This window comes from Macrobrachium nipponense, chromosome 3 (assembly GCF_015104395.2).
Source record: "Macrobrachium nipponense isolate FS-2020 chromosome 3, ASM1510439v2, whole genome shotgun sequence".
Taxonomy (NCBI): domain Eukaryota; kingdom Metazoa; phylum Arthropoda; class Malacostraca; order Decapoda; family Palaemonidae; genus Macrobrachium; species Macrobrachium nipponense.
In genome coordinates, this window is record NC_087202.1 from 98,466,312 (window position 1) to 98,538,400 (window position 72,089).

At 37.2% G+C, this 72,089-nt stretch overlaps 1 protein-coding gene across 1 annotated transcript; it reads right to left on the reverse strand.

Annotated features, from left to right (window-relative positions):
• Nucleotides 1–39,513: 39,513 nt before the first annotated feature.
• On the reverse strand, nt 39,514–48,590 carry LOC135222462 (uncharacterized). Its single transcript, XM_064260549.1, has 3 exons — nt 48,504–48,590; nt 40,135–40,516; nt 39,514–39,941 (listed from the first exon to the last, which is right to left on the reverse strand). The coding sequence occupies exons 1-3, from the start codon at nt 48,588–48,590 to the stop codon at nt 39,514–39,516; spliced, it is 897 nt and encodes a 298-aa protein (XP_064116619.1).
• Nucleotides 48,591–72,089: the final 23,499 nt, after the last annotated feature.

A 72,089-nucleotide genomic window follows, 5' to 3' on the forward strand; every position in this document is an offset into this window, starting at 1 on the left:
AGGGACATCGATCTTCCGTCTCATTGCTAAAGAATTACAGGAAATGTTGCGAAACTTGGAAAAAGGAAAGAACCTGCATCTTGATATTACAATATTGCCTGCGACTCTGTGAAACTAAATGAGTGCCACGAGACAGGTCAAATGATCTTGTTAGTTCTTTTTTATTGGCTGAATATTGTTTATTAGGTTTTTTTATTGATTGAATACTGTTACGAAGAAATATAAGAGCACACTGTCATCTTTATTTCATGGTTGAGCAATGTATTTGCTATTCGTTTCCTTCCATATAATATTTAGAACGTCGGAAGGGAATGACATCAAGCACTTTTAGACGAAAAGAGAAAGTATCCGTGCCTTGGCGGCTTCAGTTGAAGCTGCCGACGCCTTATTGCAGGAAACTAAATATTTTGCTCCTCGCTTTCAAAGTCCTACTTCAAAGCTCGTTCTCTCTCACATTTTATTGTGCATAGGCAGTTTTAATTTTTTTCGCAGAACACGGGGCAACACAACACACTGACAATAAAAAGAATGGAAAGAGATATTTGACGCCACTTTTGTTTTCTATGGAAAAGGATTTCGAGTAATTTAGGCTCTCTCTCTCTCTCTCTCTCTCTCTCTCTCATGTTAAAAGCTTGAAGAAGGAAGCAGTACCTTTACTTTGTTCTCGTACCCTTGTCTTACAATGATTTTTTTTTTGCTGTTAGATAATTTCTTGCTTCATTTTTAAAATTGTACGTCATTATCATTAATTTCAAATATCTGTTAAAAAAAAAAAGAAGTTTCCTTGACGCAAGATATGGCCAGGTGAAAGAAAGATTGTTCTGGTTCTCGTTGAAAGTTTATTTGATTATTCCTCCCTGTCTCTGTCTGTTTGTCTGTTTCAAAGTTGCGCGCGCATCCTCCCCATCCCTTAGTTTTGATTTGAAGGGATGAGCCTCGCACATACGAGTATGTTATTATTTACACTGTTGCTCGATGAACGCCAGGACGTGCTGGTGCCCTTCTTCCCTTGTCTTCCCCCACGCTCTCTCTCTCTCTCTCTCTCTCTCTCTCTCTCTCTCTCTCTCTCTCTCTACCACCTGGTCTCACGGGAAGGTCCCAGGAAATCCCCGACCCCCCTTCCTCTTCCTCCTAACCTAGTAGCGTTCTCATGTGTACCACCTGTTGCTTGCAAGCGCGAACGAAAGAGGTCAGATGTTGCAAAAGGCGGCCTTACTTCCATTGCCTTTTAGGGTTTGGTTTACTTTAGGAGATCCGTATTTTTTCTTGTCTGCGCTGGAGGTGATTTGGTTTTGCTTGCAGATCTGTTGTGGGACAGCTACAACGGCCCGGCAATCGTTGGGGGGTGATATTGGTACTTCGCAGTTTGCTTTGGTTTGCTGGCAACTGGCTGCTGCTGCGTCACCCTTTAATCAGCGTCTCTGGTGCGTTTCTGACTTTTCAACAAGTTTTGTCACTTGATTTTCATACGCCTAGGCTGAGACCTTTCTTGGCATTTGACCTTTCTTGACCCCAATCCTCGCCGATGCCCTTGGCTTTGACCTCTGTCCGTTAGGGGACATCTCTCGTGGATTGTAAATCTTAGGGAGATAAGAATTCGAAATGTCCCCCTCCCCTTGTTGCAATCTGTGGTGACCTGACCATTGATATTTATGACATCGACCTTTACAGTTCATTTGAAAAGCTGAGGGGGAGTTGAAGTTATTGCATTAATTAGTATCTCAACGTAGGCAGAAAAGAAATCTTGCTCTTAGAGCGTCATCTCGTTATTATGTTTATGAGTCATCTTAATTTTACCACATCTCTCAACGTCTCGTTGATTATAAATTACTATGCTTGCTTTGTATATTGCTTTCGGTCAGTGAGTTGCGGCTGGCGACTAAATGAGTAAATCTTAGTTACTCACGTTCTAAATTTTGTAAAGTTGTGAATTTTCGAGAGAAACATAGGGAATTATTAGTATGCAATACATGTCGATTTACTGAATATTTAGGTAGACTTTAATCGTCTTCAAGTAACCTCAAACATTTAAGAAAATGTTATCGTATGAATTTTCGTTGTAAATCATTGGTTTTTCATTTTCATTTTCTTCTAGGCCTTAAAATTTAATCGAATACTTGAGATCACTGTTTTGGATAATATTACAACGTCAGATCAAAGATCTGCAGATTTCACGTATACTGCGCAGTCGGCTCTCCTTTTGGATACACTCGCATATGCCCCCCCAAAAAAAAAAAAAAATAGTCACGGAAAGGTATTTACTCAGATTTGTCGAGCCACTCGCGTACCCGTTTATATGTATGTTATATATATGTATATATATAATGGTGATATATATATTAATTTATATATATTATATAGGGATATATATAGAGTATATATATATATATATATATATATATATAATATATGATATATAATTATATATATATTTGTATATATATATATATATAGTATATATGTGGTGTGTGTGTGTGTGTGTGTATGTATGTATGTATGTATGTATGTATATATATATATGAGTCATATCACATCACCAGAATTAATATATTTTCATATATGTTAACCAAAGGGGAATTTTTTAGTCGATAAGAAAACCGTCGGCTCACGGGCGCGAACCATCGAACCAACAAATTCAGGACGCATCTAGACCACACTGTGTGGTCTAGATGCGTCCTGAATTTGTTGGTTCGATGGTTCGCGCCCGTGAGCCGACGGTTTTCTTATCGACTAAAAAATTCCCTTTTGGTTAACATATATGAAAATATATTAATTCTGGTAATGTGATATGACTCATATATATACAACATACATATACTACATATTATATATACTATATATATATATATATATATATAACTACACACACACAGCATATCCACATATATATATATATATATATATATATATATATATCACATTATATTTATACATTATATATAACATACATATAAACGTGTACGCTAGTGACTCGACAAATCTGGGTAAATACCTTTCCGTGACTATTTTTTTTGCATATGCGAGTGTATCAAAAAGGAGAGCCGACTGCGCAGTACACGTGAAATCTGCATAGTGAGTGAGATCCCTTCTCAATTTTCTTATGGTGAAGTATTAATCGTTATTTGATAGATGTTCCTGCTCTCTCTCTCTCTCCCTCTCTCTCTCTCTCTCTCTCTCTCTGTGCATCATTTGATATAGTTGCCACCTAGAAGCAAGTATGCAAAAAAAAAAAAAAAAAAAAAAACAGCCGCGACTTTTTGAATCCCATGGCAGGGGTGCATTTGCCGTCTGCGGACTGTTATGTAGGCAGTGACGGGAGCTTCAGTATGGTGGCCAAATTATGGCTTTGAAGTTTGATGGCCAGGACCAGTTGTCAACAGAATCAGACGTAGTCAAGGCTTATTCCGTTGGACCGGGGAAGAATGACGGATTTCCTGTCCCCAAGATTATTTTCAGTGAGAGAAATGGGCGCTCACACGCCAAGAATATCCTGCTTTGTACGTTTTCTGCTCTATCATTATTGGTCTTTTAGTTAACCTTGTTTTCTTTGGCCCAAAGGAAGCTCATCCTGTGACCAACATAAAATTCAAGGGTCGCTCTCAAGCTATATGTATGACAGTGATTTGCAGTTCTCCTGGATAGTATGAGCTGCAAGAAATGCCAGCGAGTACCTAATTCTTAAAGACCAGATTTGGTCATTTCTCTGCCTTGTGCTGGCCTAAATGTCAAGGAATGTGATGCCTCAGCCACTTGAAGAGATTTAAAGGTGCATAAAATGGCCAGGTCGTTACCATCTTCTTTGTGTCGTAGCTCTGCGGGGAGTCATCTGATCTTGCTGGGTGCAACTATAGCTTTGCTTCTTGCTTTTTCGAGACGCTTATATCAAAATTTTTCTCTAAAATTTGTTACATCTGTTTCTGCTTCCCCGTCATCCCTACCGCTATCCCCAAGCTAAAGGGTTATAGGTTGCCTTGATGTCTTTCTGGAAACGTCATATCTTTAACGATTTTACTAAAATTACATGAATGTGGCCTAATTTGCTGACGTTGCTATTGATGTGTTGAAATATAAGCGGTGTATACCATACCATATGTAAATAATACGGACTTTAGCATATGGAAGATTTAGACATAAATCTAGGTCAGAAGATGGTTTCCACAACGATAGATATATTGCCGTCATCCTCATCATTGTAGCTCATCCTTCAGCTTGTGAACTTTTGTACAAATTCTTTCAGTGGCCTAAAGAAGCAGAGAAAGCTAAAGTGTGATTTTAGACACTAACCGATGGGAAGAAATAGTTAACTGGTAGGAGGAAGACAAACTGATGGAAACCATTACCTTGTCACAGACAGACGAATTTCATTTTCAGTAATGCAGGAAAAGATAGAGAAAGGTTCAATGAAGATGAAATTTACTGAATGTGAAGTTTCATTTAAGCTATGAATAAAATGTATCTCGCACATGGAGGAACTGTTGAGAGATGAATTTAAGAGCAGGCCAGGAAAATAAGGAAAGCTTCATAATCCCGGGTAGAAAACTGCAGTCTTGGGAAAGGTTGACAGTAGCCTTTTTGCTGCCAGTCCTGGCGCGTTGAATTATTTTGTGAGATATCTCCCAGTTATGATCAAAGTAAGGTAGTGTAGGAAATTGTCTCTAGAATTGGTGCTTGTCCGCGGTATTGTCTCCTGCACCTAATTTTAATAGACACAGCTCATAGATAAGTACTTCCTTTAAGACCCATTGTTTTTAGCGCAAAAACCTTAAACAAAATGTTGGCTGCATATTTAACAAATTCCAAAGCTAGGCACAGACGGATAGGAGACCAGTCTCTGTAGGTGCATTACTATGGAGCAGAAAAATAAGGTCCAGGGTCAAGGCTTCAGAGGCCAAGTCCAAGTGTAAGTTTCACGCTACAGCAAATATTTAATCATTAATTGTGTGCCACAATTTCCTAATTCATTTCAACACACCTGGTCAACCCCCAGGAATAAGGACGCTCGTTTTTATATACCAATAATGTATTGCTGAATGGCATTTGATCAATCACAGTCCTTGAAACTTGGTTCTTGTGGATAAGGAGGCTGTTTATTCATCTCCGAATGCCACTATTTTGCAGATTTATCGCGAACATCCTGACACACGTTGATTCGTTCAATCAAGGCTACTGAGATGGAGGATCAAGTGATCTTACATGACTTCTGTGGTTGCGGAAAAAAAAAAAATGAAAAATGCAGCTAGGAAGTGTGTTTTGAAGAAGTTCATCCTTCAAAATGTACATAAGGAGTTTTCATGAATGCCAGAGTCGTCAGAAGTTTTAATCTGTGAATGCAGCCCAAGTTTACTGTTGGATGTGAAATTGTTGATGTGGACTTGAAAGAGAGAGAGAGAGAGAGAGAGATTGGGCAAAATTTTGCTATGTAAACCTCACAAGATCGTAAGATTTTCTCTGTACCAAGGAGAACCAGCAGTTAAGTCAAAACGCCTAAGAGGTTTAGAAAAAAAAAAAAAACCTTAACTCGAGTCCTTTGGAGGCTGGAAGAACGGATGAGGAAAATCAAGAGGGAGCCACGTCTCTGCTAGTGAGTTGAGGATGCTGCACCCTCTTCTGCTTCATTAATGGAAGAAAGTTGGAGTTTGGGTGTATAGTGTAACCTTTGATATGTAAATGAACCTCTTATATCTAATTCAGACCTCATCCCTTGATTTTCGAGATTTTCCGTTTAATTTGTTTGTATCTTTGGATGAATTCCCTCGGGTATCATAATCTGTTCAATCTTATCGCCCCAAGCTTTCATCTCAATTGATCCCATTATATCGTTTATAAGAGTCCTTCATGGCATATATCTCATGTAGGAAAGGTGAAACTAATTTCGTTATTTAATAATATTTTGTCCATAATTTACGTTTCATTCTTAAGTAATTTACAGCTAATAAACAAAGTTGCGACATAAAGTACTTTCATATTTTTTATTACGTCAAGTCAACGTGTGACACGCATGCATGCGCTCCCGTATATTGATATTTAGGCGATATTTAAATACTATATATTCTTTGTATATCAAGTTTATCCTTCTTTGTGCATTTTTTTTTTCTGATGAAAAAATGTCTTTCATCTTATTTTTACAGCTCATGAATCTTACGCTCTTCTGGTTGCGACACTCGAGGAGGCCGTCCTTTCTTTTCTTCAAATTCAATTAAATGTCGGGTACATACAGCATGATTACGAACTGTCCTCGGCGATGAAATGATTCAAGGCTGGATGTGTGGAAACTGCGCCGTAGATGGGGCAACCTCTGAGTCTACTGCGCACTTCGACGTCATTTCCGGGTGTTCGTTCCCAGGATTTTTGTCGTCTCGTTCTTGGCTTGCTCTGAGTCACGTCGGTTTCTTTTCTTCAACGTGTTGAAGAAATTTCATTTGGCGGTGAATAATGCCTTCTTTTTTTCGGAGGGGTCTCTTGCTGCGTACCTAAGTCTGTTTATGATCCGCGGAGGAAAAAGCTCTAGTCCAGTTGATGGCGTGGAATCACTTTTCAATTGGGAACAAGGTGTGACATTCTTTTTTATTTTTCGAATTTTCATTTCCTTGGTGTCGATGCAAGAATTACAGAAAAAACTTCCTGTTAAGATAATGAGCTTTCGTTTATGGAAAAACGTCTATCGGTGCACAAGTTGGATGCAATGTTTATGATAATATTTTTGTCAAGAATGGAAAGCCCATCCTAGATATATACAGAAATCAATTAAAGTCTCTCTCTCTCTCTCTCTCTCTCTCTCTCTCTCTCTCTCTCTCTCTCTCTCAGGTATACTGATTTTAGTGTACATGAAATTTATATGAAATTTTAAAAGCTATATATCAAAGCGGATCTAAAGGAAATTTGTGTACACACACACACGCACCCCTTGGACGCATGTAAAATATATGTATATATATATTATATATATTTAATAACAGACCCTCATTAAACATGATGGTATCTAATGGAGATTTTTATCAACAAAAAGTTACAAGCACTCCGGGACATTTGTCTTCATCGCCCGGTAGCCCTAGATAAATTAGGTCCTATTATTTTTATCATAACAATGCACAGAACAAGTGTATTAACATAATTATTAATAGGATATATATATATATATATATATATATATAATATATATATATATATATATATATACGTGTATATATGATTAAAACTGCACTTATTGGTTCATATGTAGCAATCACCTCATGAATTTGATATCCTTGTTGTTGGATTATTCTATAAATAAATAATGTTCCCACCAAAATTTCAGTTTCGTCCAAGGTAACATAGCGATATTATGTATCGATTCACACTTGTATTTATTGTGTTTCAAATCAAGTTGTCTTCGATTTGGAAACTGGATTCGTTCGTAGTCACAGATATGAGGTTTTTGTGGGAAGGGGGAGCGGGGCGAAGGGTTGGTTGGTTGAGTGCAAGTCTTTCCAACAGGGTTACTCAAGGTTCACGCGTTGGTGGCGCTTCTCATTCTGCTTCTTTTGCTGATTGAATTCAGTTATTATCATTTTTATTTATTAATATTTCAGTAGATGAATCCTACTCACATGGAACAAGCACACATGGGCCAGTGACTTGAAATTCAAGCTTCCAAAGAATGTTGGTTTCAGTCTCCCACTGCAGACCCAACACTGCAGCAGTAACGGATCATGATACATTTTTTCATCGCCCTGGGGGAGACGTGAACCTGCGACTTCCGAGTGGCATGCCACGACAATAACCACTAAACCAGTCGACCAGTTTTAAATGATGGTGTTCAGATGAACGTCTCTTCGATGCTTAGGCGTCTGAATTTAGTACAGTGTATTGAAGAGGCAAATGAATGGTATGTACTTACTTCCAGAGATTCCGAGAATGGAATAACTGGAAAGACGCCTCAAAAGATGATTTTGAATGTCAGTGATATATAATTAAAAGTAGAGTGTCACCTCAGCTCAACAGGTAATTTGGGGTTTTGAGTTTCTCATAAGCAGCAAAGTATTAAATAACAAGGACCCTATATTATAGCTTTTACACTTGAACAGTTCGTTGATGTCTTACAATGAACAGCAGATCAGTATAGTTACTAACCTAAACTAACTTTCATTTCACTCTTAACTTTCCGTTTGAGAGATTGATTCAAGATGCATCACATCCAAAATGAGAGCATAGCCAAAAATAATCCATTATCCCTGTTGATAAGTACAGAAGTCTGCTGAGTTGATTGCCGTTAACTTGAGGCTTGACTGTATCAAAGATTTTTCTGAAAATGGGCTGGTTGCAAATGTCACGAGTACTTGCGTTGCAATAAATAGCAATACGTATCAACACCAGAAGCAGGTTTCAGCTCAACAGTTCTAAAAAGTGTTTAAGTTAGCAGCATTTCTACATGATGAGGTTCCTGCTTCGTGTACCTAAGGCAATACTTCTTTCATTTTCAATAATGTTGGCAAAAAGCCTGCACTGCATTGAATCAGAATACACTGATCTGCGTCAATTTGAATTCAGTGGCTGAAAAGACGTGAAGAAATATACACTACTAACAACGACTTTCACGCCGAAATGACAGCATATTAATAAGTCTACATTTAACCTTCGCCACGTCTACTTTGCAAACAAAAACCCCACCATATTATTTTGTGTATACATTCATGTTAATGTTTGTAAGTACGGATAACATCAGCTTAACTTGACAAATTTTTGCCATTTGTTCGCAATTCGTGAAAGTTTGGGGATCCTCTAATGTGCGTGCGAAGTCTGCATGTCTTCTTGAGGAAGTTTCGTTCACGTTTGTCGTAGTAAAGCAACACGGACATTGAAAAGGTTGTGGAATTCTCCGAAAGTAGAAACGAAAGTTGTTATTCAGATATCTGCAAATTGTAGTTCCCGAAAATGAAAAGTTAAAACGCGAAAAATTTGTAGGGTGCTCTAACAGCGATGACTAAAGTTGTTGTTATGCTCGAAAAAGGGAAATTAAAGTCTTCAGGTGAAAGATATTTTGGGTTCTTGAAAATCAGGAATGAAGGAAATTTTTCAAATAGAAAATTTGTGGTTATTGACAAGAAATTAACGTTCTTATTCAGATAAAAACAGAAAGCCAAAATGAAACCTATTATTATAAAGAAAGTCTAGGATTCTTGAAAACCATGACTTTTCAACCTTTAAATGTGTGCTTTTGCAACCGGTTCATGATGCCAATCTTGTTCAGTTTCGTCACAAACCGAATGGATTTGTGTTTGCAGGTCCTTTCGGCCCATAGTCGAACTTGGTTCTGAGCCCTTTACTTTACCTCCATTCCCAAATCTCTTATTTTCATTCTTGGTTTCCAGCCCTTCCAACTTTTATTTCTTAGTGCAACTGCATGGCTTTCTCCCGATTCCACCCTTAGCTCCTTGTAATTCATCTCCATCAATTAGGTCTTTGTATCTGTCTGTCCAACCACTCAAAATCCGTCTTTTCACTGTCTGAATTCTGAGCCAGATTTCTTAAACTCAGATCTAATGAAATTCAATGTGTTTTCTGTCAAATAAAAAAAATAAGATAGCAAATTCAGGTTTTCAGGAGCAGTTATAGTTTGTGTGTGTGTGTGTGTGTGTGTTTTTTTTTTTTTTTTTTTTTTTTTACTGACTAGTTCCAGCGTTTTGATTTTATTTTTTCCTGATGCATATTTTCACCTGGACAGTCTCACAGTGATTATGACTAGAATCAGTGAGGGTAGTTTTTGGATGACAAATTTAATGGGACGATCAATGGTTTTTCGTGATTTTTATATATAAAATAATGAATCCAATAACTGATTACCCGTTTAGTACCTCACGCACGGTTCTTTGCAGCGTCCACTTGGCCTCTAGCTGCAACCCCTTTCACTCGTTTTACTGGCCCTCCATTCATATTCTCTTATTTTCCATCTTCCTTTCCACCCTCTTCTAACAATTATTTCATAGTGCAACTGGTTTGAGGTTTTCCTCCCCTTACACCTTTCAGACTTATTTGCTGTCAGTTTCCATTTCAGCGCTGAATGAACTCTAGGTCCCAACGCTTGAACTTCGGCATAAATTGTATATTCTATTCTGATGAAATATTATTACAGTAAAGATACTCTTAGTTTTGCCTCTCTGCTTCTTGAGCGTCTTGCGCTGTTGTGAATGTGCTTTGCACAACAATCCTAGATCAGAGGGGAAATGCGTGGAGGAACTGCCATAGTGCCATATTCCGAGGCAGTGTGGTCGCGTCCTCGTTTATTCAAACAATGTATGAAGTCGGAAAGCTGAGAGCTCATTGTGGCTACTAATATACATGCGTGATATAGTATATATGTATTTATATATAATGTTTATATATATATATATATATATATATATATGTGTGTGTGTGTGTGTGCATACAGTATTTATATATGTATGTATAGAGTATTTCTGCGTAAATATACATATATATGTATATTGTATAAAAACGCTTACTTCATTCTAAGACTTCCACCGGATATTATCTGCTTAACGAATTTCATGACATCCGGTATATTATTTCCTCACTGTTTCCTGGAATAGTATCTATTTCTATACCCTCTATACTGTATAGTCACAGTACTGAAAGAACTTTTATAAAAACGTGAATCATGTTTGATTTCTTGGTGTATCAATTACAACCATCATAGAAGAAAAAAAATCGTCAATATTGTTCCTTCCTTGGGTTTATGCTCTAGACCTCGACAACTGCTTGTTAGTTGAATCCGATTTCGTATACTGTAGCACTTCATGTAATCGTAAAGTCATAATAGAATCTAGGAGATACAATGAATGACAAATAAAAAGTGCCAATCGAGTTTTCTGTACAGCGTATAATGCTGTATGAAACTCTCGGCCACTACCCATGAAACCTTTTAACGTTAAATAAATATGTTTGATGATTGGAGGGCGGATGATCAACTTACCAACTTGCAGCCCTGTGGCCTCCGTAGTTTTCAAGACCTTAGGGCGGACGGACAGACGAAAAGCCTTGTCGGTAGCTTTCTTTTACAGGAGACGTAAATTATAAACCCAAACCTAATGGTTAGTGGAAACTTGACAGAATCGCCTGTAGAATAATTCTAATAAGGGGCCCCCCCTCCCCCCGGGGTGTAAGAGTAACGTTGTCGAGCCCTTCCCTACGTGGTGTAATCGAGCATTTTTTTCGGTTTTCTGTAAGAGAAAACTATTGTGCTAGCTTTTTCTGTCCGTCCGTCCGTCCTCAGATCTAAAAAAAAAAAACTACTGGGACTAGAGGGTTGCAAATTGGTATTTTGAAACTCAACCCTCCTGTCATCAAACATAACAAATTGCAACACTCTAGCCTCAGTAGTTTTTATTTTATTGAAGATTAAAATTATCCATGGATCGTGCATCTGGCAGCGCTTTCCGGAGCCATAGGACGCACCCTCACTTTACCGCATCTGGTGAGCAACTGGAGAGTTGTTGGTCACAGCTGATTGTTTTATACAGCATTATACGTTGTACAGAAAACTCGGTTGATCTGTGTAATTTTTTTTTTTTTTTTTTTGTTTTTTTTTTTTTTTTTTTTTTTTTTACCTAGAATTGGGTACAAGGTCGCAGATCGAGTTGACGGAGAGTCTAGTGAAATATCCTCAGACATTTTTCAAATGTCAGAATACATGAAACAACTGAAAGGACCGGAGAAACAACAGGGAGAGTTTTTTGTTTCAGGAGTAGATGCTTATGCAGCATTTATCTTAGATTAGCTTTCGATTAAAAAAAAATTCGATCAGTGTTATTGTACCCTGACACCTGGGAGAAGCAGCTTTGCCAGCGCGATTGATTCCCTTTAACCAGCTTTTTGTAGAACATGAAGAAGGTTTGAAATAACTACAGCTTATATACCTGCGGTGTAGCAGGTTCTTTACAGCTTTGTTATATTCGATTCTTTTTTCAACTAAATACCCATAAAGTGAGAGGCTAGATAATAATAATAATAATAATAATAATAATAATAATAATAATAATAATAATAATAATGATGATGATGATAATAATAATAATATGTGGCGCCTTGGAGGAGTGGGTTAGGTCGTCAATAGACTTAAGTCAAGTTAAGCAACATTGGGGCTGGTCAGTCGTTGGATGGGTGACCGCTCTCCTCGGCGTTGATTCCTTGGGAAAGGATCTTTACCATAATTTCCTCAGTCTACTCAGCTGTAAATGAGTACCTATCCCTGATGGGGTAGGGTCCAGCTATGGGTTAAATAGCAAAACTCAGCAATGATGGAAAGAAATGAAGGAATAAACGACAACGACGTAAATGGAACCTCTGGCAACAGAGGAGCTTCGCCCGGCAACCAGGTATTCAACCCAATTGAAGGGGAAGACGGTCAGGTACTTGGAGGTCGTCATCCAGCAACTGATCACCACAACGACAGTAATCAACAGCCTGAGATTGGAGCTACAGAGGCAAAAAGGAAGATGGACAAGAGAAGAAATGGACAAAAGAGAAGGAAAATAAGGAAATATGGAGATGCTACATCAGAAGCAACCCGACGGAGAGAGGATATAGAAGAAGATTGGTCAACATCTGGAATGAGTGGAATAACACCCCCAAACGGAGCAGAGGCTGGCAGACCAAGTAAGGAACATAAAGCAAAAAAGAACTGGCTCTCCCCAACAGAAAGAGAAGAACTGGAAAGGGAAATGTCACACGACAACGAATTACACGAAGACGAATTGAGAGACGATGCCACAGAAAACGACAGGGAGGATGAGGTATAAAACAACGACACACGAAGAAACACCGACAAAGTAACAGAGAGGATGGAATGGGTAAGAAAAAGATTAGACAAATGGATGGAGCCAGATACAGAGAGAATAAAGATCCCCTCCATGAAAGCCTACAACACCAAGAAATTAAGGGAGAAAACAAGTGAGGTCAATGAAATAATGGGCATAATACACACCACCAGTATCACAGAAAACAAATAACTTGACATATGCAGGAGCAAGATTAGTAGCAGAACTGATGGGGATTCGAACACAACACCACCAGCACAAACCAACCCAACAGAAACCAAAACAGCAACCCTCCTTGGAAAAGGCGCCTGGAAAAGCAAATCATGGTGGATGAGATATGACTTGAGTAAACTGAAAGAGATGGCAGAAAAAAAGCTAAGAAGCAAGAAAACAAGGGAGGAACTCAACGAGAAACTACAAAGAACAGATGAGGGGACTAAACAACGCAATAGAAGATGTAAAACAGAGGCTTAAGGCCAAAGCACATAAGATCCAACGGTACATGAACAGGAATAAGGGATACCAACAGAACAAACTATTCGGAACCAACCAGAAAAGACTATACAGCCAACTAAGAGGGGAAGACAACCACCCAGAAGTTCCTGAAGCCGAACCAAGTAAGAGACTCTGGGAAAAACATTGGAATGGCAAGCCGGTATCACACAACAAACATGCAACATGGTCCAGGAAGTCAAGGAAGAAGAAACAGGGAGAATAAAACAAAGATTCACAGAGATCACGACAGACACAGTCCAGACACCAACTAAAAGAAAATGCCAAACTGGAAAAGCCCCAGGTCCGATGAAGTCCATGGATACTGGCTCAAAAACTTCAAGGCCCTACACCCACGAATAGCAGAACAAATAGTACAAAAAGACAAGAGTAAGGGAAATATAGCCAGTAACTACAGGCCTATCACCTCCCTACCAATAATGTGGAAGTTACTAACAGGTATCATCAGTGAAAGGCTATACAACTACCTAGAGGAGACAACACATCCATCCCCCACCAACAGAAAGGCTGCAGAAGGAAGTGTAGGGGCACAAAAGACCAGCTCCTGATAGACAAAATGGTAATGAAGAACAGTAGGAGAAGGAAAACCAACCTAAGCATGGCATGGATAGACTATAAGAAAGCCTTCGACATGATACCACACATGGCTAATAGAATGCCTGAAAATATATGGGGCAGAGGAAAACACCATCAGCTTCCTCAAAAATACAATGCACAACTGGAATACAATACTTACAAGCTCGGGAATAAGGCTAGCAGAGGTTAATATCAGGAGAGGGATCTTCCAGGGCGACTCACTGTCCCCACTACTCTTCGTAGTAGCCATGATTTCCCATGACAAAAGTAACTAACAGATGGATGCCGGGTACCAACTCAAGAAAAGAGGCAACAGAATCAACCATCTGATGTTCATGGACGACATCAAGATGTATGGTAAGAGCATCAAGGAAATAGATACCCTAATCCAGACTGTAAGGATTGTATCTGGGGACATCAGGATGGAGTTTGGAATAGAAAAATGCGCCTTAGTCAACATACAAAAAGGCAAAGTAACGAGAACTGAAGGGATAAAGCTACCAGATGGGAGCAACATCAAACACATAGATGAGACAGGATACAAATACCTGGGAATAATGGAAGGAGGGGAGGGGATAAAACACCAAGAGATGAAGGACACGATCAGGAAAGAATATATGCAGATACTCAAAGCGATACTCAAGGCAAAACTCAACGCTGGAAATATGATAAAAGCCATAAAACACATGGGCAGTGCCAGTAATCAGATACAGCGCAGGAATAGGATGGAATGGACGAAGGCAGAACTCCGCAGCATAGATCAGAAAACCAAGGAAACATATGAAAATACACAAAGCACTACACCCAAGAGCAAATACGGACAGACTATACATAACACGAAAGGAAGGAGGGAGAGGACTACTAAGTATAGAGGACTGCGTCAACATCGAAAACAGAGCACTGGGGCAATATCTGAAAACCAGTGAAGACGAGTAGGCTAAAGAGTGCATGGGAAGAAGGACTAATAAAAGTAGACGAAGACCCAAAGAAATATACAGAGACAGGAGAAAGACAGACAGAATAGAGGATGGCACAACAAACCAATGCACGGACAATACATGAGGACAAAACTAAGAACTAGCCAGCAATGACAATTGGCAATGGCTACAGAGGGAGAGCTAAAGAAGGAAACTGAAGGAATGATAACAGCGGCACAAGATCAGGCCCTAAGAACCAGATATGTTCAAAGAACGATAGAACGGAAATAAAACCATACCTCTCCCATATGTTGGAAGTGCAATACGAAAAATGAAACCATAAACCACATAGCAAGTGAATGCCCGGCACTTGCACAGAACCAGTACAAAAAAGAGGCATGATTCAGTGGCAAAAAGCCTCCACTGGAGCCTGTGCAAGAAACATCAGCTACCTTGCCGTTAATAAGTGGTACGAGCACCAACCTGAAGGAGTGATAGAAACGATCAGGCAAAGATCCTCTGGGACTATGGCATCAGAACGGATAGGGTGATACGTGCAAACAGACCAGACGTGACTTTGATTGACAAAGTCAAGAAGAAAGTATCACTCATTGATGTCGCATACCATGGGACACCCAGAGTTGAAGAGAAAGAGAGGGAAAAAATGGATAAGTATCAAGATCTGAAAATAGAAATAAGAAGGATATGGGATATGCCAGTGGAAATCGTACCCATAATCATAGGAGCACTAGGCACGATCCCAAGATCCCTGAAAAGGAATCTAGAAAAACTAGAGGCTGAAGTAGCTCCAGGACTAATGCAGAAGAGTGTGATCCTAGAAACGGCACACATAGTAAGAAAAGTGATGGACTCCTAAGGGGCAGGACAGCAACCCGGAACCCCACACTATAAATACCACCCAGTCGAATTGGAGGACTGTGATAGAGAGAGAGAAAAAAAAAATAATAATAATTAATAATATCCTTTATTTCAGCTCAGGGCCATATACATGGAATATACAAAATACAGACAGTAACATACGCAATCTAGATACACGAGACAAGATAAAAAAAATGAATAATCGGCACTTATCCACACAATAGCTGACAATTCATGACGCTTTACTAACAAGAAAGAAAGAAAATATGTGCATTCAGGCCAACAACATGGTATTCCATGCGCCTTGACCCACATTAGTCTGGAAAAACAGTCGAGTGAGGTTCGTAGAGTGAATGACGTGAGAACTCAAACGGCTGCCATAAGTATATCTTAGTTTCACCAGACCACTGAGCTGATTAACAGCTCTCCTGGCACTGGCCCGAAGGATTAGATATTCTTACGCGGCTAGGAACCAATTGGTTACTTAACAACGGAACCTACAGCTTATTGTGGGATCCGAACCACATCGAGAAATGAATTTCTACCACCAGAAGTAAATTCCTCTGATTCCTTTTTGGCTGAGCGGGGAGTCGAATCCGGACGGTGTGATCGGTAGTCGAGCAGATATAATACTGTCTTTTTTGAAGACTAGAAAGTAGTTGATTATTAAGGAATAACTGCAAACAGAAGATAGCTTATGTTAGGTGGTTGCCCGAATCGAGAGAGTATACTAAGCGTGGCAAGGCGTTGAAGGAGGCAAGATGCCTGATGGGAACTCCTGGACTCTACAGGCCAACAAAGACGAGCTGTTATGATGCTGTCAACAAATAGAGTGAAGTCAGGCACTATATAGTGCCAATGGTACTTTATTAGTTAAAATCTGTTACACTTAACACAATATGTAAGTTATTCAGAGAAAATCTGCTTTATGAAAATGGAAACTATTATTTTTTTTATAATGCAGAGAAAATTTTATAGTGATCGCAACAAGAACTTCAGCAGTCACATTTATTTCAATGTTCTATAGTATCATAGTTAAACCCTGGGGGAAATGTCAGCTAACGAAAATAAGACGGAAAGAAATTCGGAAGAAACAAATTTCAGTATCGAGACTAAGGTGCCTTTAAGACCGCCCCTAAACGGTGAAGGCTTAGGAATACTAAATTAATTACGTAAGCCAACTCGGTGCTCCGTTAAATACCAATCTTATTGATGACATGTAAATATGATTAAAGATAGCCATTTAAAAAATGAATACAGATAATGTTTCGTAAAAGACCAGTGCGAGATCACCTATATGAAAGTTTACCAAAATGAAAAAAAAAAAAAAAATTGCAAGAAATTCGTGATGAATGACAGGAAACAAGTTTTCATCACAGCGTATAATGCTGTATGAGCCGCGGCCCGGTGGTGGCGTGTCCTATAGCGTTGCCAGACGCACGATCATGGCTAACTTTAATCTTAAAATTAAAAACTACTAAGGCTGCAATTTGCTATGTTTGATGGTGATTGGAGGGTGGATGATCAACATAGCAATTTGCAGCCTCAGTAGTTTTTAAGATCTGAGGGGGGGGGGCAGAAAAAGTGCCGACGGGCAGACAATGCCATCTCAATATTTTTCTTTTACAGTAAACTAAAATGGAAGTTTAAAATTGATTTTTAAACATAATCCCTGTGAAGGTAGGAAAATGAAATAAAGATGGAGGAAGGAAATATGATAGACGGAACATAGTTACGTGATGAGTTTTGTTACCATTAAGAAAAGAGCAATATTGTGGCACACGTTGAATACATTAAAATGGGCCCGCGTCTGCCTCCTAAGTTACTCACCATTTTATCTGTACCATTTATGCAAAATTCAGAGCTTGAAGCAGCAGTCGAAGTTCATAACGCACCATTTTAAGTGAATGGGAATTTAAAACTAAATGTCTGATTTATTCCATTTGCTTTGACAATGACTTTAAATCCTTATAAGTGAAAGTTTTGTTGGTGTTACTAATGAGAATGAGTTAAAGTCAGCAGCCTCCTGAATATTTTCCAGTGGTCACGTTGATTTTTTTTTTTTTTTTTTTTTTTGTTTTTTTTTTTTTTTTTTTGCTCTGAAATATGTATTTTTAAGATGATCTGGATTTTATGTGACTATCCGGAGTTAATGTTAAGTGTTCATCTTTTTGGTGACTAAGCGCTGCCTTCTATCTCTTCTGCATTTTATCAGCCAAATTTACCTTTACAATTGAAGTATATATTAAAATTTTCCACTGTCACTTTATGACTCATTGTGGCGCTGACTGGCTTTCTCGGCTTCAGTGGCTTAGTTTCGTCTATAAATTCCAAACATTGGCGCTGAACGCTGAATACGTTGATTTTTAGTGCAATGGGATGTCTGCAAGGTACTGCATGGTTGCGTGTGGTGGGAAAGTCTTGTCTAAGGCTAATCTCGTACGCTGACAAAAGCGAACTTCCAGCAGTCTGAAGAACCCATAAGTTCCCACATTACATTTGCGGAAGCAGCTGAAGTCACAATAGTTGAACTCATTTTTGTTCAGTGATGCCGGCAGTGGATGATAAAGCACCAAGAGCTTGAGTCCATTGAGGTTCAGTGGAAAGAAATTCGAGGTTCAGAGAAATGACTGGCTATGAATATTATAAGATTGGCAGGCTTCACTGATCCTGTTTTCTTTGTAATTAAGCCAGCCATCCACTTGAATGGTAGTTTTATGTGTTTTTGGTGTATTACTAATTTGCATTATGGAAATCAGTGTCAGCAAAGTACTACCATGTCAGTAATTTAGTTTGAGTTTAAAACTATTAGAGGGACGATGCTGCCACCAGGAAATTAAAGGCATTCATTCCCGATATAGTATCAAAGTAATCTAGATCAACAGTATATAAGGTCATTCCAGTTGTGTCGTTTTAAGAACTCACACGCACAACTTGGAATACCACGTGAAAACTTTTCATTCGCAAAACTTGGAATACCACGTGAAGACTTTTCATTCCAGTTTTTCGCATTTATTAGTCATGGGATTTTTATTGGTGAGAACATTATCCTCACATTTTCACTCTACAGTTCTTCAAAGATTTAGCCATCAAGAGCCTTGAATGTGCTAAAGAGACTGACGGATCACAGAGCCACTCTCGACGTGGTTCGGAAGTCACGTAAAGCCGTTGGTCCTGTTGCTGAATAACCACTGGTTCCAAGCAACGTAAAAACACCATACAAACAAACAAAACAAATAAACCTAATCAGATTCTCCGCCATTTCAGTCCTGAGCACAGTTTGCCAAAAATCAGGACAGCATTCTCTGATTTCACAGTAATAACTTTACCTGTGCAGAACCTCAAAGTTCCTCGACGTTACAGGTATTACAGCATCAGTAACACTACTGTAACACAATTCGCACATCGTGATAGATAACAGATGTACCCGAGCATATAGAATGTTGTTTTGGTAATTAACACCTTGTAGGCCCAGAGTAACGCCAACTGCCACAGGTCGTATTCGAAGGTACCCAATATTTTAGAATCATATTAGGCCTCATTTTCATATGAAAGTGTTATTTACACGGAAGATTCTTTTCAGACACATCGTCTTGATCTGTGAAGATTATCTCCTATTTATTATTTTTTTGAAGTAAAATTTCTCATTCTTAACCGTTCGGAGTGCTGTAATGTATCGCATGCTGTAAAGTCTGTGGAATCTCAAATCTTTCTCCTTTATTGTCAGTTTCATGTGGACCTACTTGGTGGGTTATTTAAGCATAAAATAATGTATAATAGATATAAAAACAATTCCATGTCAGTCGCATTTCATTTTTTTTCCAGATGTAACTTTTTCTGTTTGATAAATGCCTGTTCTATATTTAGTTTTTATAATTCATTTTAAAGCTAATTGCTTCTATGTTTTGATATGAGATTTAGATATTTAGAACTACTAGCTTCGCATTGAGGCCATTTCGAATGCTAATGAACACACACACACACACACACACACACACACACACACATATATATATATATATTATATATATATATAGTATTATATATATATAGATATATATATATATATCTATATATATATGATAGTATAGCTTGTCACAAATATATTACGGATATTGCAAATTATGCAGAATAGTGGAGGTTTACAACAGATGGATGATGTATACGGATGTGCTTTGTTGTTAGTAATGAACGAGAAAAGGTCTGACTCCTTTGTGTGAATATTAACCTTGGAAGATATTTTTGCATCACTTACGTGTGAGTTAGTGCCTGTTCGAGAGATAATCATTTTCTTCAGCGAACTGTCACAGTTTCACTCATTATAACTTACATTTTTGTTTCATTCCTGAATCTGAAGGCTTCTGTCCACCAGTGACAACCATGATTTTGTGCTTTGGCTGTTTTCTTTGGCTTATACCTGTAGTTTTCTTTAGCCTGGACTTAACCCATCACAGACAAATGAAAGCAAGGGTCGTTCTCGGATCAAAATATTGACTTGTTCCAGATGCAATATATGAAACATTTGAAGGCCAAAAGCAACAGCAAAACACGTTACCTCTTCTTTGTGGTTTATGAATCTTGTTGGTAATAGATACCCTGGAATCCTGTACAAAAGTTTATCTGAAATTTTGTGAACGGTGAACACGGGAGCAAATTTTGATTATTATTTATATTATTGTTGTTGAAATGAGTTATTACCGTGTTTTAACTCTAAGCTTAAAATAATGTAACCATACTAAATATTACAGAACCCCTGGTGATATTGGACAGGGATAGATATTATCATGTGGTAATTATGGTTACTTTGAACTTTTCAATTATAGTAGTTCATTAGGATCATGATATTTTTTCAATATGCCAGTTAATATGAACTGAAGCTTTGTCTTGAGCAGATATGACTTATCTTAACGTCTAAGTGTGTTTGAAGCAGAGATCTATTTTGGTCCAAACTCCACTGCAAAGGCGCATGTCTGCGAGGTTTTTATTCCACTAATGTGAGGTTTACTTGTCAGAGTAATTGTTATTTAAGGATGCTTCCCATAGCCTTTACCTGTCGTCACTTTGAAACTGTATTGCAATTCTGTTTTAGTCTCAAAGGTTTTGTTTCATGAGATCGAGACCGTCAAGTCAACCACTTCGGCCATTCAGCGCTGAAGGCAGTGAAAGAGGAAGTTGGAGTGGTTGTTCAGCAGGGTAAAATAGATCCAGAAACTAAATGAGATGAAGTACGAGGATCGAAAGTTGGAACTGAGAAAAACCCTTTAGGCGCACAAAGATTGAAGAAAGGGAGCGGGAATGAAGGTAAAGTAAAATGCAAATAATGGGAATACCTCCATGATGTAACCATGTCTTCGGCGATTGAATAAATAGATAAGTAACTATAAAAAAAAGTCACAGACTTATTAAGGTTCTTTGCAGCATCCCTTCGGCCGCTAGCTGCAACTCCTTTTCATTCCGTTTACTGTAACTCCATTCATATTCTCTACCATCTTACCGTCCACCCTCTAACAATTGATACATAGTGCAACTGCTTTGAAGTTTTCCTCCCTTCACACCTTTCAAACCTTTAAGTTCAATTTCTTTTTCGTCGCTGAATGGCCTTAGTTGCCCCAGTGCTTGGCATGTGTGCCAAAAGTCTGTAAATCAATCAATCAATCACTCAGTTGTTGCTAAAAAGCCACGAGACCAGCTGTTGATGTCATATATATAAAGTGTATTGAATAAACCCACGACCAGATTTTAATATGACGTCTTTGTCGTGGTTGTGTAAGAAATAAGAACAGAACAGCCTCTTCGGTGATCATCCCAGTTCACAAAGTTTAGAAATGGCCTAGCTTTGCATTATTTTAAAAAGGTGCTTGCTCAACTTCGTGTATAGTATTCCTTCTTCCGACAAAGTGCTTTCTATCACGTGTCAGAAGTTGACTGGTTGGAGCAGCAAAAAAGAAAGAACGGAGAAAAAAACAAGTCCACGGTGGGGCTGTTGACTCCTGTGGTCACGCAGTGAGAAGGCTGCGAATTTCCTATCCTTATAATGTATTCCCCTTCACGCCTCCTGGCAAGATGGCATTGTTGACATTCTGGCTTTGTGAGGGATTAACGTTGCCCTTGCAATGAAACTGGCTGTGCTCCTGTCTCTTGTCTACTGGCCGCTGTCTTCACCTTACTTCTGATTCCAAGTTCTGTTCGGTTTTCGTTTTTATGCACTAAGGTTGCTCACCTCAAAGAATTAACGAAGTTATGTTGTACTTGAAATCATGTTTTTCTTTGAATTTTAGCCTGTTGTTTATGAAGTAACTCCGTCGCTGTCATTTCTAGGTCACAAAATAGCTATTTCCTTTGTATTAGTCCCCACCGGCACAGTCGTCGTATATATATATATGTATATATATATATATATATATATATATATATATATATATATATATATATATATATATATATTGTTACGTTTATAGATCTCTTCGTCTACCCAGTAATTAATTAATTAGTTTGATTTGGAAAACGGCAGCCATTTCCTCCAAATATCAGCTGATTTTTAGTAAATGCGGGAAACCAAAACCTGCCAGCCAGAGATAGGGGGTTCCTAAGTTGGGGGAAAATAGACTCTTGTCAGCTTTAGGGACGTATCTAAAAGGGAAGGATGTAGGCAGACTGGTACTTCTTAGGCCTATATCTTAAGCTCTTTTTCCTGTGAACCCTCTGCTGGCGTATGTTCTGTTTCCAAGATTTTGCCCTGCTCGTGGGGGGTTAAGCTGCCCCAACAACACCCAGGCAAAACACCTGCGATCTGCCCCAGTCGTCTCCAGACGTGATGCTCCGGACGGATGTCCAGCCAGCCAGCCTCCAAAACTTAAGCCTAACGGCGTACTGGCGCGCCCGAGCCCCAGACCTAAGACAAAGCCGGGCGCCACATTTTCTACAAAGGTCCACACTGAACATTGCATCCAGGTACGTCTTGTGAAACAGCATATTGCCAGTCCCTTACATCCTATTACCTATTTGATCCCCATTTTCCCAATTCAAACTTCTAAAATGAACTCATCCCTTTGTTTCCTCTCACTGCCTCATGGCCGCATGCTTCCCCTTGTGTGATCGTCCCAGACAAATGAAGTCATTGCATACCTCAGTGAAACATTAAAGTTCCTTTTCCCCAGTGTTAAGGAACTAACTAATTGAAATTGGGCAATAAATCCTTTTTTCTTTTATCTTTTCTAATCTGGGATTCTTTTCCAGATTCCCTGAGTCACGTGCCAAGTCTATCTGCCTGCAAGTGTTGCATTACCGCAAAATTATGAAACCAGCTTTCATGAATCACATTTTAGCCAGCTATCCATTTGTGAGAGACATATGGGTCCCAACGTGGGGACACGCTGCATTTACTTTTCTCCAGGCCAGTAAGAGCCTCTTGTAAATAAATAGCTGTAAAGTATTTAGCTGAGTTTCTGGCGACCTGTTCCTCTAGAGTAAATTATCACTATAAATCCGTTTTACGGTAAGTTCAAGTAAATTCACCTTGTTCTCCCTTAACTTTTCCTGTTTACGTATCGGAGCCTCTCTCAAGGCCAGGCTCATACGTAAAAATGGTGACTCTTGCCAGTATCCTGGCTTGTAAATCGAGTAAAAATGACGACTGCTTGCCAGCATCGAATCTGGGCTTGCTTTAAAAAAAGCTTGTAAATCGCGTTATCCCTTGTAAAACGAATGTAAATGTTTTTCAATGCGCAAAAATCAAAGCACACTTGCAGGGAAAGACACACACTGGCTCACGGTAAGGTATACCATTCCTTTAATATGATTATTTTATAACAAATGTTAGCTTAAGGTACGTTTAAGTATTTTTATTATGAAGTGTTTAAAAGAGTGTAAGTAGAAATATTATTATTGTAACGGCGAAAGCGCCAGAGCTTTATTTTAGCGGCAAGCAAACAATTTGCCCTGCGAATTCTCTGTTACTTTGTACTGTCCTCGTCGGACGAGACAGAGCACATGTGTAGAATAGATGCCAGGAAGTACCAGATCAAACTAGGAAGTGCTTTGCCAGGGTTTATTGCTGTGTTGGAAAGCCTAGCTAGTTAGGAGTATTCTACTAATAGTTACGGCAAAAGAAGTGTGCAATTCTTTTGTCTGTGATATGTTAGGGGATTCGTTTTAACTTAGTTTCATTCCAAGTGTTGGTAACCGCTTAGCCAGCCAGCTCTCGTCAGCTGGACGCAGGCGCACTCTCATGCCTCTCAGCCAACCTTCGTTTCTCACAAAGCGGCAGCCATGTTTTTATCCCTTTAAGCATTATCTCAACGATTTAAGCAAAGTAACGTAAGTCTTGAAAGTTCAACGTAAATAATATTAATCTTGGTACTAGTGCCTATCGTTCTGCCAGAGAAATTAACGTAATTCGCCTTGAATAAGAAATTAGAATTTTGTGTGGTAAATTGCCTCCGCGTTTACAGAGAATCAGCTGTTTGAACGCCTCGCTGTTCGCACCTGCTCTGCTAGCCCACTCACGTGTTTCACCTAGCATCGCTCACTCGCTCGCTGAGCGAAAGTTTAATTTCCTTTCGTACTAAACGTAACCTTTTCCATTTACAGATGTTTGCTAACATTTCATCGTTTAAAATCCTTACCGTCATTTCACTTGTCACAGGGACCTAGTATCCTTACGTAAAGTTAACGTAAATCTTCAAAGAGTAAATCACAAGAATTGTTAACGTAAAACGCGTCTTTGTAAAATTCATATTGAAACGCAAATCATTTCATATAAGCGCAAGCCGCTAACCATTAACGTTAATCATCATTCCACCGCGAGCGCGTTATCATTTTCATAAAACGTTATCCAAAGCAATTCTTTCATTACACGTTAACGTAAGTAAATCATTTAACGCAAGTTGCGTCATATTAAACTAACATTATTAGTTCAATTCAATACAAGGGAGTTTTTCATATATCATTTTTCACCCTCTCCGAGAGAGAGAGAGAGAGAGAGAGAGAGAGAGAGAGAGAGAGAGAGAGAGAGAGAGAACCCATTATTCACGAAGCCAAGAGTACTACGTTCATTACTTATAGCATGCAGAACTAACATTATTTTAGTCTCTTGTGTCTTTCATTTACACTGAGCGTGATACGTACGCGCCTGTGTCCATCGCAGTTTGCAAGCATTTATTTTATTTACCGAGTACTTCAGCGAGGGACTGAGCATTTTCAATTTACCATTACCTGTCGTTGCCCGAGTGGTCTTTTCTAATTTTTTCACAAAAGACTTGCGTATACCGCAAGCACAATTCGCACAGTGTGCCACGCAAATTCATTACTTCCAGACAAGGAAGCCTACCAGTCTAGGACTGGCCACCACCAGTGCACGTCAGGTCCTACCATTTTACAGTGCCACTAATTCGTGACACTGTCCATCGACTGGCTGCTGAAGTACTCCCACCTTTTACTTTCTCTCCTCCACCATTACACTCTGCCACGAGCAGTGCCATTTCATTTCTGTATACTTGAGTATACTGCATTTAGTGTCGTCCGACGGGACACACCAGCACGCTACCAGTGCTCCAAGGAACGCCTCCTCATAAGTGCCGTGCACCTGTACAGACGTACAGGTAGCCCTTTACCTGCGTGTCCGTCTTAGCCGGACGCCCGTTAGCATTAGTGTTGTATGTACTAACGTGGGTCAGAGCGATCCTTCGGAACACTCAACCAGGGAACGCCTCCCGAAAATGCCGCAATACCAGCCCTAAGTGCTGTCAAACCTGCTTGTCCGTCCTTACGGAACGCCCAATCCATTATTGTATCCGCTATCCCGGATCACCCAATCAAGGGAACGCCTCCCGAAGTGCCGCAATACCAGCACTACTAGTGCTGTCTCAAAAAGGAACGCCTCCTGAAGTGCCGCGCACCTGTACAGACGTACAGGTAGCCCATTCCAGCGTCTCCCAAGTGAGGAACGCCCTTAAGTGTGACGTACGCCGCATACTTCATTTGATTTTTCGCCTCATCAGAAGGTGCCATTTCAGAAGTGCCACCAACTTACGGGACACTTCCCAAGTGCCACAGAGCACCCAGTCTTTTCAAACTTTTTCACTACTATTATTGCAGAACTTTTCACTACTTTTATTGCAGAACCCATTTCCAAGTGAGTGCCACATTTCACAGTAGGCACTCCCATTCCATTCAGTACCCTTCCTGGCCATTATTTTCATTTTTATCAGAGCCTCTACTGCAGCCTAAGGGAAATGTCTTCCCCTGCTTCCCGCGACTTCTTTGCCATAGAGCTAGAGAAACTCGGAGCCCTCATAACTCTGGGCAAGGAGGCCGGTTACACTGGACCAGCACTTGACCAGTGGATAAAGGTGCAGCAGGATGCCGCGCGCCTGCAAGAAAAGGAAAAAGAGAACACCAGAGAAAAGCCAGAGAAACCTTACCTTACAGACCTTACATTTCGTTCGTGTTGCCCCAGGTCCCTCAGTGTGTGGCACCTCTAATGTCTACCAGAGAGTTGCTAGTACATCTTCCGGTATATTTTGCATCTTCCAATCTTGGATGGTCTGTGATGCAGTTTAGATATTTGTCGAGCTTATTCTTAAACACATCTACGCTCACTCCTGATATATTCCACAGATGAGCTGGCAACGCATTGAATAGACGCTGCATTATCGATGCTGGTGCGTAGTGGATTAATGTTCTGTGTGCTTTCCTTATTTTTTCCTGGTATAGTTTTGGGCACTATTAATCTACCTCTGCTTGCTCTTTCTGATATTTTTAGTTCCATGATATTTTCTGCTATTCCTTCTATCTGTTTCCATGCCTGAATTATCATGTAGCGTTCTCTTCTCCTTTATAGACTATTATAATTTTAAGAATTGTAGTCTTTCCCAGTAGTCAAGGTCTTTAACTTCTTCTATTCTAGCTGTAAAGGACTTTGTACACTCTCTATTTGTGCAATATCCTTTTGATAGTGTGGGTACCATATCATATTGCAATATTCAAGTGGACTACTAACATATGTTTTATAAAGCATAATCATGTGTTCAGCTTTTCTTGTTTTGAAGTGCCGTAACAACATTCCCATTTTTGCTTTAAAATTTTGCCAACAGAGTTGCTATTTGATCATTGCATAACTGTTCCTATTCATCATCACACCAAGGTCTTTAACTGCTTCCTTATTTGTGATTGTCTCATTATTAGGTCCCTTATATGCATATAGCTTTCTTTCTCTGTCTCCATAATTTTATTGATTCAAATTTATCAGAGTTAAATACCATTCTATTTACCTCTGCCCAATCATATACTTTGTTAAGGTCTCTTTGTAGAGCGTTCCTATCTTCATCACAAGTAATTTCTCTACTTATTCTTGTGTCATCTGCGAAACTACTCACTACCGAATCCTTAACATTATTGTCTATGTCTTCAATCATAATAACAAACAGTATTGCAGCTAACACCGTACCTTGCGGCACACCGGATATTACCTTGGCTTCATCCGATTTCTCGTCGTTTGCAATAACTATCTGTTTTCTGTTGTGTAAAAATTCTTTTAACCATCTTCCTACTTTATCCAACCCGATATTGTGTTTTCTAATTTTCTTCTCGCTAATATATTATGGTCTACTTTATCAAAAGCTTTTGCAAAGTCTAAATAAACCACATCTGTTTCATTTCCGCTTTTCATATTTTTGAATATGTTCTCACGGTGGACTAACAGTTGGGTTTGTGTACTTTTTCCGGGTACGAAACCATGTGTCCTTTTATTTATTAAACATTTTCATATTTTTTTTATTAAATGTTTCATAATATTTTTCTTCATTACCCTTTCATACACTTTCATAATATGTGATGTTAGACTCACAGGCCTATAATTACTTGCCTCTAGTCTTGATCCACTTTTGAAAGTAGGGGTTAATAATTATGCATAATTTTGTGCTCAATCATAATCTTGCTGTATCTACACTTTGTCTTAATAATATTGCAAGTGGCTTTGCGATAGAATGAACTACTTTCTTTAACAAAATAGCAGGAATTCCATCAGGCCCTGCAGCAGCTCCATTTTTAATTTCATTAATAGCCTGCACAATATCGGCTTCATTAATATCTATGTCAGCTAAATATTCACTATTTTCATCCCTTACTTCTATATCATTATCTTCATTATCTATTCTAGGGGTGAATTCTCTCTTATATTGTTCTGCCAGTATGTTGCAATTTCCTTTTTTTCATTCGTTAATCTCCCTTCAATTCTTAGAGGCCTATTTCTATTCTTCTTTTATTCATCTTCTTCGCATATGAGTATAATAGTTTTGGGATTTTGCTTGATATTTAATAGGGTTTTTTCTTCCAAGTCCCGTTTTTCATTTTCTTTTGATTGTATAATCTTTTGTTCTGCATTTTCTATCTTACTTTTTAGTTCTATAACTTTCCATGCATTTTTTTTTTTTTTGCTAGACCTTTTTTCCACTTTCTGATTTTCTGGAACAAGATCCTTCTGTCTCTTGGTAATGCATGACTGATGTTTACTTTTCTTCTTCGGTATATATTTATCCACTATTTCTCTAATATTTTATATAATATCTCCGTATTTACCTTTATGTCATCACTACGAAAATACTATCCAATCTTTGTTTAATTCTTCATTTATTTCTGACCATTTTATATTTTTACTGTAGAAGTTGTATTTTCCATATCCTTCCCACTTTTTCATTTCTTGCTTATCTCTGTTTTCACTTGCTTTGGAATGGACTGTAATTCTATGACATTATGGTCTGAAATACTCGCATTATAAACTATTATTTCTGTAACATAATTCATCTCGTTCACAAATACTAGGTCTAAAGTATTTTCCTTTCTTGTTGGCAGGTGATTTATTTGTTGAAATGTTGTATTCTAGTAGCATATCTAATAGCTTTTCGAATTGCCTCTTATCTTCTGCACTACTATTACTCTCTTTTTTATATGTATAAGTACATCCACAATCTCCTATTCGTTCTTTCCAGTCTACGAAAGGAAAGTTGAAGTCTCCAGATAGGAGAATAGTCCAGTCCTTGTGATTTCTACATATATCATCCAATTTTTCTATTATTAAGTCAAACTCTTTAGTATTAGGAGGTCTATATATTACTATGTTCATTAATTTTTCAGATTCAAATTCTACCGCTATTAGTTCACATTCTGAGTTACTATATTTCTCATATATTTTTCCTTGTTTTTTGTCTTTCCCATATATTGCGGTTCCCCCTTGATTCCTATTTTTTCTATCTGATCTATAAGTTTGAAACCCTTTTATTTGATCTCATTCCCAGTTCTCTGGAATACCAGGTTTTCACTTATATTCATTATATCTATTTTCTTTTCAATTTGGGTTAGTTCTTCTAAGTACTCTATTTTTCTTTTTGAGTTACTCGTAACTAAACCCTGCGCATTCATCACTATGATGGTTTGTGTGTTTTCTCCTTCACTTATATTGGTAATAATAAGGATTTTCCCATGTCTCTTTCCTGTTCTGGTATGTTGTTCTTTTTTTCATTTCCAGAAATTTTTTTTTCTGACATTAAAAATCCAACTTTTCCATAATATTTGTTCTTCCTTCATCATAATTATTCATTTTGTGTCTGAATCTGCAATTTTCTCCATATCTGCAATATCCCCTTGCATAATAAAAAACAGTTATTATCTCTTGAGTAGAATCTTGGAGCTGATGCATTGAAATTTTTTGCTGGCACCTCTGCATATCTCGTTGATGGCTTGCTTTTTTCTTTACCTGATATTCTTCATTCCTCTCTTTATTTGTTTCTTTCTTATTTTGGATTTTATTTCTTGATTGGTTATTTATTTGATTATTTTTCATGGCTACAGGGTGCATATATTTACATTTTTTGTCGAACTTACATCCTTTTCCTTCTTTTAGGTTTTTGCATATTTTTGGATGTAGATCTCTGCAATCATCCTCATATCCATCTAAGTATGCACATTTACCATATATTTCATAGTTGTGACATACCTTAGATGTTTGTAGTAACATTTTTCTCCATATCTGCAATTCCCTCTTTTCAAAAGGTTGCAGACTTTGTCTTTTTTGTATATTTTTTCCTCTTTCCCGTCATTGTGTAGATCTGGGTAGAGCCTCTTCGGCATTTTCTTTTGTGCTGTCATATCGTAATTTATTTCTTCGTAGGTATGCTGCTTTATAGCCTCATATGTAGTATCAATGAGTATCTCTGCATCCATACTTTTATCTTGTTCTTTGTTTTCCTTATCTTTTTCTGTCATTTCAGTTTTTGTTACTTCTCTTATACGGTTTTCCTCTCTTCTTCTTCTTCTTCTTCTTCTTCTCTCTTCTTCTTCTTCTTCTTCTTCTTACTTCTTCCTCTTCTTCTTCTTCTTTCATCCTCAACTATTTGTACATTCAATCTTGATTTAATAACATTGTCTATCCATGGTAGACATGTTGAGCAAAAAATTCTTGTCTCTTTTCTCATATCTTGCATTACCTCAGCATACTGTGGATGGGTCGGAATGTTGCATGCAGCACATTTTCTGATTAGGTTTTGTGGATTAACTATGCTATACCACACCTTACACAGTTTACATGCTTTTGGCATTCTTTTTCCTAATGCATCAATTAGGATATTCACAAGGTTCACTTTATTCATTTTCTTTGTCGGAATATGTTGGTTTATGTATATTTTCTTTATGAGTCTCTTGACCACTTGGATTTTATTTGGAACTTCTTCAATTATTTTCAAGATGTTTTCATTTGATTTGTTCCAGTTTGAAGGATTGTATCCTTCTAATATATCTATGAATGATTTTGTATCTTTTTGGTTAGGACTGTTGCTGATTTCATAGATCAGAAATGCCAGTTCCCTTCCTGCTACCTCATCGTTTTGCGAATCTGCCAAGCAAGCTAAATCTCGCCATTTTTTTCCGCAGTTGAGCTTACTGCCATCTTGTTTCTGATTTACAGTATTTCACTTGATAAACGACTTAGAAGACGCTTTATCCTACTAATTTCCACACTAATCTTATCACCGATAGTTCACGAACACTTCTAGATATTTCTCAAATTCTAGACGTATGTTAAACTTGTGATATTTGTTGATTAATCTGACTTCGACCAGGAACGTCTCACCAAGCAAGATGACTACTATGAGCCTAGCTCTCAGAGATGAAGAAATCGCTCGGCAAGTTTTTAAGCCCCAGACCATGAGCTGGACTCCCAGTAAGAGGTGGTTGCGGAGGTTCTGCACCACTTGTTGTGTGCGTGGGCATGCTGTGGATTCAGACCAGTGCCCAAGTCGAACTCTACCTTGGGATGAGAGCTTCCAGGGTGAACTTCTCCAAGGCTACCATATAGCCCTGCCTGATGAACAGTCTCCTACGGCCTATCAGTGGGTACAAGTCATGGCCGACACCGAAGCCCAGGTCTCCCTTATTTCAAGAAAGGCATTGCCTAGGGGTGCCAAAATCCAGACGGATGAAGAAATTCAGTTTGAATGGATTGACGGTAACCTCTATTCTGTTCCTTCGGTCCTTCTGAATGTTGAAATGCCCTTTCTGGACCAGGAGACCAGGGAAACCACATTGTGCCGCCTGGGCGTAGTTGACCCATTTCATGATGTTTATCAGGTGATATTGGGCTGAGATCTACTTAAGCCGTATCTCCCCTGGATGCAGCTCCCACTACCAGATGCACCGGATCCCTGCAGCATGCCTCATAATCAATCATCAGTTTTAGATTCAAAGGCTAGTGCCTCCGATGTCCCCGACATCCTTTCTATTTGCGAACCTGGCCCTGACCCAGTGTCAGAGCCCGACGTTTCTTCCGCATCATCTCAGCCTCTTACCATCTTACCGCCTACCTCCTCCCTTTTGGAAGAGGTAAGCCCACCAGTTAACCCCGGACTTGTCTCCGAGGGTGATTCAACGGAGGTTTCCTTAACCTCCCCACGTCAAATCACTGCCAGAGAGGACTCTTCACCTGTGCCAGAGCACACTGCCAGCCTTGGTGACTCCACAGATTCGCAACCTGTGGGGCCATCTCGGCCTTACCGTCCAGTGCCAAGGAAGAGGTTCTGGAACAAGTTTTGCCGAAACTGTGGCCGCAAGGGTCACATGTCTGCAAATTACGGAGGGTGCGCTAATCACAATATTCCTGCCATCGCAATGGCAGTTACAAATTCTTCTTCACTAGGACCCCCAGCTAAGGGCCCTATAACCGTCGCACCCCTCCAAAGTCATTATCAGCCAAGCCACGTCAGAGCCTACGACGACTCTGGCGCTCAAATCTCCCTGATACGGGAAGACCGAATCCCCCGAGGGGCTAATATTGACAGATGTCAACTGATAACCATTGAAGGTATCAACCATATCAAGCTGATTCCTTCCGACCGTCCAATTGAGGGTCACCAGACCTAATTTCTCCAAAGTATGTACTCTTGCAGTTGCAAGCTACATTCCAGGAGGTTACGACCTCCTCCTAGGGCAAGACATGAAGTCTCCCTCGCATTCCAAGAAGCCTAGGGGTCCTAACCCCCACGTCAAATCACTCCAAAGCAAGGAGTCACCAAAATTCAACTTCCTCCAGGAAGTATGTCCACCAACAGTCTCCCCTGTTACCAAGGAGGGAGATTGATCATTCACAGTTCCGTTGCAAAACCTGCAACGTACTAGGGCACTCCACGAATTGGCCTAGGTGCCCTAGCAGACTACCAGCAGCGGACACTGTCCATTTTCCACAAGGCTTAGCCTTCCAAAAGAGACAGGAGCCTCTGTCTCCCATTTTCAAGGGCACGCTGAGAGGTATTGCACCTCCGGTACCTGCCACAGGTCCAGTCGACCTCAACTCTCTGCCAGTGCCACTTGGCAGCACTGAGCAGTGCCAAGCTCCGTCCAGCCTGGACGTAGAGCCACCACCGAACTTGACCTCTGCGCCTGGCCCCGAGCTAGCGCCAGCACCTAACCTAATCCAGGATCCTCCTACAGGAGATCCTCCAACAGGCATGGAGCTTACCGCAGCCCATGGCCAATCTCCAGCCCATAATTCTTCTTCAGCCTCACCTCTGTCGCCCGAGGATGAACCTCCGGCAGACCTTACCTTCATACCTCCTTTGGAAAACCAGGAACTGCCCGACACGGAGTCAGCCTGGAGTTTTACCCTTACGACGGCTGTCGCAGCAGCTGAAGTGAGGGCCTCCCCTGCAGTAGGTTACACCTCTATGACGGTTGCTGCAGATACCGAAGTAGGGTGTTCTCCTGCAATCCCTCAGGCTACCACTGCCAATGCTCCTGACGGCGTTTCTGGCCTTACCCCAGAGTCAGTGCCTCCGTCTACTCCTAGGACTGGTATAGCCAGGTCCTGGAGGAATAAGAAGAAGAAGAAGAAGGGACGTAACAAATCATTAATACACTAACCAAAGAGCCACATGCTCTCCTAGAAGGTAGCCAGCCTGATCTTTACCAGTAAACTAACCCTCTAACCCCTAGAAATTGTGATACTAACACTCATGTAAATGTCGTAATTACCTCATTGCATTTCCATCCTGGCACTCCACTAACCACTCATCATCCTCACGCATCATTACCTCACCTCATGTATTTTAACAATTCCGGCGACACATTACTACTGTGCGTACCACACTCTGGAATGATTGCGTCTCGAATTAACTGTAATGAGTAGGTTAGGCTAATGATTTAGTACCAGGGCATTAGGTTAGTAGCAAGTAGAATTTTCAAGTAACCTTATCTAGGGGTAGAGTAGACTGTCGTCACAGACAACCCGTAGTTATTACTTAGGCTAGACTACATTACTACATTAAGTTAGTACACTTAGCATCTCCGCCTATAAGTTAGGTAGGCCACTGTAGTTAGCTGTATCGCTGCTCTAAAAACTTCAAGTTAGAGTAGGAGAACTGGGTAGTTGAGACGATCAACTTATTTAAGCCAAGACCTTCACGCCCGAAAGGGAGTGAATGCCTTCTTAACAGGGGGAGCTGTTACGTCTATAGATCTCTTCGTCTACCCAGTAATTAATTAATTAGTTTGATTTGGAAAACGGCAGCCATTTCCTCCAAATATCAGCTGATTTTTAGTAAACGCGGGAAACTAAAACCGCCAGCCAGAGATAGGGGTTCCTAAGTTGGGGGAAAATAGACTCTTGTCAGCTTTAGGAACGTATCTAAAAGGGAAGGATGTAGGCAGACTGGTACTTCTTAGGCCTATATCTTAAGCTCTTTTTCCTGTGAACCCTCTGCTGGCTGTATGTTCTGTTTCCAGGATTTGCCCTGCTCGTGGGGGGTTAAGCTGACCCCAACACCCAGGCAAAACACCTGCGATCTGCCCCAGTCGTCTCCAGACGTGATCTCGGACGGATGTCCAGCCAGCCAGCCTCCAAAACTTAAGCCTAACGGCGTACTGGCGCGCCCGAGCCCCAGACCTAAGACAAAGCCGGGCGCCACATTTTCTACAAAGGTCCACACTGAACATTGCATCCAGGTACGTCTTGTGAAACAGTATATTACCAGTCCCTTACATCCTATTACCTATTTGATCCCCATTTTCCCAATTCAAACTTCGAAAATGAACTCATCCCTTTGTTTCCTCTCACTGCCTCATGGCCGCATGCTTCCCCTTGTGTGATCGTCCCAGACAAATGAAGTCATTGCATACCTCAGTGAAACATTAAAGTTCCTTTTCCCCAGTGTTAAGGAACTAACTAATTGAAATTGGGCAATAAATCCTTTTTTCTTTTATCTTTTCTAATCTGGGATTCTTTTCCAGATTCCCTGAGTCACGTGCCAAGTCTATCTGCCCGCAAGTGTTGCATTACCGCAAAATTATGAAACCAGCTTTCATGAATCACATTTTAGCCAGCTATCCATTTGTGAGAGATATATGGGTCCCAAAGTGGGGACACGCTGCAATTACTTTTCTCCAGGCCAGTAAGAGCCTCTTGTAAATAAATAGCTGTAAAGCATTTAGCTGAGTTTCTGGCGACCTGTTCCTCTAGAGTAAATTATCACTATAAATCCGTTTTACGGTAAGTTCAAGTAAATTCACCTTGTTCTCCCTTAACTTTTCCTGTTTACGTATCGGAGCCTCTCTCAAGGCCAGGCTCATACGTATTATATATAATATATATTATATATATATATAATATATATATATATATATATATATATATATATATATATATATATAATATATATATATATATATATATATATATATATATATATATATATATATATATATATATATATATATATATATATAGTTTTCTCTTGTCGTTGCAGCTTCTCCTACGAGTTGAAGGGATTTCAGTCAAACTTGGTGCAATGGTAGACAGACAATCGTGCGTAGATGCCCTTAAAGGTACTCAGTATTTTGGTTCTAATTTTTCTAAGCATAAGACCTTGCCAAAGAGTGAAAATTCTGGGTGGTCAAAAGTTATGGCTAAATCTGGCCATAACTTTTGAGCTGTATGGGATAAAGAATTCTTGTGTGATTTGAAATGCATATTTCAGGAGTGAAGCCCTTGTAGATGACTTCAGAGTTGTTATGAACTTGATCATGACTATATTAGAAAAATACTTGTCGGATCCATTCGTGTTTCATAAATCAGGAGAGAACCCTAATGGTGCTTTTTCCAACATGTCATCATTAGGAACGCTATGAGAGAGAAGTGTGTCGGGGGAGGGGGTCGGTGTGGTAGGGAAGTGTATTGCTTTTGCAGTCTCAGAATGCTTGTCATCTGTTGAGGAACATATTTATCCGTTCTATTTGACAGTTATCAGATGTATCACACCTTCATAAGAGGTCATTGTTTCCCGTGTTTTTTTGTTGATTGCAAGATTGCGAAGAAAGTTACTTCAATAATGGTAATGGTTTTTGTTTCGTTAGTTAGGAAGACAAGAAACTTTTCCAGGGATGGGTATATCTGTTATGAAAAGCATTAATGCAGGTGGAATTTACTTGGGCACCTTTTGACGTTTTTCTCGTTTTCCCAATCAATTTAGCCAAAACAGCTTTGTCTAGTATAAGTTCAGCGACGAATGTAAGAGATATTTAAGGCTGAGAAGCAAACTTTTGTAGGTTAATTTTGACAGAGTGAGAGGAAAGATCTGGAGAAATATTTTTTATTTTTCCCTTTATGATCGTTAACCTTCCTTTTGACTCTGGTTTTAATATTCGAGAAGCTGAAAGACAGCAGTAGTTCCAACTTAGAAGGCAGTGTGGTTACAGAACTAATCAATCAGCTCACAAAGATGTCTGTATCACTTAACTTTTGTATGCAGAGGTAAACTCCTTTTTTTTAAGTTAACAACATCAAATAAAAACTTACAGATCAGGAAGGTTACGGAAATTTTATTTTCTTCTTCACTTAAAATAAAAGTCATGTTTTCGTGGATCTAAAACTGTGGTGTCCTTCTGGGCATTCATCCAATTTTATTAATCCATCTGATGCAAGAAGCTGTATCATTTTGCCACATATTTTTTGTTAGAGTTTGGGGAAGAATTTGCGTTGAGATTTTAAGTATTGCGAATTTTTATGGGAATTATGAGGTAGATGCAGTCATTTATTCATCTCACAGACACTGTCTTGAACCAAAACCCATCCTTCATTAAAAAAGAAAAGATACGAAACTACATTAATTGCCACATTCATTTCCCAATAGCTTAATCTAAGTAAAACGAACCTTCCACAGTTTGTTGTGAGGTGTTTTCAGAGCGCCCACCCTTAAGATTGACGTTCAGGATCCACGCCAGTAACCTGCCCCCTAATCCTATAGGCACCCATTTACTTCCAGAAGTCGATCAATCACTTTTTATGCAAATATGACTCGGTGGGCTTACTTTATCGTTTGTGCGTCTTTTTTTTTTTTTTTTTTAGTGCGTGGGAAATGTTTTGCAAGAAGATTGTAGCCCACTGTTTACGTTGTTATTCTCTTATTTGGCAATTTTTCATAACTTGTATCTTAACAGAGGTCTTTCACGTTCTCAATTGATCCCTGATCCCCGCTTCCTGGCGAGAGCAACCAGATTTGCTGAACAGCGGCACCAGTATGCAGTCAATGTGCCTCGCTGAAGAACTTCTCATTTTCAGAGGCCCTTTATTCCTAACATTCTTGGAGAGTGGAGCAGAGAGTCTCCCTGAGGGTGTCATGCGATTGGAACTACAAGGGTTCAGGTGAAAATGTATAATGCATGACTGCCCTGAAGCTGTTCTTCCATTTTAGTGCATTTTCATCTATTTGGTAATTAATTTATTTGCTTCTTTTTTAATCAGTGAGATCTTTTTTCTGTATTTCACTATACCTCCTCTTACTTCTTCCCAATGAACACCATATTCTTTGGAAGCTTGAATTTCAAGTTAATGGGCCCTATGGACTTGTTCCATATGAATTGGGTTCCTCTTCTAGATAACAACAATGATAATTAATCTAAGAATTACACGTCATTGTAACGAGCGAGTAAGCTAAGTGAATAGCAAAGCAAACAGTTCTTACAAAACATTTCGCACGCAGTCATTGGCTACTAACGTTGAAATGTAGATGAAGTTAGAACGTCCTTTAACACGCAAGTGACATCGTCATTACGTGTCGCTCAAGACACCTTAGAAATACCGGTGAAGAGGTGGTATTACCGATGCAAAGAATTCCAAGGAACGCCCCTTCCATTGAATACGAATGAGGACACTTCCCTTGATTCGTCACCGGGCACTTGTCTAGATTTCTTTGTTTGAATTGTCCTTCTTCTGCGTGGTATTTGTTTCATGAATACTCGTAGTATAATTATAGAATAATATATATATATATACATCTATGTATATTATGAATATATATACATATAAGTTGTATGCATATATATACATATATATGTGTATATATATATATATATATATATATATATGATATATATATATATATCATATATATATTATAAACGTTTAAACCAAACCACTTTTATTATCAAGAGGTAACATCAGGCTACAATCAATTAAAGCATTCCTGCTGTAAACACTGAATTGTGGTAAAACTGCCACATCAGTCGCATCCTATATATATATATATATTATATATATATATATCTATATATATATATATATAATATATATATATAAAATATATATATATACTTTATATATAGTATATATATATATATATATATATATTTATATATATATATATATTATATATACACACATATAAGTGTTTGAGCATTTAATGATCAAAATTGTGCTGCAGTTCTCGGCATATAACTACTATTGTCATAGGATTAGCAGTGTTCTGATGTCATATCCAGTTACAGAGCATTCGTGTTTTTTCTTCGTTGACAACGGCACAGTTCAGGGTGCTGACTGTGGTTTGTTGTTGTCGGGAGTTTTAATCCCTGACTTGCCTCGTTGTATAAAATACCGGAAATGCCTCGTTGAAAGCATGATGTAAGGCGATAACTGGGAATCTTTTGCGCTCTGTTCCCACTGGATACCATTCTCTTTGCTGTGTTCTACCATCTATTCGTTTCTTTGCTCGTATTTCATCGGAAAAAATGACAATCTTCATTAGATCGGGATGTCGTAACGTGGCCAGCTCATTTACATCCTAAGAAATAAGACGGAAACGAAAAAAAAAAATCAAATGAGTAATGTGTAGAAATGCTTTTGTGACTTGCACGGCGGCGTTGTGCACAATTTAGACAGTTTTAATTGGAAATGATTTTCCCGTCCATTTATTCCGTAGCTGTATTGGTTACATGTATTCTTGTTAATTGTTAATTAGACTTCTGAAGTTCACCCATAATTCACATTTTTTAAATTGAAATTATCAGTAATTCAAAGCCGCAAATATAAATTGGACTTGAAGTAAATAGTCGAGTAGAAATTGAACAGCTGTTTAATGCCGTATTGAGCGCTATTTTACTTACATAAGAAGGTAATACGCAGGAGTTTATCTTCAAAAAAATAATATAATAATAATAATACGAGAACCAAAACAATAGACGGGTCTCGAGGGGCTTGGATGGCAGCGCCGTATTGTGCCAAACATAATGGTAGGCGTTAATAGCACAAGTCAAGGACTATGATCCCACATTATTGTAAAGTCTTGAAGTACGTCACTGGTTAGACTAAAGCAGTGGTTCTCAACCTTTTGATTACCACGCCCCCTCAAAGAGGCGGTTCTCCCCTCCACGGTCCCCTTTGCACCTTTTAAGTAAAATCCCCGCGCAGATTTAAAGGAAAACGAAACGAAAGAGAAACATGAGAAGGTTTGATGTATTCCTTTGGGAATGAATTTTTGAGATCCTTCTCACTGCTTCTTAGCTGCTAGAGCTTGAATGCATGGTTGAATGACAGTGAGTGCACAGCGAATATTCCCTCCAACTTTTAGCCTGTTTCTGTATTTGGTCTTGAGAGGAACGAGCGTGGGAAATGCAGCTTCGCAAAGATACGTGGATCCAAACATACTTAGGATCCGAACGAGTCCAACTGGAGTAGTAGACTGTAGAAAACTAATAACGTTTTAAGGCGATACTTTTGCATTTTTTCTTAAACTTCTGAATATTAGTTCCTCAGTCTTGTTAAGAGAGTAACGAATGTAATTAGAGAATTTTTAAGCTTTTCCTAAGGCTCGCGGTTCCCCCCATTTCGCACCCCCTCCCTCCCACCCAAGCCCCGACCCCACATGGAAATTGCTGACGACCCCCAGATTGAGAACCACTTGGCTAAAAGAATGGCAGCATACAAATCCAGGTTTGGCTACAGTTGGTGAAGATGAGGCGTTCTTTATGTATAGATTCAATGGACTTTGAACCTAGCTCTTGCAATATTATTATTATTATTTTTTTTTTTAAATGGCGCATGTAATCGAAATTGAGGGCAAAGTGTCTGTTGCGGCGGCGCTGCGCTGTCTGTCTCTTAGAATCTGTGCTGTACCTTGTAAGGCTTTCCAAAAGTTTGGGATTTCCATTGTTTGGTTTGCATGTTTGTTTGCTGTTTCAAGAACTGTTGTTTCTGGGATTTCCAGAACTGCTGTTTCTGGGATTTCCAGAACTGTTGCTTCTGGGATTTCCATAATTGCTTTTTCTGGGATTTCCAGAACTGCTGTTTCTGGGATTTCCAGAACTGCTGTTTCCTGGATTTCCAGAACTGTTGCTTCTGGGATTTCCAGAACTGCTGTTTCTTGGATTTCCAGAACTGATGTTTCTTGGATTTCTAGAACTGCTGTTTCCTGGATTTCCAGATCGGTTGCTTCTGGGATTTCCAGAACTGCTGTTTCTTGGATTTCCAGAACTGCTGTTCATTGGATTTCCAGAACTGGTCTTTCTGGGATTTCCAGAACTGTTGTTTTTGGGCTTTCAAGAACTGTTGTTTCTGGGATTTCCAGAACTGCTGTTTCTGGGCTTTCCAGAACTAGTCTTTCTGGGATTTCCAGAATTGTTGTTTCTGGGATTTTCATAAATCCTTTTACTGGGATTTCCAGAACTGCTGTTTCTGTGCTTTCCAGAACTGCTGTTTCTGGGCTTTCCAGAACTGCTGTTTCTTGGGATTTCCAGAACTGCTGTTTCTGGTTTTTCCAGAATTGGTCTTTCTGGAATTTCCAGAACTGTTGTTTCTGGGATTTTCATAACTCCTTTTTCTGGGCTTTCCAGAACTGGTGTTTCTGGGATTTCCAGAACTGGTCTTTCTGGGATTTCTAGAACTGCTGTTTCTGGGATTTCCAGAACTGGTTTTTCTGGGATTTCTAGAACTGCTGTTTCTGGGATTTCCAGAACTGGTTTTTCTGGGATTTCCAGAACTGCTTTTTCTGGGTTTTCCAGAACTGCTGTTTCTGGGGTTATTAGAACTTGTTTCTGGGATTTCCAGAACTGAAGTTTCAGGGATTTCCAGAGCTGTTGTTTCTGGGATTATCAGAACTGCTGTTTCTTGGGATTTCCAGAACTGCTGTTTCTTGGGATTTCCAGAATTGGTGTTTCTGGGGTTTCCAGAACTGCTGTTTCTGGGGTTTCCAGAACTGCTGTTTCTGGGATTCCCAGAATTGATGTTTCTGGAATTTCCAGAACTGCTGTTTCTTGGATTTCCAGAATTGGTCTCTCTTGGATTTCCAGAATTGCTGTTTCTAAGATTCCCAGAACTGCTGTTTCTGGGATTTCCAGAATTGGTCTCTCTTGGATTTCCAGAACATCTTTTTCTAGAAGTTATTTTACTGAAATCAGTGGCGCCTGGATATAAGAGTATAATTTGCATAAGAATAGTAATTTTAGTTTCGTTTTCTTGGCAATCAGTATTTCAGTAATAAAAGTTATGATAGCAGTAAAGTTTTCTGCTATTCGTAGTAATGACAGTAATAGCGTCTTTAGGTGTTGTTCGTCTATATATAAGTTTCCAGGTAGCGTTTTCGTGTAATTGTTTGGGACGTTGTTGCTGTCTGAAGATACACCTGCAGTATGAAGGATATTGTCGGTGGGAAACGGTTACTTATGAAGTGTTAAAGTGTTCCGTCTAATGCACATTATGATGAGATCGGAAAAGCGTTTATTCCTGTTAATATCTGTATTTGGGTGGACGTGCATCTGCAACTCCTGGCAGCATCTCGTTGCACGAGATATTCATAATAATAAATGGCATTTCTGTAAAGGACTATTCCACACGATGCGTTATTCAGCTATCTTCACCCGTCAGACTTGATTCGCGTGAGAAAAAAAAAACTAGTTTATGAGATGGAGCTATCAAGCGATAAGACTGTATTTTCTGAAAGTCTGTTTATCATTAGAAACTCCGCAGTGTATTCCCTCCTTGTTTCAGGCTCACTTGCAGCTTTTGCATCTCTCTCTCGCGCCAGAGAGAGAGAGAGAGAGAGAGAGAGAGAGAGAGAGAGAGAGAGAGAGAGAGAGAGCGTGTCTTCCTTGCAATATCTTATCTGTCGGAAGTTCAAAGAAAAAAGTTCTTGAGAGAGAGATATCAGGCCTCGGGTAATATTGGCTCCTTTTTACGAAGTTTGTGTGTCATGGACATATCGCCGCGTAACCAAGGAGCATGAAAGGTCTCGGGAATAAATAGTAAAAGCAGGAGCAAACTCGCTTGGTGCCTCTCCGAACTTTCTTATGTCACGCGTAGGGAGAGATGGAGGGAGGGAGGGAGGGGAAGGGAGGAGCTCATAGTAATGACTATTAAAAATGGCCTTCATCAAGGAGGGTATGTTTTTAGCTGGGTTTGTTACATGAAATCTCAGGATGGATTTTGATGGCGCTCGAAGAAAGTATTCATCTTGTGACCCGCATCAGATACCAAGGAAGATTTCACTTTTTTTAATTTAGAAACCTTAATTTAAATCTCCCTCTGTATTTTAGGATTTATGTGGTTAATTTTTTTGTTGAAAGTTTGTGTTGTTTTCTACATACAAATTATATATATGTATAGATACATACGTATATATATCATATATGTGTATATATAATATATATATATAATTATTATAATAATATATATATATATTATAATAATATAAATATATATAATATATATATATATAATAAATATAATATATATTAATTATATATATATATATATATATTTATATATATGTATTATATATATTATATAGTATATATATATAATATATATATATATAAATATATATATAATATATATATATATATTATATATATATATATATATATATATATATATATATTATATTAGCTGAAAACATTGAGAAAGTTTAAAAAAGAAAAACCAGAGTGCCAATACGTTCGTTTTATCTAACGCATCTCTTTTTTTTTAAACTTTCCCATTGGTTTCAGCTAATAAACAAAATCGCGTGCTTATTTTTGTGATTTCTTTGTGAAATATATATATATATATATATATATATATATCTTATAATAATTATTATATATATATATATTATATATAATATATATATATATATATACGTATGCATATATATACATATTATATAATTTGTATGTAGAAAACAACACAAACTTTACATGTAGTTCAGGCTCACACAACAAAGTTCTTAAATTATTTTAAGTTTTTGGAAGGCAGGGCTAAAACAGAAATTTATGCCTTCTCTCTACAAACCTGGGCTTAGTTAAGATACACAAGGCTACCTCTCCTGTTGATTTTCTTTGCTGGACATTGGTCAGATTTTGTAGATTGCTCTCTAAGTGTCTCTACTTCTCTCGTGTTTTAACTTATGACTATCAATTACTTACAGTACTGATGGGCTGTACTTTGGTTCCTAATCTCTCAGCAGTGGCAACAATTATAGCTCAAGAATTTATGATTTAGGAACCTGAGGCAGTAATTTCAGACTTATTTTCTGGACTTCCTTTAAGGACTTGAAATGTTATCATTTATAGCACACTTAACAAATTTATTCACAGAATTTACTTGCAGGATAACTTTAACTTCAAAATTAAAGTTAGCATACAAACTATTAATAGAATGAAATAAAAAAGAAACACAAATCAATTTTCACAAGTAAAATAAAAATAAAGATTCACCAATACATGAAACAAGAAGCTCACAGTAGTTCAAGGAACATATTTGGATTAGCAAGGCAGGTAGTTTTAGCATAGTACACTTTAATTACAGGAGTTGCAGGATCTGGTACATAGATATAATTGAGAGATTGATTAGAGCACAATCATGCACAGTAGGAAAGGAAACACTAATTAATTTTTTGCAGAGTGACTAAGTAAGGACAAAACAAATGATGAGAAACTTTTACACTACCTTTTTTTATCTGAAGGAACAAGACAGCATATTCCTGTGACACTTAAACACAAAGCAAACATCTTATATCAAAGACATGGTAGCAATAACATTTGCACGAACACATTGGACACCTTACGTTAACTTTTTGAAGAGAAGGACGCACTATCAGTAGCTCAAAAAAATATGTTACTGTATACTGCTGCTTAAAACTAACCATTCATTTGCAGTAAGAAAAAGGCCATACCAAATCTCGCTCTAATCCTCCCCAGTAAGGTTCGTCAGGTATGCAAACTTATGCTTGTATAGATATCAAATATCATTATTATTGCTTAGTTCATACATTATGTACAGCTTACACGCATCCATGTACATTTACTTTATTATTGTTTTACAGGAGATTTATGTTTACATTATCATTTACCCTTCACCAATGCTTAAACCATTATACTTATTGTAAAATCACTATCGTGATTATGCATTGTGGCAACATTGCAGTTATACGGGACAACAACGCTATTATTCCCGCTGGATGTATGGTTACATGCCGCATATACAATGCTCAGACGCAGTTCTCAACTTCAGACAAAAATAGATCGGCATACATGGGCACAGTTGGCACATATAATAATGTGAGTAATAATGCACACAGAAAATTGAAATATATAAGGATGAAACTTCTCACTCTGGACCTTCCTAAGAATAATGTACAACAAGACGATTTGATGGGTTGTTCAGAGACGACTGTATTTCGAGATAAAAACAGTTATATTCTATGATAAATGAATGCCACATTCATGAACTTGTGAGTGCAAAACTTCTTTGGTAATGCACAATAAAGTTAAATGGGTCACACCGAGACTGGTACTTTCAAAAAGTAAGGCAGGACTTGACTGATTCCCCCCTATATATGTATATATATATATATAATATATATATATATATATATATATATATATATATATATATATATATTTCAGTTGTATTCCACATAGGAAAATGAAAAAAGGTATATCTCAGAAAATGCCCAACAGTTTCGTCCATTGGAGGACGAAACTGTTGGGCATTTTCTGAGATATACCTTTTTTCATTTTCCTATGTGGAATACAACTGAATTACTATATCTTCGTACCTAAGAAGATTACCAGTACTATATATATATATATATATATATATATATATATATATATATATATATATTACGTGTGTGTGTATGTGTATGTGCCAGCATAACTCTGAAACGTATTGAGCAATTTCAACCAGAATTGGTATACTATGTATCTTACTATCTGGGAAGACTACTGTGGGGGTAAGTTATCACTGGTACAAAGGGGGTGGGGTTGGGAAAGGGTGACATGTGAAAATAACCGAAAATGACAGATATCAGTGTCAAATCCATAGTTTTTGAGGTCGCTGAGATTAATAGTGACACTGCAGATTCCATGTAAGTCCAAGTTCAGCCCCAATTGGAATGGGGGATGAGAAGCGGTAAAATATAAAATGTCAAAAATGCTGGCAATGTTTTCTTTTTTCTATTTTTTTTTTTTTTTTTCATTTTACTGTGAGAATTTTAGCATCGTCATATCAGCCCACGATATGGCCACTTGCAAGTTTGTAAATTCCGAGAAAGGAAGAAAGAAACTGGTCGATAACGAAAACTACGTTTCCCATAAACAAAGAAAATGCTGATGGTTCAAAAAGATACTGGCGTTGTGAAACTCGCTCTTGCAAAGCTCGACTTCAAATTGATGAACATTTTGAGATGAAACTAAAGGCGATTGAAAATCACAATCACAGTGCAGCTGCCGCAGAAGCTCATGCAAAGGTTGTTATCTTAAATGTAAAGCAGAAGTCAGTTTCAAGCCTAACTTTCCCTCGTTCAATTATAACCGAAGAACTTGGAAAATGACATAAGTGTGAATTGGCTGAAGTGCCAAGAGTTTCACATACCAATCGGAATGTTAGACGCTGGCGATCTGCTGAAGCCAATCATCCACCGATTCCTCAGACGAATGTTGGCTTCTCTATACCGTAACAGAATTCCTGCCTCGATGAAGGATCCCTGTTTCTACAATTCGACAGTGGCTTAGATGTGTCCAACGGATTTTAATTTTTACAACCGGTGAAATTCTTGAAGATTTGAGGCTATTTGAGATCTGGGCAGGAGATAGAACCTTCAAGAGTTCCCTACTACATAATTTCAGTTGCATATATTACACATTCATATTTAAAACTTCAGTGCCCCAAGATTGTGTGCTGTACTACCTGATAAATTCCAAAACCGCGTATGGCAGATTTTCCAGAAAAGTTAAACACTTGGTGAATAATGAAAGACCTGAAAATATAATCATGGACTTAAAACAGCGGCTTATAATACGGTATTAGATACTTTCCCGAGAACAAATTTGTCGTGCGGTGTCTCATTTAGGGCAAAATATATGAAAACGTATCTTACAGGAAGGGTTTCAAGTACGTTACCATGAAGATAACACATTTAGTATTAAAATGAAACGTTTTGTATCGCTTGCTCTCCTGCCTCCGGATGTTGCTGACTGGTTCGAAGAATTGGTGGTTGACGACGATATTCTTCAACCACTTGCGTCATACTTTGGAAATTCCTGTAGCTATAGGACCAGCGACGGGTCTCTAGAGGTGACAGAAGAAGGAGGCCACATCCTAAATTTCCGATAGGATCGCGCATATAAAGTTTTAAGATTTAGAATTTTTTTTATTAGTATTGTGTTCAATAATAAATGCAAGAATGCCTCGTCAATTTATTAAACACTAATTTTAATAGCAGTTTATATTTTCTAAGCATTATAAGTCTCTTCGTTTTTGCACTGATAAATAAACTATATATATACGTTATGTGTTTGTGTTTATCTAATGGTAACGAATTGTCTGGTACTACACTGTCCTAGTACCGAATTGTCCTAGCGCCCACACATACACGCAATTACATATATATATATATATATATATTATATATATATATATATATATATATATATATATATATATATATATATATATATATATATATATGTGTGTGTGTGTGTGTGTGTGTGTGTGTGTGTGTGTGTGTAATTGTGTGTATTTGTGGGCGCTAGGACAATTCGGTACTAGGACAGTGTAGTACCAGACAATTCGTTACCATTAGAATAATTAAAAACATAAATACAAACGCATAACGTATAAATATAGTTTAATTATATCAGTGCAAAAACGAAGAGATTTATAATGCTTAGAAAATATGAACTGCTATTAAAATTAGTGTTTAATAAATTGACAAGGCATTCTTGCATTTATTATTGAACACAATACTAAAAAAATTAATATATATATATATATAATATATATATATATATATATATATATATATATATATATATAATATATATATATATATATATATATATACTAAATGTGTTATCTTCATGGTATCGTACTTTAAACCCTTCCTTTAAGATACGTTTTCATATATTTTGCCCTAATTGAGACACCGCGCGACAAATTTGTTCCCGGGAAAGTATCTAAAAACGTATTATGAGCCGCTGTTTTAAGCGATCGTGATTTCCAATCGCCTTTAGTATCATCTCAAAATGTTCATCAGTTTGAAGTCGAGCTTTGCAAGAGCGAGTTTCACAACGCCAGTATCTTTTTGAACCATCAGCATTTTCTTCGTTTATGGGAAACGTAGTTTTCGTTATCGACCAGTTTCTTTCTTCCTTTCTCGGAATACAAACTTGCAAGTGGCTTGATATGACGATGCTGAAATTCTCTCAGTAAAAAGAAAAAATAGAAAAAATAAAACCCAGTAACAATCCTATACTTTTAAATAAGCTGAAAATGTACACCAGCCCCACTTGATGTAGAATAATAGTTTCATATTTAAAACGAATAGTTTAGTTAAAAGCCTACCTTGACGAAACTATCCTAGTATCGAATTGTCCGGACTCCATGTGTGTGCATGTGTGTGTGTGTGTATGTGTTTATATAACAAAGTAGGATCAGAAGAGCATTATATTTCTTTCGGTATTTTCACCCCATTATGAACAATAATTGTTTTGTTGGTACACCTGGGATCTGTTTATACATTGAATTTCAAAACATGCAGATATCGTTGGGTTTAGGGTTAACCCCTAGGAGTAGTCATGTCTGAAATAGGATCTCCAATGACAGCATCCATCTTATCTGGTTCCCGCAACCCTTCTGATATGTTTATCTTATCTGGTGCCCAATCAAAACCGTTTCGAGGATCTAGTGACCTTTGAAACGTCACACAAGCCTTTATAAATAATTTGCAGTATGTCCCACGTTACTCTTGTCCATAATATTTTTGCTCCTCTTGTCCTGGGTTATTTTTCTAACATTTCCTCTAAAAAAATAGAAAATAAAAATAAAAAGTTGTTGAACGGGGTTCTTAAAAACCGGCGTGAACTGAAATTAGATATGTTTTGATTACCGCATGTATAAAAAAAATGGGGGGGGGAGAAATTTCCTTTCCTGAGTATAATTCTTATAATCATTGTATTTGTCAAAAGTCACTACGTAATCTGATTTATATACACGTAAATGTGTATATATATGTAGTTAAATTCTTCTATTAAAGCAGGATACGTCTCAAGTATAAAAGGCCCGTTAAAACACTGGTTTAAAGCTAAGGCCTTTGTACTATATATATACTATATATATAGGTACTTGCGCATGCGTGTTCCGAGGTACCTGTGACGTTGTTGCTGATCAGAACTGTTCGTGTTTCGTGAAACAGGCCTACAAAATACATTGCCTACGACTATTTTCACGTATTCATGATCGACAGTTGTTTAATAGTATAGGTAGATCTGTGTCGTTACGGACGCTGAACTAACAATAGTTTGTCAACGTGTGAATCGAGATTTGGCTTCCTTGGAGCTATTCTGAGTGCAGTGAGACATTCGACGTTGCTGTAATTATTAGTAACGGGAATGGAGCGTGTTTAGAAGCCTTTGCAATTTTGATGGTCAGTGACTATTCTTGGGTAACAGGAGCTGAGATAAGCGCTCATAAGATTAATACGTAGGAGGTTGAAATAGTTGAATCATCTCGTATGTGGGAAGCTTAAAGCTCCAGTCTCACGTCAGCCTGGCTGCTTTTCATGAATGTATAATGCGACCCCGGTAATGCCTGATGAATGATCTGAGCTGCATCCTCCTCACGTCTCATCATTTCAGCAGTGGTGGGTCTCTCACTCGAAGAGCTCGACTCGGTCTAAAGGAACTTCACGAAGTTCTGCTTGAAGATGGAAATCTGAACCAGAAGTTCTTGTCCGTTTCTGACGTCCTTGGTGAATCGGTCACATCTCTGCGTTCCAAATAGCGAAAGCCATCATGGATGTGGACTCTTTGTTACATTTTATCTTCTCCCTCTCATTTATGTCTGAGATTATGGCTGTACTGAAAATGCGCTGGGGTGAGTGACACTATAAGCCCTCCTTGCATGGTTGTTGATATTGCAAGTCAGTATTGTCGTCAGCTTTAACACTATTGACTCAGAGGGAGCGACCGTCAAGTTCGGATGAGTTTCTATCTGTTGCTTCTCGTTTCCTGTGTTTTGCCTTCAAGTGTTCTAGTAGCTTTGTAAACACACACACACACACACACACACACAGAAAGAGAGAGAGAGAGGAGACGAGAGAGAAGGGGGGGGGGGGGTGATACAAGTTTTCCTTAAGTTCTTTGGTTTCGGTTCACGTTCCCATGTAATTTAGATGAGTAGATTTTTAAGTTTTTTTTGTTTTTTTGTTTTGTTTTATTACGTACGACTAGAGCTTGTCGAATTCCATGTATAATCTCTCTCTCTCTCTCTGTATATATATATATGTATTATATATATATTATATATATATATATATATATATATATATATATTATATATGATTATATTATATATCTATATATATATATATATATATATATATATATATATATTGTGTGTGGGTGTGCAGATTTACGTATGTAATCGTAATATCCACAATACCCTCTTAACTAATCGAGTTCTTCACACTTTATGGATACTATTTTCACAACAAAGCCTAAAAAGGGCATTGGTGGTTTATATATATATATATATATATATATATATATATATATATATACATATATATATATATCACACATCAGCACAATGACACGTGGTTAACCAGAGCCGTTTTATTGAGATTTTGATGGAGTCCTTGGAAATTGAAATGTCCTTTTTATTCATCAACGATCTTCTTATGATTCACTAAACCATAAAACGAACGACGACTTTTCTTGTTTTATTATTCACTGGACTACATAGCTGTGGCTTTCGGGAGCAATCTGTGAAGTTTTAGTGTAATAACTCTCAGAGATTTATTCGGTACTTAATATGCACTCATGACTGCCTGGGATTTTTGCCATTCTAAAACGTAAGGTCAGCACAATTTGGAAAATAACATTCTACCGTAGAAATTGCGCAGCGTGTTACTCTAGACCCTTTCATTTAGGACATAAATACGAATGAGTCGCAGGTGCAATGTAGAACAAATAAAAATGCGTAGCAGATTTCGTCAGATATCATTGCGCAGTTTTGTTTTTATTTTCGTTTAATAGTTGTACGCGAATCCTTTTAGTCATTACTATGTGTATTATGTATATATATATATATATATATATATATATAATATATATATATATATATATATATATATATATATATATATATATATATATATATATATATAATATATATATATATATATATATATATATATATATATATATATATATATATATATATGAGGAACAAGATAGCCAGGAGACGTGGTAGTATAGCGGACATTATTATTATTATTTCTGTAGACTAAAACAGTGAGATCACTACACTGCGAGACTATATCTAAAAATATTACGACAGCTATAATTGAGAGCACTTTAAAATACATAATGTAAAGTCCAAAAGAAACAAAAAACCTATTTTACATTGTGTAATATTGTAAGGTGTTGTCAATTATAGATGTTTTAATATTGTTAGATATAGTCAATCAGTATAGTTTATATATATATATATATATATATATATATATATATATATATATATATATATATATATATATATATATATATATATATATATATATATATAGAGAGAGAGAGAGAGAGAGAGAGAGAGAGAGAGAGAGAGAGAGAGAGAGAGAGAGAGAGAATGTGTGTGTACTCATTGACTACTATGTTTATGTTGCGAAAAAGAAGCTCTCGGAGGTGGCCCCAATTCTGTCTCTTGTATTGGCTTAAGTTTTGATTTTCGTTTTGCCATTAGGAATGTGGTTATGGTCCATGTCTAGAAAATAAACCGGTGCCAAAATAAACGTTCTTGAGTTGTTTTGGAATGCCGTTGAAATATGGTTGTAATGGTGAGAGAAAGGAAAACATAATTATATATTTTAGCTCTCCTGATTGGATACGACTTAGTGGACTTTGTGTGATGCCAAAGGAATCACAACCATTGGGAATGGTTGCTTTTAGAAAAAAAAATTAAAGTATAAAGCATAACTGGGAGAGTATGTTGCAGGATGTGGTAAATTTGATATTGAACGATTTTATGTGGCTTATCATTTGAGAAGATAAAAAAAAATACGCGTGTATAAATGTCAAAGATCGTTATATAAATAAATATACTTACACACACACATATAAACATATATAGAATTAACTTGTTATATTTTAATAGATGCGTATGTAATTGCAATAACCAGTGCACTCTTAATTTCTCGAGTTTTTCAAGCTCATAGGTTACGCTTGTCACTACAAAGTCTTAGATCCAAATGCAAGAATATGAAGTAATTCTGATGTCCGTAGCCGAATTCGAACCCGCATAAATGATACCCTGGATGCGGGGTTCGAATCATGCCAGACATTGATATTACTTTACATAATTGCTTAGGGATTTGAGGCTTTGTAGTGACATACCTATCCGAAAAGTGTGAAGAATTTGAGAAGTGGTTATTACACATTAATTATATATGTATATATATATATATATATATATATATATATATATATATAGATGTGTGTGTGTGTGTGTGTATGTATGTATGTGTATATATATAATATATATATATATATATATATATATATATATATATATACACATACACACACACATACAACACACACACACACACATATATATATATATATATATATATATATATATATATATATATATATATATATATATATATATATAATATATATATATAAAGACAAATCCCATTCAGGAACAGAAAAAATGGATTGGTGAATGATAAGCCTTTCGACTTACTGTCTTTTACTTTGCAAGGTAAGGGACAGTAAGTCGAAATGCTAGCGGTGTATCTGTCTGTATTTGTTTATTCATCGCGTTCCATGTTTTCATGATCCAGTTTAATATATATATATATATATATATATATATATATATATATATATATATATATATATATATATATATATATATATCAGAAGGCGTTGAAGAAGACTGCATTAAACATATGTCACTTTACTTTATTCTCATTGCGACGTTTCGAGACCAATGTCTGATCATCCAGGCTAAAATAGAAAATAAAAAACTGATATACAGTGCAGCATTAAATTATTTTTGTTGACAAAAATAATTTAATGCTGTTGTGAATAAAGTAATACAAATAAAGTCACAACATTGAAATACAAGTTACTCTAAAAAATGAAATAAAATAAAACGAAATATATAAAAATAAATAAAAAGGCATTATTAAAATAAGGAATAGTTAAAAAAGACACCTTGTCTCAACGACGTTCGGTTGCTGTATGGGAAACTCATCGAAATTAAAGAAGAAGAAGGGCCTGGTTTAAGCTATGTACAAGGGAACAGATGATGAGTGGTTCTTCAAGGTTGGAACTAGTTTCTCTATAGCTAGAGATTCTAAAATTGGAAGGTGATGTTCTTATGGACTTGATAACAATATCTTGAAATCCTTATAGTTTATACTATTTTTACAAAATTTCCCATGATTTCTAATGTTAGATAGTTCTGGGTTGGACAGTTTACACCCTGTACGGAAACTAATGCCCATATGTGCATCACATCTCACCTTAAGCAAGCGGCGCGTGTTTCCAACGTAAGTCTGCCTATTGCATCGGCAGCAACTATAAATGTAGAGAACGCCGGATTGCATTAAGGGAGGTAATCTCTCTTTATGACGCAACATATTACCGATAGTTCTAGGGTTCATTAAGATAAACTTAACGTCAACAGCTGGAAAATGATTAATTAAAATTCTCCTTAAGTGAGGTAAAAAAGAGGTGTCATGCATATAAGGAAATCGTATATAAAACTTGAGTTTCTGGGCCAAATGTATTGCTGCTGGAGGATGATATGAAATTTCCAGTTTTCCTGACATATTTCATAAAGAGATTACGAGGGTAACCATTTGATTTAAAATAATCGTAAAGGATTCCGATTTCTTTGTGGAAAAGAATCCAATCAGAAGTTAATGTTATGGAGGGTAGACAACGAATTTAATTTAAAATTGAAAAAACAAAAACTATAAAAGTTAAGACCAAGGCCTGTGAACGTTGCCTTTCGAAATATACCTGTGTGAAAACGGTCTTCGTCACGGATAACAATTGTATCTAAGAAAGGCAGTTGGTTATTGTTTTCCAATTCATACGTAAATTTAATGTTGGGATGTAAAGAATTGGCATGTTGCAAGAACGAGTCACAGTGCAAATGGTCCTTGAAAAGAACAAAAGTGTCATCCACATATCGGCGATAAAATAAGGGTTTAAAAGAAGATGGACAACTGTCCAGCAGTTCTCTCTCAAATTTGTGCATAAAAATGTTAGCGAATGTGCAACTGAGTGGGTTACTAAAGTTAAATGCAAATATGCCGAAATTTCAAACCGAACTATCTGCTTTTGCCCACACTAATTATAACAAACTGAAAACTAGATGGGCTCCATTCTTTAAATTGAGTAAAAAGGAAGAAGACCTGATATTTTCAAAACCAGATAAAGGTAAAGGAATCGTTATTCTAATCAGGGTCGATTACATTCATAAGATGCAAACTATTTTATCGGATGACAGAATCAACCGTTTTTTAAAGTCCCTAAAGGACAAACATACAATTAATCAGGCGACTTACGACGAGCTCTTCGTCACTGGCTCTTCTTTTGGTGTCGTGTATGGGCTTCCGAAAATACATAAGGAAAATATTCCTATGAGGCCAATCCTTTCGTCTTATACAACTCCTAGCTACAAAATTGCCAAATATCTCATCCCTTTATTGGAAAGCTTTTTTAATAATGAGCTTAGTCTGTCTAATTCCTTAGAATTTAAAAACAGTATTTTGTGTCAGGATTCAGATTTAATCATGGCTAGTTTTGACATAGAATCATTTTTTTACTAATATACCCGTGGAGGAAACAACTGAGTATATTTTAGTTACTATTTTTACTGTTGATGAAAGTGTTCACCATGGTTTTAACCGTCCTGATTTTAAGAAGTCGTTAGAGTTGGCAGTGCGGTTCACTGCTTTTGTTTTTAATGATGAGGTATACGTGCAAGTTGAAGGCGTGGGCATGGGTAACCCACTGAGTTACACATTCGCTAACATTTTTATGCACAAATTTGAGAGAGAACTGCTGGACAGTTGTCCATCTTCTTTAAACCCTTATTTTATCGCCGATATGTGGATGACACTTTTGTTCTTTTCAAGGACCATTTGCACTGTGACTCGTTCTTGCAACATGCCAATTCTTTACATCCCAACATTAAATTTACGTATGAATTGGAAAACAATAACCAACTGCCTTTCTTAGATACAATTGTTATCCGTGACGACGACCGTTTTCACACAGGTATATTTTGAAAGGCAACGTTCACAGGCCTTGGTCTTACTTTTATAGTTTTTGTTTTTTCAATTTCAAATTAAATTCGTTGTCTACCCTCCTCCACAGAGCCATGACATCAACTTCTGATTGTAGTCTTTTCCACAAAGAAATCGGAATCCTTTACGATTATTTTAAATCAAATGGTTACCCTCGTAATCTCTTTATGAAATATGTCAGGAAAACTGGAAATTTCATATCATCCTCCAGCAGCAATACATTTGGTCCAGAAACTCAAGTTTTATATACGATTTCCTTATATGCATGACACACCTTTTTTACCTCACTTAAGGAGAATTTTAATTAATCATTTTCCAGCTGTTGATGTTAAGTTTATCTTAATGAACCCTAGAACTATCGGTAATATGTTGCGTCATAAAGAGAGATTACCTCCCTTAATGCAATCCGGCGTTCTCTACATTTATAGTTGCTGCCGATGCAATAGGCAGACTTACGTTGGAAACACGCGCCGCTTGCTTAAGGTGAGATGTGATGCACATATGGGCATTAGTTTCCGTACAGGGTGTAAACTGTCCAACCCAGAACTATCTAACATTAGAAATCATGGGAAATTTTGTAAAAATAGTATAAACTATAAGGATTTCAAGATATTGTTATCAAGTCCATACGAACACCACCTTCCAATTTTAGAATCTCTAGCTATTTAGAAACTAGTTCCAACCTTGAAGAACCACTCATCATCTGTTCCCTTGTACATGGCTTAAACCAGGCCCTTCTTCTTCTTTACTTTCGATGCGTTTCCCATACAGCAACCGAACGTCGTTGAGACAAGGTGTCTTTTTTAACTATTCCTTATTTTAATAATGCCTTTTTATTTATTTTTATATATTTCGTTTTATTTTATTTCATTTTTTAGAGTAACTTTTATTTCAGTGTTGCGACTTTCCTTGTATTACTTTATTCAATGTGGTTTTTATGTTAAAAAAAATAATTTAATGCTGTATTGTATATCAGTTTTTTATCTTTTATTTTAGCCTGGATGATGAGACATTGGTCTCGAAACGTCGCAATGAGAATAAAGTGACATATGTTTAATGCCGTCTTCTTCAACGCCTTCTGATTTGTACTGCCGAGGAATAGCCTAACCATCATGTTGGATTATACATATATAATATACTTATATATACGTGTATATATAAGATATATATATATATATATATATATATATATATATATATATATATATATATATATATATATATATATATATATATATATATATATATATATATATATATATATATATATATATATATATATATATATATATATATATATATATATATATATATATATATATATATATATATATATATATAAAACAAAAGCCAGATGAAGAGCAGGCAAAGCTGAACGGAATGAGATTAGGGACGATGAGTGTGTTATCATTGGAACCCCAGAAATTGTCGGCTAGGATAAGTGCTCAGGAGAGAAGAATGCAAGTGGGCAGTGTTTTAAGGCGATGACGGCCTTCGTGAAGGAGAGGAGAAATGCATTGGTAGGCTATTTCATTGTGTTTGTAGAGAGAAAGCTTTAGATGAAGAGAAAAATAATTGTGGTGAGGAAAGTAGGAGATAAGTGAAAATGAAGTCAAGAAAAATTAAGGCGACAGGAATTCTTTCAAGTTATGTGTTTTAAGGATTGATTAATTGATGAAATGAGACAACATGAAACAATAATTGAATATAGACATTGGGATGCCTTGATAAAAGGCTGTAATCTGTGAAGTCATGGGTGGAGTATATTTGAGGTTTTAAGGAATCCATTTATGACTGGTGCAAGAGTTAATGGTATAGATTAATAAGAGGCTGGCAGTGAGAATTACTTTGGAGTATAAAATGCCGTAGAAAATTCAAGAATGAAATTGTACTTTGAGAAGGTATGATTAGCAATAATATGTTTTGTAAGAGTGGCACAACATTATCCTTTACGTACACAATCAGAGTACTTCTTGTGATCCCTTCAGCGTACTTCAATGAAAGAAAATCAACTTTGTACAGTCTTATCATTCAGCCATTATTCTGTGTGCTGGATTTCCCCTTCGTTTCATCTTGACGGATTCGATTTCAGCTTGTAGACATTATTCCTTTTTTGATTATCTAATAATACATTTTGTATTCCCTTTTTATCTCAGACTTGAATATTTGTTGATATAATGAAACTGCCAAGCAGAAGGTGCTGAAGCTCCGTTGACTAGAACGCTTGCTTAGCTTATCATATAAAAGCACCTTCATAATGAGGACCCTGTTGTCCTGGCCAGTGACCTGTAGTGCGGGTTAACTAGCAGAAGTCACCTTAACTAACAAGTACATGAAATATTTTTACAAGAATTATTTTTATAAGATTGTTGACTTCTTTTCTCAATAGCTGATAATTTTACAGACTGCATTGTAGTCAGTTAAACCAACTTAACTAGCATAGAATTTCATGGGTGCAGTGTACTTAACGCGGCGCACTGTAGGCGTTTCTTTGAAAACCAACTTTTATCCATTTACAATGACCACATTTTCCTGTTTGCACGCTAGTAAAGGGATACACTGGCTTATAGGATGACTGTATATATGGGAACGGTGGCCTTTTGCGATGTTATTTGGAATTTTTGTCATTTTTATGCATATATCAAACCTCACATAAATTCACTCACACATATATATGATATTTATACACTGCGATTTAGTCGTTAAATCATGACCTTGGCATAACCATCGTTCTCTTTCCTGGAGTCAACCTCATTCAGGGTAAAGACTTAATGTTAAAAAAAATATATATATATTCGCGCAAGGATGTGTATGTGTGTATAGAATTATAAATCACATACAGATATGTTATTATAAGATAGTAAAAGCCACCACCCATTTATAATTTGATATCTGCTTCCGGTCTCATTTGATCCTACATCAGACTTCTAAGCTGTGTTGCAAGTTTTTAGGCAATACTTGATTGATCTATGTCTGTTATTTATTTGGCAGTAAAACAACGAAGTGCCAACCTTGACCATCGTTGCTTAGTATTGTATCACGTATGTCACCGGTTATGTACTGAAGTGCTGAAGGACATTATATATTTGCGTAAAGATGTTAGTGCACTTAATCTTCAGAGGTTCAGTGAGTATGATAATTATGTGTTTAGGAATTGTTGTACGAACGTGGAAAGACTTTAATAACACGGCTGTCAACGCTGGACAATTTATTATCGCTTTCCGTTATCTGAGAGAGAGAGAGAGAGAGAGAGAGAGAGAGAGGAGTATGTTTATTTAGGGCGTGTTAACAGTTGTGTTCCAGGATATTACGTAGCATGAAATGTCGAAGAAGAAGAAAATCAGTTGTGCGTCGCCTTGAGTGACAAGCCGTGAAGGCGTCACAGATAACACATTCGCATACTATAACACAGGCTCAAGTTGCTGACATACGAACGATTGGGAAGACCAATACATACAGACAAGCCACCAGAGATATACGAACGAACACACACGCATAGGCGCGCGCTAGCACGCTTCGCAAGAAAACGTGTTCCCAAATCGATTTGAAATTGTTAAAATAAGAAGTCAATGAAGGAATGTATTTTTGTATTTTCTATTTCCATCTCGTGAGAATGCTTCATTTATTTTTTGGCGTTGATTTTTATAACGTTGAATAGGATTCGCCCAAGCTCTATATATCCTGAATAGATCTTACTGACCTTGATTCAGCTTCAGTGTCATGACGCTTATTTGAACATCGGGAATATACATAACAACAAATCTGAAAGAAGTGGATCCACCTCTGTCACACTGTCATTAAGGCATGGTTTTATGGGTAGTTGGTTTGTTATAGTAGTAATATGTTTCCCTTAAGGATAAACATCAGTTTATTTATAATTCAGAGAATTTTAATAGAAAAAATATTTCTGCAAGCGGTCACACACACGTGCTTGCTCACACACACACACACATATATATGTATATATATATATATATATATATATATATATATATATGTATATATTTATATATGTGTATGTGTGTGTGTATGTATTAAGCTAGAAATGACCTTTAATATCCAATTCGCTCTACCTTGGAATTAATATATTTTCATATGTTAACCGAAGGAGAATATTTTAGCTGATGATAATTTCGTCCTCTCGTGGATTCGAACCAGCGAACAGAGGAGAAATCAGGACTTCAGTGAGTTAATGACTTAGTCGGTAACGAAATTATAATCTAAAAAATTTCTCTTCGATGGACTTATATGAAACTAATAATTATAAAGTAGAGCGAATTGGATATTAAAGGACATTTGCTGCCTAATGCATGTATATGAATCATGGCGATGTGATAAAAATTCATATATATATGTATATATATATATATATATAATATATATATATATAATATATATTTATATCACGGGTATATCAATATCAAATATAAACAGCCCATAGCCACAAGGATATTAAACCAACTAATTGCAAGAACATTCTTTTTTTTTATTTGCTCTTAAGGCCTTTGCAGCCAGACTATGTAGGTACAGTGGAAGATTAATTTAAACCCATGTCGATTTGAAAATACTCTGTAGAATAGATGAGAACCATTAGTCAACACTTTGTTAAGGGATGAACAAACTGGTCAGAATAGCAAGAAGATGCTGTGATCAAGTGTTCATAACTATAGACATGCAGTGCTGCCACCCAGTGGAATAAAAACGCCTTACGTGATTTGTAGATTTTGAATAAAAATAGCGTTTGAAAAGATCATGATATTTTATGGTATTCCTGAGAAGCTTTAGGTTTGTAAAAGTTGCTCAAAGGCAATCTTCGTAGTCATGGTTGGTGGGACGCTTAACAGGGAGAGTTGGATGCAGAGTGCGATTCAGTCACCTTTGTTTTCTCTCTTGGTTATAGATTTTTATAGCTTTTCTAATGTTAGGAATTATAACTGAAATAAATGAGGATATTAACTGGAAAAGTACGTTTCTCAGTACTGGGCTTTAATGACAACGATATACTGATAGGGAGTTATGTGGAAATGCAACTGATAATAGATTGCTTGGTCATAGAGGGAAGTAGAGAGGGCATATTGATGACTGATCAAAACCAAAATAACAAATATGAGAAACATAAACCCCAGGAAGCGACATAAGTGGTTGTAAAGTTTTGGTATGTCAGTATTACTGCCTCAAAAAAAAACAATGGATACAGACGAAAGGATGTCCAACACAAAACAAGCAATTGTTTTGATCAAGCTGGTGTGGAACATTATACTTTCTGCACAGAATCGACAATTTTGACCAAATGAAATTAGACCTTAATTGGCAATATGGACACAAGTTATAGTATAGATCAGTTTTGATGGAAAGGAATTTGGTATAATTTGAAAAAAATGAGGTCTAGAGAGTGGTACAATGGAATTAAATGACAGGAAAACGTAATCATGATTACTGGGTTGGAACCCCTACATCACTGTTTTCAGTAAGGGAAATTGATGACTGTTGGGATGACCTGGGGGAACTGGACCAGAACAGACATTTGTTGCGAGAATTCAACGAGGCAAAAGGCAACTCCTGTGATCCTGCATGAATGGATTGATGAATCAAAATTACTGACCTTTTATGGTGCATACCCTCCGCAGACCAAAGTCTTCTTTCAGTAAGGACCCTCATCCTTATCATACTGATAATTACTCGTCCCCTTTAATGGGGCCTCAGAAAATATCTATTTTTCCCTTTCATATCTATAAGGAGTATGACTATGTGATGACTTATAAGCAGAGCAATCCATAGAGCATCGTCACTTAGCTGTTTGTCAATAGGACGCCATATTAATTTTAGCGTCGCAGCGCAGCTTATACAGAGAGCAGCAGAATATCTGTTCAGAAAATATTCACAATATTGTTTACTGTTCGATATATCTATATATATGTATACACATATAATTAGCAATTATTAATAAAGAAATATAAATCACCCAATATTATTATTAAATTATATATGGTAACAAACTTTGTTTTATTCAAAATAGTAACTTGTTGACCTCACTACTCTTTGCTTTATTCTTGATATAATAGTTGTATAAACTATTAAATGCATAAAAATTAGTAGTAGAGGGCATTACCAGTCAAGTGACCAGACTTGGCTCACATGAGTGGTAACGAAGTCGTCTATCCCTCCCTACCACAAGTGCCCATTTAGCAGAGCATCTTCTGTGAACTTTTTATAAATTGCTGTTGCATATATTAAAGCTCTGGAATTATCAGTTTGTATCTTTTTAAAATGGCAATTTTTGGAAATAAATCTTTTAAAGATGACCTTTTTTTTATTGAATTATTTACAGTTTAGAACTCGCATTAAAATAACATATGTATGCCTAAATATTTTTATTGACAGTATATATTCAGTACATGATGGCATAATCTCTGGAAGTGCTTATAAGTTATACCTGGCACATAGGCTGTCAGGTCAGTTTCACATAGTACTAAAACAGTGTACATGCACATGAACTACATGTATCGCCTAGACTATATTCCTTATTCATTGGAATTTTGTCTTTTCTGTTTCGCTTATTAGTCCGGCATTGTAATAATTGCCGGTTTCCAATTTCAAATAATAATGAATGCTGCATCGTAAGTAAACAGTGACAATAGATGTCAAATACTGATGATTAGCTATATGTGCAGAACAAAGGCGTTTCTGTGCTACACCAAAGGGAATACTATGCTGACATACGAGTATGTGCTTGAAAGGTTTACAATCGAACGTTAATCAATCAGTCCTAAATATCAGTTCCTAACTCTTCATAATCTATATTTTCATATCAAGTATATTATGACTATTAACTTACATTCTTGGCACTTCCTAAGGCATAAATTTCATTGATTGCACGTATACTTATCACATCAATTCGCTTTATACTTTAAAAACATGGCGGTGGACAGGGATATAAACAAGGCGCCAAGCTCTCTTTGCTTTGGGCGCCAAAAGGTTGCTTGGTGAATCATAGTTTCCACTTGCATTCCTTTAATACATCTAAAAAAAACGATAACTCTTAACATGGGTGTTACATTCACGGATGATCAGCTGTATGTTACTCCATATACTACGCCTATCTACAGAGATTTGCACACACATAAATAACCTACCGTTCTTTGTCCTTAGGAAATCTGAAGAAACTTTTTTTCTGGATAATCACGATTGTTGTTACTACAACCATAGGTCGAACAAAAACAACCCGTTGCCTTAGGAAAGTATGGTTTTGATGTAGACATATTGCAGACACGTAAGTCTCCATCCAGCCACCAGGGTCAAGGCCCTACTTTGAAAAACATGGCGGGAACCCAAGTGACGGTGCTCTATGGCTTGCCCTACTTACAAATTAACTTTCATGGTGATGATTTTACTTGACCTAACTGTAAGCTCATTTTAGTTTTCACTAAAAGTTTATTTTTGTCTATATATTTTTTTTTCCAGGTGGTGTATCGTAATATCTGTTCCCCAGTTTTAGTGGGGTTCCTTGGGGCTCTCTTTTCTCGCCTGCTCTGCTCCTCTTGTAGCAGTGACTTATTAGTTTCCTGTAAAAGAATGTGATTGAGAAAGCGCTTTATCTGTCCGTCCGCCCTCAGATCTTAAAAACTACGGAGGCTGGAGGGCTGCAAATTGTTATGTTGATCATCTACCCTCCAATCATCAACCATCGCAAATTACAGCCCTTTAGCGTCAGCAGCTTTTGTTTTATTTAAGGTTAAAGTTAGCCATGGTCGTGCGTCTGGCACCGTTACAGGGGCTAACAACACAGGCCACCACTGGCCCGTGCGTGAAAGTTTCAAGGGCCTTGGCTGAGAGTGACATACAGCATTATACGCTGTACAGAAAACTCGATTGCATTTTTTACGTGATTTTATGATGATTAAGTCTTCTGAATATCTTCCACATTATCCTGTGAGCCATTCTCTGTTTCTTACACTCAGTTTCAAATGCACGGTCTGATTATCCATCAATAAAATAAAATGCCACATGTGGCTAGCAATAGAAATATTCTTGAGCCATTAAGTAAGTCAGCTCAGTTTACCCTCAAAAGCCCCACTTATTTTGATATTTCAGTAAAGAGTGTACTAGCAATCAACTTATTTTTAAGATCCCAGAGGATTTGCTTCCTTGAATGTAAAGAAAGGGAATCTGTAATATTCCGGGAGCAACTGTCTTCCCTCAAATACCCCAACCACGTCCTGAAAACCCGAGAGAGAGGCCACACGAAACGTGTATCAAATAAAGGTTCCAAGATCTGTGAAACAGATTAAGTTCAGCTGTCTGGAAAGATTTGGACATTCACACATTATATATATATATATATATATATATATTATATATATATATATATATATATATATGTGTGTGTGTGTGTGTGTGTGTGTGTATGTATGTATGTATATATATATATATATATATATATATATATATATATATATATATATATCGAACTACATATGTCCTTTAATATCTAATTCGCTCTACCTCGGAATTAATATATTTTCATATATGCTTAACCGAGGGGGAATTTATTAAGCGATAATAGAATTGGCCATCGACAGGCGAGGTAGAGCGAATTAGATATTAAAGGACATATGTAGTTCGATATATGTATATGAATCACGGTAATGTGATAGACTTATATATATATATATATATATATATATATATATATATATATATATATATATATATATATATATATATATATATATATATATATACCTGTACACGTAAGTATTTGTGCAATCAAACGAATTAGCAGTAAACGCATTTTTGCACTGAGATAGTGTTTTGTATCGCTCCATGGCAAAGCTCACGTGAGTATGCAAAGTGCCATTATACTGATTCGATGCCGTGCTTAGATGATTGAGAAATAGCGGGGCATTTCTCAAGATACTTTCACGCACGAAAGGGCGTCATCGTCGCTCGCACAAAGAACTCGATTGAGCTTTGTTACCCCATGAGCTCTACAAAACAAGGGGTTGATGGAAAAGCATCTCTCTCCAACGCCTCGCCATTACCATCTTCAAGGTCCCCCTCTTATTATAGAGGTGAGATGCTTCCTCTCTCTCTCTCTCTCTCTCTCTCTCTCTCTCTCTCTCTCTCTCTCTCTCTCTCTCTCTCTCTCTCTCTCTCCATTACTACCCACCCGGACTCTCCAGCACTGAGTCATGCTTTACAGCAGCCTTCTCACCTCCCCCACCCCTCCCCCCGCCACCTCTTCAATTTAAGTTTGTTAGGAAGTTTCTTTTGCTTTCCACTTAAGCTTGTTAGCAACTGAAAAGGAAAGTTTCGCCCTGCCCATATATTTCTGCAAGCTAGACGCTCATCGTATAAGAGAAACACTTGACGTCCCTTTTGGTGATACAGTGCCGGAGAAAAGAATGATCTTTAAGATGACATTACTTCTCATAAGCAGAATATTTTTCCAAGAGACGCAATGACCACCTTCGAAACTACCATGATTTACTACATGGCTTTCATCTTGATAGTATTTGTGACCACAGCTTTGGTTTAAGGGATACTGAATATCAAACACCCGAGGGAAGAGATGAAACACCGGTTGTAGTAGATCCTGGCCGACCGGTGTCGGCTTTATTGCTAACTGAGCCATCTTCAGAGGACTGAAACAGAGTTTATATCAGTTAACAACAAAGCCGACACCGGTTGGAATGTACAGCTGTTTCATCTCTTCCCTCGGGTGTTTTGATAGCTAGATAGTTACTGACTGCAACATACATACAGTTTATCAAATTACAAGCTCTTGAATCTGGTCCAACAAAAGTAAATAAAAATTCACACATATTTCTTTAGAATAAAAAAGTCATATAAACTAGAACACCTGAAACCATGTTATATAATTTTTTCAGCATTTTGATTTCTACAGTTAAAATTTTGAATGTAGCTAAATGAACAAAAACCTTATAACCATTTAAGCTGAACCTGAACTACTACAAAGCATAAAACTAAATGTACTCAAGGAAAAAAAAGTATCACGTGTAAGAGTAATTATGAGTATATGTTATGTGTTTTGCGTCTCTACAGATTCTGCATGTAACTTGACATGGCCCGAGTTCTCTAGACCAGCTGGGAAAATGTCAAAACAAGGCGTATTCCGACCTCCAGCCTACTCGGCGCGCGTACTAAAATGTATGGTCACGTAACGCATTGTTTCACCAACAACAATTAAAATAAATACGTTATATTTTATTAGAAATAACTATTCTGCACTGTTTAACCTGCATATTATTTATTTTTTACATTTTCATTCTAATAGATAAATAAAAAATATCCAATCCTAAAATTCCTGTATCTTTAACTCAGTGCAAAACACGTTTTTGAGACCTTTTTAGGCTTTTCCATAGGGCTTTCCTACCCCCCAACAAGAACAAAAACAGCAATAACAACAACAAAGTAGTTTGTAGACTTACTCCCCATGTGAACGAAAAAAAAATTGGAAAGATGAAAAGGGGCTGTTTACTATCCATTTATCATGAAAACCCTGTCTATGTTTCTACTAGCAAGATACAACTCTCAAGTTGCTCTTTCATAAGTCTGAAAAATTTTCTCAAAAATCTGTTTTATAATTCTGAAAATTTTTCTCAAAAATCTGTTTTATAATTCTGAAAATTTTTCTAAAAATCTGTTTTATAATTCTGAAAATTTTTCTCAAAAATCTATTTCATAAGTTTGAAAATGTATCTCAAAAATCTGTTTTACAATTCTGAAAAATTTTCTCAAATCTATATCATAAGCCTGAATTTTTTACTCAAAAATCTATTTCATAAGTCTGAAAATTTTTCTCAAAAATCTATTTCATAAATATGAACATTTTTCTCAAAAATTTATTTCATAAACCTGATAATTTTTCTCAAAAATCTGTTTCATAAATCTGAAAAATTTTCTCAAAAATCTATTTCATAAGTGAAAATTTTCTCAAAAATCTATATCATAAGTCTGAAAATTTTCTCAAAAATATATTTCATAAGTCTGAAAATTTTCTCAAAAATCTATTTCATAAGTGAAAATTTTTCTCAAAAATCTATTTCATAAGTCTGAAAAATTTTCTCAAAAATCTATTTCATAAGTCTGAAAATTTTCTCAAAAATCTATTTCATAAGTCTGAACATTTTCTCAAAAATCTATTTCATAAGTCTGAAAATTTTTCTCAAAAATCTATTTCATGAGCCTGAAAATTTTTCTCAAAAATCTATTACATAAGTCTGAACATTTTCTCAAAAACCTATTTCATAAGTTTTAAAAAATTTTCTCAAAAATCTATTTCATAAGTCTAAACATTTTTCTCAAAAGTCTATTTCATAAGTCTGAAAATTTTTCTCAAAAATCTTTCATAAACCTGAAAATTTTTCTCAAAAATCGCTGATCTCATATCAGTACCACGACATCGATGTTTCGTTTGAGAGATTCCAAGGGGAAGGTGGATCAGTGGGACTTCATGGAATGTTCTAGAATTTCGTGATGGATTCTTTCGTCGTTATTCAAATTTCTTCCCAAGTGAATTGCTTGAATATGAAGATCTAATATTTGAAAGGCACGAACTGTGAAACGGTTGCATAAATCTTGGTTTACCGCTTCTTGCCAACGAGTTATATATATTGTGTATATATATATATATATATATATATATATATATATATATATATATATATATATATATATATAATTTCTGTTTGTATTAAATGTAAGATTGCTCTGCAATTTCGCCTGGTCGAATGTACCTGAAGTTACGAAAGTTGGAATGTTGTTATGAATTGGTATAATGTTATTGCTGCTCTTGTGAATCAATCGTTTTTCCTTGCGTTGTGCAGTTATATTGAAATAGCTTATATACGTACATTATAATCATTTTTAAGGGGTCCACAATAATAATAATAATAAAAATTTAATAGTTCGTGTATAATTTAAAAACATTGCAAAGCTTTGAACCCAGGGAAGGGTTCGAAAGCTTTGTGAAGTGTTTTCAAATTATACACGAACTATTAAATTTTTTTTATTATTATTGTGGACCTCTTAGAACATTATATATACTCTCGTGATAGAGAGTTTTTCCTAATTATAATCATTGTTATTCGGATCTGACCTCGAATAACGCGGGTAACTTCGAATCTAGAGTACAGAGATTTGAAAAATAATTTAGCCATGACTGGGAGAACAAAACTCCCTCGGCGCCAACTATGCCGCTCCCGATACTTTATTAGACAAAATATAAGATACTTCTACACACAAGTTCAGAGAGGGTAAAATAGAAAATCTGCCTGAACTTTTACTCCGTCCTTCATGTTTTTTTTTTATTTTTAGATTTACAGATTAATCGCTTATGATATCAAAATAACAAACTATAATGTTCAGGCTGGTATCTTATTGGCCGATGGGTTGATTGCTGGGCAGTTGCCCTGCAGTGACCCAGCGACCTTGCAAACGTGTATCTAACGTTGCACCACTCATGATCGAGCATGTTTGCCCTACTTTCGAGAATGCCCTCTACCAGTTGTCTTCTAAGCCAGAACTGGAGGCAGATGCCGTCGTGGTACCTCAGCTTTGCCTCATTCATTTGTAAACACTGTGTTTAGATTTTCTATGCAAAGTGAATGGTATGATGCACCACACTCCGGCTTGCTGATTAATTAAATGTATTTTCGAAAACAACAAAAGCCATTCATTGTGGAACTTGGTTTAATTGGGCCACGAACAATGGAAGTGACGTTATACGAAAGGTCATCACCGTGGAAACAATGATAGGATTAAATTCATAAAGGGGAAGTTCTGACAGATTGGCGACACTCAAATCAAAACATGGTCGTTCGTTCGCCCGCCCACTGGCCCGAGGGGAAGAAGGACGGACGTCCGCGCCTTGACCCGCTCACGGGTCAATAAACTTGTCTGTGTAACGCTGCTCACAGTTATACAATAAAACCTGGCATTGCATCTTTCTTGTACCGATTTGTAGATACTTGAATGCATTATTTCCCCAAACCGAATGCAAATTCGCATGGGCTGACCTCTCCTCGCTGTGCTCTGTTATGTTCTTACGTGCATTCTGGTTCTTCTAAAAAATCATGTACCTTGGGTTCCTTTTCTTTTCTATTTTTCCTCTGGAAAAATTTATAATTTCTTAACAGCGCTTATTCGCAAACCCCTAAAACGTTATGTTTCTCTCTGTGTGCCGCTAGATTTTACCTAAAACTTTAATGAGTAGCCTAAGAGTAATTGATCGCTAAAAGGAAAACACCGATGGACTGTCACATTCGGCCTCTTAAATGGCGGCGCTGATTTTGTGAAATGTCAGCATGGACTTGCAGATAACTTGAAGTGTTGCCAAGCACCCAGAATGATTCATTACAAAGTTACCTGTTCATAGTAAACATTGATGACATCATGTCTTGGACACACTTCTGACAACGCTCGTTACTAATGCAGTCTAGATCCCTGTTAAGCCTACAGCTACTTCATTGTGCATTTGGGAAGAGTACATGACTACAACATGAGTTGCTCTATTCGTCTCGGAGTCAGAGCGCAGAATCGTTTCACTAAAGAAGAACTAAACCAATAAATTCAGGAGGTGCGAAACCTCACAGCCAGTTTTTAACCTTGCTACTGGTAAATCAGAACAACTAAAGCTGTTCTCTGGGCCAGTACTGTATAACTTGCCTGGGACTCATAATACCCTTGATTGAACTTGAAGTGAACGGGTGCATGTACTGAGACTGAGACCCAGCCTAATTCTTAGCCAAGGATTTGGTCTGAGAATCAACAGCCTCTAATTCTGAGGATTTTTGTATTAAATTATAGCCAAATTCTTTTTAGTTTTGTGTCCTGAAATACTTGTCTGAACTACCTTGGCAGTTAACTGTGGCAGGTGTTCTCAAGCAGAAGACGGTAGAACATCAGATGGAAAAAATGACTTTTATAATTGACAGTTTATTCTCTCTCTCTCTCTCTCTCTCTCTCTCTCTCTCTCTCTCTCTCTCTCTCTCTCTCTCTCTCTCTCTCTTTCTTGCATCCAACAGTTTCTCTCACAGAGCAACTTACATTCCGAGGAACAAACCCAAAAAAAGACTTAAAACGTGTGCTAAAAGGAGAAATTGGTTAACAAAACTTGAACCAAAATATTAAGCCGTCATAATAATAGCTATCCACATTTAATAAGTTTCAAAGTTTACAAATTGAATCTAGGCCCTTCCTGCCCGAAGACTTACTGTATGCTCAACTTTGCAGCCTCTAGCTGCAACACTTTTCATTCATTTTACTCTACCTCCGTTCATATTCTCTTTCTTACATTCTTCCACCTTCTTATGGAAGTCTCTGGGGTCGCTCTGACTGTTCCGTTTTTCCTACTAAAAGCTCATGTGGGATTTGGAATTCTCAAAATATCACCGTCATACTTGACTATAGTAGATTCACATCAACCGTGCATCCGAATTCTAGGCCAGTCCCTTACGACGTTCCTGATTGGCTGTTGATAACCCAATCACAGGGCTGGAAACTCTCAGTCTCTCGAGAGAGTTCACATAGGCAGGATGTATGTTCCACCTCTCAATCAGGAGTGTCGTAAAGGACTGGCCTAGACATCAAATGCACGGTTGATGTGAATCTACTATAGTACCTTGAACTTCAAGATGGATGCGTATTTTTGGTTTTGGTGACTTTTTTAATTCTGTCATCTGAAACACTGAAGTGTGCCTAATGTTCCAGCGCAGTAAGTGATGTCTGTATTAGCTGGAATGATCACTCCAGGAACTCAAGTGCTATTTACTCTTTAGTGTGCTGTGATAAGCATTTCGAAAAAAAACAAGGTTCATGTGCTATTATTCACATCACTGGATTCTAAATTTCATGCTTCATTTAATGTTTAAAGTTGGCTCATAATCTGCAATACAAATAAGCAGTCACCCGTTGATAAAAGGAGTTGCTTTACTTCATTCAACGAAAATGATTTCCCATCCATTCCATAAATTTACATGTAACTAAGGCTCATTGTCTGAGCTAGGATGTCTATTCTCCCTGCAACCCACAACAGCTGAATAACCAACCGCCTGTTGTCCCTTCTTTGTCAGGATTGCACTTTCCTGTAGATTGTCGTCTGACTTCTGATAGCGTCTTTGTGTAAATGTAGATAGTCTCACCATTCTTCCTGGTTCTTCCTTTTTATTATTGTTTCATTACCATATCTCCCGTAATTGGAAAAACAACTCATCATTTTGGCCTGATAAGCTTCATCAGATTTCGTTTTGTAAGGTGATATCTTCACTGGTATCACCATATATTTCGTTTTGTAAGCTTTTTATCTTCAGATTTTGTTCTTCAGGTGGAGTTTAGGTAATTACGCACATTCATGTACTATGAGTCCCTGAGTTATATATTACGTAATACTGTCTGGAAAGTCATGTTTCCATATATCCTTAGCCTGAGTTCAGTTTTTTTTTTCCCTCCTATGGACATGCCGTTTTCATTACTTCTGCTAAATATCTCTTAGGACCCTGATGCTGTGCTTAGGCGCACTGGTCTTAGGGACAGATTATCTTCTTCCATCTCATTTCAGCTCATTCCTTTCTCTGATATGGATATTGATCCATTTATTACAGTTTTTTTTTCTATTTTGACCATTCCTTTAACTCGTATGATTTAGGACTGACATACATCTCGCCAAGCCTTAATACATTTATCTTTTCTAGATATTGTTACCTTGTTATCAGTTTGGTCAGAGGAATCCATCTCAGTTTTGTTTTTTCCATGAGACAACCCTTGTCTTTTAAGTGTTTTTTTTTAGTCCTCCATGCGTTGATTTTATCATCGTGTTTTTCTTCGAAGTTTGCCAACCTTAGAAGAAGCGATTATAAAGTCCCTTTTACAGTTTATATTTTGGAATTGATTTAAATTTTTATTGACTTCAAATTAGATATTAATCTTGTGTTTCTGGAAATGTAACCTTTATACATTTTGGAGGTAGCCATAATTTATGGAAGTGGAATGTAGCATTCAGCAGAAAGTACAGAACCCTCAGATGGCCTGATATACAATCTGAACAGAGGTTTAATTTTGTATGCATGTCTTATGTGTCATAGACCTTCATACCGTGTTAAGTTCAAGGATCATAGGTTATAAAAATATCACGCAGCAACTAAACAGTACATGCATTCTTTGATTCCACCACATGAGATAACATTGCTTTAATACTTTCAACTAAACAGGAATCTGTTGTTCTGAAAATATCAGTTAATGTGTTGTAATCTGAGCAACCATTTGCCGATAAGATACTAAACAAAAGGCTGAAGTTTTTTCTATGAATGTTCTCCAGTCAGAATTTGATAATGATAAGTCCGAGAGCAGACACGGAAATTTCCCTCCAGGCTCATCGTAAGACCAAGATACAATGGCTCTTCTGTTACAGATTCTGCCTCAAACGAAGAACAAAAATATCTTCATCACAGAAAAGGGCATAAAACAGTTTTTAAGCAGTTTTCTTTTTCCAATAACAATTTCATATGTAGCCTGTCAAGGAAGATTTTCTAGTACTAGCAACCTCATTCTTTTTCACTCGTAGATTTTCTGAAGGATATTTAAAGATTACATACTACACAGGTTTTTTTACAGGAAAAAATATGTGAAATATTGATCTTAGTTATACTTTACGAGAACCTTGGTATCACAACTTATGAAATAAAAAGAAATTCCATGAAGAGAATTTGTAGCTAAAAATATACAGCCTCTTGGAGGTCGATGACCATGCCTTAATCGTAATTCAGTAAGCTCTTTCAAGTCAGGGTCAGAAATGTCAGGTTCCACTGTATTTAGACCACAACTACACATGGGAAATTTTAGTTCAGATTTTACGGTAGTCATGAGCCAGTGGGGTAAGTTTCTTTGACGAACCGGGATCAGAATTTTAGTATCTCCTGTACACTGGGAATGGTTTGGAAGAATGTCTGATGGTAGATATGTGGTAATTATAGAGGAATCATCTTGACAGAACCAGTTGAAGGTTTAAGAAAGAATACTGATAGGAAATAACTAGCAATTTTGAGGACTGATAACAGCAATGCTGTTTTATTAGGGGGAGAAGTACAATTGATGCTGTCTTTATGACACCCAAAGGAAAAGAGGCTGGAAGGTAGTCAGAAAGTTCTTCTGTGCATTTACATATCTAAAGGAGGACTTTGATGGTCTACCAAAGGAGGTAGTGTTTTGGTACTTAAGAGGAAAGTTCCAGAAGAGCTGGGTAGGATTATTGGAATAATGTATAAAGGAACAGGGACAGCAGTAATAACAGCCTGTGGCAAAATACATCTGATTTACTTCAAGGATCGGCACTTAGCCTATTTCTATTTGCAGTGGTTATGGATGTACTGAGTGAAGAGATTAGGAATGAAAATCTATGGGAATGATTATATAAAGGTGACCTGGTGATTAGAATAAAGACTGAAGAAGAATTGCAAAGAAGGGATAGTGAGTGGCAGGAATCTCTTGAATGGGGTAGTATGAAGGTAGATGTGGGTGAAACTGAGGTTATGGTGTCCAGCAAGCAGAGAGGCGATGAGTTTTTTATACAGATAGAAGAGGCCTAGGTTTGCAACAGGTGAAGACTGGAAAGCTCTCAAGGATCTACTTTAAGCCAGGAGGGAGGGTGTAAAGCTGAGGTTGAAAGCAGGATAACAGATCCTTGGGGAAGTGGCATGGGTGGTGTGTAACAAAAGAATGCCAGATAAATTGAAAATAAAGCTCCGCTGTACTGTAATAAGACCAGAATTGCTGTTTGG

Bases quoted from the DNA above. Each gene is read 5' to 3' on its own strand.
- LOC135222462 (XM_064260549.1), bottom strand. From the start codon at position 48,590: ATGAGACGTGAGGAGGATGCAGCTCAGATCATTCATCAGGCATTACCG. The intron at 40,517-48,503 runs GTGAGACTGGAG...TGGAAATCCCAG, and splicing joins TGAAAAGCAGCCAGGCTGAC to AAACAAGTTCTAATAACCCC. The intron at 39,942-40,134 runs GTAAAAGGATTT...TGGAAATCCAAG, and splicing joins CAGCAGTTCTGGAAATCCCA to AAACAGCAGTTCTGGAAATC.